Source organism: Calidris pugnax, unplaced genomic scaffold, assembly GCF_001431845.1.
Source record: "Calidris pugnax isolate Ruff unplaced genomic scaffold, ASM143184v1 scaffold24, whole genome shotgun sequence".
NCBI lineage: Eukaryota > Metazoa > Chordata > Aves > Charadriiformes > Scolopacidae > Calidris > Calidris pugnax.
Window position 1 is genome coordinate 1165035 of NW_015090922.1, and position 72089 is coordinate 1237123.

A 72089-nucleotide genomic window follows, 5' to 3' on the forward strand; every position below is an offset into this window, starting at 1 on the left:
TTGCCTCAAAAGTTCCCACTGTAAACACGGAGCAGGAGGCACCTTTTGTGCCTCCGGCCGTTTCCCTGCCCCTGGCCCAGCTACTGCCCAACCAAGTGCTTTAACCCCGCTCTGGGTGTGTTTCTTCTTAAATAAACACGGGAGGTTCCCCAACACCTCCCCGCGGGTCCCCACCTGCCGACGGGACGGCGTCCGGCTCCCAGCGCCGCAGCAGCACCCGGGAAATGCGGTTCCTTCCCCGTCTCCTCATCTCGGCCGCCCTGGCCATCGCCACCTTCCTCAGCTGGAGGTTGCTTCTCCAGAGCCCAGCCACCGGCCGAGAAGGTAAGGCCTGGGCACCACAGAGGTTCTGTGTGGCTGAGCAGAGGTTCTTCTGCGTCTGTACCGTGGGAGGAATGAAGTATAGCTTTTTATTTTTAGGTTCTCGGTGGGATTTGCCACCCAGGGTGTGCAAAAAAACCACATTTACACAGCCCTAGGGGCAGGGTAAGCTGGAGCCCTGCAGCTTGATGTCCTTAGCGAGGTCATTGGTCTCAGGTGTGGTGGGGAAACCCAGGTGTGAGACTGCAGGAGGTAACTCCTAAAACCTTTGCTGGGAAGGGTGAGATGTTGTGGGGGAGGCAGGAGGGAGCAGGGGCACTGGTGATTAATGCCTCTTTTGCCTAAAAAATGCATCCCTCCAGTCCTGGTCAATCCAGGGCAAAACTGCGGTGAGATTTTGCAGAAGTTGTTGGTCCGGGGCTGCTTCAGGAACCAGCTGCGTGTCTTTCTTGTGTTACTTTTCCTCTCGTGGTGAGATTTTGCAGAAGTTGTTGGTCTGGGGCTGAGTGAGTGGAGGAGCAGCACAGGGCTGCTTCAGGAACCGGCTGCGTGTCTTTCTTGTGTTACTTTTCCTCATTTTAACTGCGTTTCTCTTCCCTGGATGAGTGGGAAACGTTTAACTTCCCAAGGACTTGGGAGAAACCATCAAATTCAGTGTCTCCCTAGGGCTGCCAAGTGCCTGCGCTGAGCAGATGAGGCAGACACGTGCCTCTGCCAAAAAAAAAAAAATATATATATAAAAAATAAAATAACCAGGCAGGCATTCATCCTCTGCGTTCAAACCCCTTCACATCAGAAGAAGATAAAAGTAAGAAGCAAAACGGAGATTTGAGAAATTAAACTGACTTTCAGAGACTCTTTTCATTTGCCTTTGCCTTTTATAGCTGCTTTGCTGTCTTCTCGCTTCTATTTGCTTTTTGCTTTGTATTTGCTTTTTCCCTTTTATCTACAGGCGAAAAAATTTACTTATGGAAGTGATGCAAGAAGTTACGTCACTTGGATTGCTAAACCACCCTCAGCCATTAAGAATAACCTCTTGCTTTCACATCTCTCTGAGAACTGATGTTAACCAATTAACCAGATGCAAAAGGGTCTGCAGGGGGGTGTGTATTTGTAGCTACAAACCAATTTACAACCCCCTCCATCTCCCAGACTATTTCTGATGTTCTTTGGTAAGCCCACCTCAGTTAAGCTGGGTCAAAAGTGAGGAGTTAAAAGCAAAAATATTAGGATTTAGTGGAGAACAGGGTCCGCGGCACAAAGCTATGGTCAAGATCAGTGCTCAAAGAGGGCAGTCTGGGGAAAGTGGGTCTGGGTGTCCATGTGCTCACACTCTCAGAGGAACTGAGACCCATTTCGCAGCAAAACCAAGTTCTTCGCCAGGCAGGGCTGGTCTCCCCTCTCCTACCCATCTTCTTGGTTCACCCTACATCCTTTCCACCCTGGAACAACTGGAGAAAAGCTTTGCCACAGCACCCTGTGCTGTGCTGCTCACTCAGGGCAGGGGTCCACTATGGGCTTTCCTCACCCCCATCTCCAAATGGCGTTTCACAGGTGACCTGGTCCCCAAAGCAGAGGAGGGCTTCACTTTGACGGACCCCCTCCATCTCCCAGACTATTCCTGACGCTCTTTGGTAAGCCCACCTCAGTTAAGCTGGGTCAAAAGTGAGGAGTTAAAAGCAAAAATATTAGGATTTAGTGGAGAACAGGGTCCGCGGCACAAAGCTATGGTCAAGATCAGTGCTCAAAGAGGGCAGTCTGGGGAAAGTGGGTCTGGGTGTCCATGTGCTCACACTCTCAGAGGAACTGAGACCCATTTCCCAGCAAAACCAAGTTCTTCGCCAGGCAGGGCTGGTCTCCCCTCTCCTACCCATCTTCTTGGTTCACCCTACATCCTTTCCACCCTGGAACAACTGGAGAAAAGCTTTGCCACAGCACCCTGTGCTGTGCTGCTCACTCAGGGCAGGGGTCCACTATGGGCTTTCCTCACCCCCATCTCCAAATGGTGTTTCACAGGTGACCTGGTCCCCAAGGCGGAGGAGAGCTTCACTTTGACGTTGGACACCTTCCTTCACCTTCAGCAGCTCAGGAAGAAGAGACTGAGAGCTTTCTGTCGCCAGTCAGGCAAAGTCACCACGCTGCCAAGGAGCCGGGAGGAGAGAGCCCACCTCCTTTCGAGCTTGAGGGTAAGCACCAAGCTGGACCTCCTCTACTGCCAAGTGCCCTCAACAGGGACAGAGGAATGGCAGCAGCTTCTGAAGGAACTAGAGGAGAAGAAAAACGTGACGTTGCCGCTTCCCTACCCTCATCAGCACGTTCCAGAGAGGCAGCTGAGTGAGTTCAACCTGACGGAGATCGAGGCCATGTTGGAGTCCTACACCAAAGTGCTGTTTGTCAGGGACCCCTTCCAGAGGCTGATCTCCACCTTCATGCAGGGCATGGGAAGCAGCCCTTCCTTCAGCAGCTTCGTTCAGGACGTTTTAGCCAGTGGACAGCACAACGCCAGCGTGACTTGGAAACCCCTCGTCAGCCTCTGCCGGCCCTGTCTCATCCAGTATGACTACGTGGTGGTATTTGGGTTCCTCAGGCAGGAGCTGAGTCATCTGCTGCGGCGAGCCGGGCTGCCGGCAGACAACCTCCTCCCTGAGTTCACCGACAGCAAGGTGCAGTGGACCTACAGCTGGTTATCGGAGCAGATGTTCAGCGAGCTGTCCCTCCAGCAGAAGCAGCAACTGTCTCATTTCTACCGCTGGGACCTTTCTGCTTTCCCGTTTTCTAGCAGTTTGCTGACGGGCCTCCTCAGCACCCCAAAGACGTGGGAGAAATAACCCAGGCTGGACTCTTTTTTTTTGGAGAGCATTAATCCAAATGCAAAGTTCTTCAAGATACCAGCTGGGTCACGGGCAGACCCTTGTTCCACAGCTTCATGTTGCACTCATCCATGTCACAGCTCCAGAAGGCACATCAGGGAGCTGAGACAGACTTCTGCCAGGTATGGGGTACCAAGGCTCTTCACGTGGCTGAAGAACATTTAAATACTGCAGGAGTGGGTGCTAGAGACACGTGTGGTGTTGGGGCTTGGGAAATGGCATGAATGGAACTGTGATGGGGTAAATGGCTCTCAGCAGACCTAGCGTTTTGGGGGAGGTTGGGTTGGACCCACTGCAAACCACTCTGGCACCCTCACACGTGCTGCCTTTTCATAATCTGGGCTGTCTTTGGAGCCAAGAGGTTTGGCAATGGCTTCTTCGTGACAAACCTCCCCACAAAGACAGAAGAACCCCCCCAAAGCAGCATGCTTCCTGATGTCTGTCCACTCTGCACAAGTAGGTGAGATATGACACAGGCTGGCAGACCCTCACAGGCAACCACCGGTGATGCTTCCAATCCTTCATGCTCCAAGAAGGCCTGGCCCATCTTTTGGTCGTATCTGTTCTGAACGAACTGCTCCTGTTTTACGACCACACATCTCCTAAAGACAGCCCCAGGGATGTGCCATGATGCTTGGCTCCATTTGCAAGTTCTGAGTGAAGTTCCCCCCTTTAGAAGCTGACTCAAATGGCCAAAGTCCAGCTTTCACCCATACTCACGAGTATATGGCGGTCTTGACCAGGTACCAGCAACATCATGCAGCCAGGCAGCCTTCCACCTTGTCCCAGCAGTGAGTGGGCTCAGTAGAGGTGGCTAAAATCATAGAACGGTTTTAGTTGGAAGGAACCTTAAAGATCATCCAGTTCCAACCCCCTGCCATGGGCAGGGACACCTCCCACCAGACCAGGTTGCTCCAAGCCCCATCCAGCCTGGCCTTGAACACCTCCAGGGATGGGGCAGCCACAGCTTCTCTGGGCAACCTGTTCCAGTGTCTCACCACCTTCAGTGTGAAAAATTTCTTCCTGAGATCTCATCTAGATTTCCCCTCTTACAGATTAAAACTGTTCCCCCTCATCCTATGTCTCCCGTCCCTGATCAAGAGTCCCTCCCCATCTCTCCTGTAGCCCCTTTAGGGACTGGAAGGAGCTCTAAGGTCTCCCTGGAGCCTTCTCTTCTCCAGGCTGAACAACCCCAGCTCTCTCAGCCTCTCTTCACAGGAGAGGTGCTCCAGCCCTCTGATCATCCTCGTGGCCCTCCACTGGACCCATTCCAACAGGTCCATGTCCTTCCCGCCTTGAGGACTCCAGAGCTGGACACACTATTCCAGGTGGGGTCTCACCAGAGCAGAGGGGCAGAATTCAGCTCCCTCGACCTGGTGTGTCTGTCTGGTAGCGTGGAGCAACCACCTGTCCTCTCCCAACCTTGGCCACTGAGTCGATCTGCCTCACAGCCTCTGGGAAGGGTCCATCCTTGCCAAACACCAAGGGCGAGCCAAATTGTCCAGCTTTCAAATCATGCGACTTCTACCAAAACACACTAGCTTAGAGAATATTTTTTAGCTTTATTTTGCAATGTTGTGACATTCACAGAGAATTCTGCATCCATTCGTGTGACGGAGATGCCGATTTGACAATGCTCATTAAAGAACAGCAGCGAAAGACATTGATTAGAACTGACCTAAACTATTAACGAAAACTGGGCCTCCCTCTCTCATCAAGGGACATGTGATTAATAGCATTAAGACAGGAGATCAGGTGGCCTCCTTTCACCCTCCCACAAAATATCCAGAAAATATCCAGCTACAGCAAATTTATGCTGTTATTGTGCGTAATACTTCACAGTTTCTACAGCAAATTTATTAACTGAAGTGCTGTTATTGTGCGTAATACTTCACAGTTTAGCAAGATGGCGTAGTTCCTCTTCTGAGGACACAGTTCTCCAAGGACAGAAGCGGCAAATCTCCAATTCTAGATGAAGTTAGGGCCACGCATCCATGCCGGATGTCACTGAAAAGCACTAGGAAGGGAACATTTTTCTCTTCATCAGTAGCTTTGCCTTCTTCAGCCATCGCAAGCTGAAACCCCAAACAGCAAGATGTGCGTGAAGAGACCTGACGCAGCGTCTCGTGGAGCGGGACTGGAGCAGGAGAGCTGTTCTCAGGCAGCTTGGTAGTTCAGATCATGTTTAAAGTCAGGCTACACTATATTAGCAGCATCATCTCCTCCTCCCAGCCCTTCCCTGAGGCGTCTGGCACTTTGTTCCATGGGAGAGCAATGTATGAAATGTTAAGGCACAGAGGGGTGAAATGAAAATCTCAGCTTCATGTTCCTCAGGCTCCCTGTCCCAGGTATTATCACAGAATGGTTTGGTTTGGAAGGGACCTTAAAGATCATGGAGTTCCAACCCCCTGCCATGGGCAGGGACACCTCCCACTAGACCAGGTTGCTCAAAGCCCCATCCAACCTGGCCTTGAAAATGAGATGTTGATCTCTCTGTAAATTCCTGTCAGTCTCTAAGCTTCCTTTTTTTCCCTACACCCTCAAAACCAGTTTCTGTAATTACTTTGTAACCCAAATTTTATTCCCTATGCCCTCCAAACCAGCTTCTGTAATTACTTTGTAACCCAAATTTTACACCCTCATTACTCCCTCCTGTTCCCCTCAGGTGTTTGATATCATCTACGTTCAATTCCAGTGTACCCCCCGCCCCCCGCCCAGAGGAAGATGTTTCCTCCTTCCATGAGCCAGTGGCTGTGCAAGGGGAATAAGAGGGCTCTGAACTGGGGTGAGGTGGGCTTGAGGGCAAGGGCTGGTACCTGGGGAACACTGGATCCCTGATGCTGCAGCAAAAATGGCTCCACAGGCTAAGGTCTGCACTGAACCAGCCTGCTCTGACCACTGCAGATACACACAACTTGGCAAGGACACATCAAATTAATGTACAAAGCAAATAACAAAAGAGAGACTTGACAAACTTAGTTTAAAAACACTTCACCTGGCCAGGCAGTCACAGGCTCTCTGAGGCACCGCAAACCCGTTCTGAAATGATGAAAAAGGTGCTCCCAGAAGCACAGGGGATAAAGAGCATTTGCTCATCCCGTCACCGGCATCCCCTCATGTCCCAGGGCTCTCAGAGGGAGAAGCCCCTTGTGAATGCTGGTGGAAAAAGGTGCTCCCAGAAGGACAGGGGATAAAGAGCATTTGCTCATCCCGTCACCGGCATCCCCTCATGTCCCAGGGCTCTCAGAGGGAGCAGCCTCTTGTGAACGCTGGTGGCATTCCCCTGAGACGATGCTGAGAGCTCCTTGGTATCACGCTCTCCACCCACAGCTCCCCGTGTTCCCTAATAACACCCGTGGTGTTCCCTAATAACACCCGTGGTGTTCCCTTTGCATGTCTCAGCCTGGCTTGAATGAGCGTGTCCGGTGATCCCATGAGGCCGAATCCCACAGGAACAGTGCTGACACCCATCCACCTTACTTTGTATTTTGTATCCCTTTCTCCACATTCAAAAACAGGAATACACAGGCTCCAACAGCTGTCCTTGCACACAAATAATCACATTTTCTTCTCTAAGAGATTTTTTTTACGCATTGCCAGCTTCCAGGAGAAAACAAAAATGTGTTGTTGCCAGTACCTCAGAGCTTCAGAAACACCAATATCATATTTCAATTAATGAAACAATTACACAGCAAGCCCAGCAGGCACAAAATACTCTCTGCAACTCACGTATACAAATGCCCTTTTTCCAGCTGGTAGAACTACAGCATTTTAAGCTGAGGAATAAATCTACACATTTCCAAACTATATGCCCTGGAGTGCTTTAAAAAATATTTCAAACTGTGCGTACATTGTTAAGTCCTAAGATGGAGGCCGATTTTAAGCAGGATGCACGTGAGCAAAATTTTATATAAGGCAATGGAGTTACATCCTCTTGCACCATTTTTTTTTTTGATGGCCCTAGGAGTGCAGAAACAGAAAAAGGACATTTTCATGAAGCTGTGGGCCAGAGAAATAGATAAAAGTTTGCACATGATGAGCAGGTACAGTATGTGGCTGCCATCATCTACAGATAACACGATGCTACAGCTGTTAAAACTGACAGTGACAGAACCCATGAAGAAGGATGCCCAGCGTTAAATCCAACACGAAAAATGCATTGAACTCAAAAGGCATGAGGTCATCACACAGTCAGCACGTTTTTCAGACAAGCAGTCCCTGTAGCAAAACGTACCCATTCTCTTACATTCAGCAAAACTAAGAGTTGACTTGAAAAGAAGGTTGGGCCGTAGCAAGGGATTGACCCCAGAGGGCACCCAGAGCTCACTAATCCCCCGCTGTGTCTGTCCCAGCCTCATCCCATGCCTGGGCTGGTATAAATTGCCTCAGGAACAAAGAGGAGTAACTTCCTCCATTACTCCAAGGTCGTTTCTCAGATGTCCTCTCCTATTTAAAAGATTGAGGAAAGATGCGGAGGTACAGAGATAAAAAGGTTGAGCACGTCAAATGAATCGGCATCTTGCTGGAAGTCCTTTTGGTATCTCTAGTTTTTGTCTTTAATCAGAAAAGACAAGGTGTCATGGGAACTAATTCATTAAAGCCCCAGTGTTGACAAAGCAATCCTCATTTTACTTAGGAAAAATCAGCTATTGGTCACATTTTAGTGTTTTCCTCCGAATTGCTTTTGTTACGTAGGTAAGACCATCATCATTAGCTAACATCAAAATTCCTCTCCATCTTCCTCTAGTGCACACCCTGCTTTGTGTGCAGAGGGGACACAACAGGGTCCAGCCCTCAGTGCCTCTCATGCCTTCCCCCATCTCAGCTAGAGGACTGCTTGGGTTCAATGCATTTAGGTGTTTCTTGGCAGAGCATCACAAGGTGATCCATCTTTTCCCCACAGTAGGAAGAAAAACAACCACCAACCACTCTGCCATTTCACATTGGCCGGTGATAAGCATGTCTCCCATCCTTGCAGCAATTTTAAATGAAACGTGTAGGATTTTTCAATTACACCTTGATAACATCACCTTCCGCTTACTCTTCATTTGAATTTGCATCACAGCTATAATCTGGCAGCAATTCCCTCTCCTAGAGAAAACAATGATTGGACAATTAAATGTGAAAGCTCCATGAATCAGTGGATGAGCCACATGAACACAGATATTATTGTTTTTTCCATTATAGTCCTACTGCCTTATGGTCCCTCTGTTGTAAGGTCAGTTTCATGAGGAGATTTTGCTCCTCAGACTTCACTTTCACACACGCACACACCATGGCTTAAAGGTGCCTGGCTCAGCAGAAGGGCACTGTAAAGAGAAAAATAATAGAAAAAAAATTAGCAACAGCAGCAACAAATGAGGGTCCTGGCCTGGGTTTGGCACAGCCCACTCTGCTCCCATTGAGGTAGGCGACTTTGTACTGTTGAAGGTCCAAGCTCATGTCCCAGTCTTTCAAAACACAGAGATGTCTCTCTCATGGCACTTCTATTAGGGGCTGTGCCTGGCTCTGGGTGAAGGCCCAATGATCAACACTTTGTGCAAGTTCTCAAAGCCATTTCTGAGCTCCTCTCCCCAAAGAGCGATGAAAGCATTGGGTGAGAAGGACTAAGATACCCAGGTTTTGCTGTTAACCACAGTGGGGTTTAAACCAATGAAAACACAGTTGTGTTTTCAGAGCCAGAGGAATCAGCAGGGCTCTGCGCAGGGACCCACTCCTCTGCAGCCCTTTTACACACTGACAGAGGAGGTGACAGTGACAGGGTTAAATCCTGCACTTCATGTCCTGCCCACAGCCTCTAAGGAGGCTCCTGTGATCACAACATTCAGCAGAAGTGAGCGCCCTCAGGAATACTTTCCTCTCCCTCCCTCCTTGAGAGACACTCTTAAACCACAGAGTGGAACTGCAAGATACATTAGTGGTGGTGATCCCCTAAGAGATGATGGTCAGGAGGATCAGGACAAGAAGTCAGTACACTTGTTCTACAAACAGCACCTGGAGGATGGAGGGATGAACCGCAGCTTCAGTCGTACTTTATGGCAGCCCTTCCTACAATGGGAGCCCTGGGAATGCTGGTCTGTGGATTCAACTCTCATTTGGTGGCACAATAAGTGGAGGATAATACCCACAAAATAAACACCAGCTGCTTAAGTAGGGCCACATCCTGTCCTAATCACAGACCTGGGCCACCGTGACCAGCACACTGACTCCATGTGGTCTAGGCTGGCCAAGGAGCAGACTGTGAAACCAGAAGTTGTTACCATTTTGGTGAAGGTGTCCACACAAGCATTGCGGATCCTCTCTGGGGTGGCAGGGCTGTCCAGCCTGAATGGTTCAGTCAGGCCAGACTCCTTTCTCGCTGCGTAGATGGCATCTTTAATGGCATAAAACACTGAGGCAGACAGGAACAAAGGTGGCTCTCCCACAGCCTAGACAGGACAAAAGCAAGAGTGAGGCTTGCAGCCCAAAACCAGTCCTGGCACCAGAAAGCATAATAAGGCTAAAAGAAAGATGCCCAAGCCCTACGTGACAATCAGGAATAGTTCTCTTTCCTCATTCCTTCTTTATAACTTCTCAGTCTCCCAGATGGGATCAGGAAGGGGAAAACCAAGCCAAAACAGCCCCTTGCCTTCCAGATGTGAACCTCAGTCTATGAGATGTGAGCAGTGAGGAAACATCAAGCTAAAGCGCCTCCAGTCTGACAGGTGTCATCAGTGAGGAAAGACTAAGCTAAAACAACCCCTAGTCCACTTAATGAAGAGAAAGTAGGAAAACATAAGCGTTCTAACATGGCAAGGCTGTTAAAGGGGAGAAAGGAACTTAACCCATTCCCACTACCTTTTGGATGGCGCTAAACCTGCAGGAAAGGGAATTCAGATGAGGCACTGGTGAGTTGTCTCAGCAGAGAGCATGACACTCCATCACTCAAGAATTATCTAGTACTGAGGTCCCTGCCAGCCCCTTTTTTCTTCATTCTGCCGGGGAGAAAGGAACTTAACCCATTCCCACTACCTTTTGGATGGCGCTAAACCTGCAGGAAAGGGAATTCAGATGAGGCACTGGTGAGTTGTCTCAGCAGAGAGCATGACACTCCATCACTCAAGAATTATCTAGTACTGAGGTCCCTGCCAGCCCCTTTTTTCTTCATTCTGTCTTCAGCACTAATCACCCAAATTGTTCTCCTCATTGATAAAGGTGTTTCAGTGGACGGATGGATGGAGAGGACAAGGGAGACAGTAAGGAGCCACGCCAGGCATATACACATCAGGATTCTGGGTGCCATCAGCACTAATCACCCAAATACTTCTCATTGATAAAGGTGCTTCGGTGGACGGATGGATGGAAAGGACAAGGGAAACAGTAAGGAGCCATGCCAGGCATATACACATCAGGATTCTGGGTGGCCTCTCTAAATGCTCCATTAAACCATAAGTAAAGCAAATTCATTGATGCTGTACATCCAGCCCTGCTCTGTGCTGCCCTCACGAACTGCAGAGACCAGCACTGACTGCACTGGAAACAGCTGAAGGGCACGTGGATTAATAATAATCTTGGTGTATGAGATCTGGGGGAGTGACACTGCTGGAAATGTTATCTGCAGTGGTGGCTCTGGTGCCAGGGAAGGGCCACCAGCGAGCTGATAGGCAGGGTGAGGCTGGCAGCCTCTGTTAGAGCAGAACTGGCACAGTCAAGCCACTTCAGTTCTCTCTAATGGACAACCAGGGCAGCAACGTGCAGGTTATTTCAGTTCTTCCTAACTATAAAGGATAGTATATGTATTTCTGGTAAGGAATGGGAGACCATCCTGACCCCCGAATAAAGCCAGCATAATAAGATTAACTATTTAGACACATGCCTCATTATTTTATCACACTCAGCTTCATAGAACGATAGAGCAGTAAGAGGCTGCAGATCTGGCAGGCATACCTTGGACGAATACACCGCCTTGCTGTTTGGACAGTCACGGAGAAGAGACACGTAGAACTCTGTTGGGATGTCTCCAAACGCTGGGATTTTGTACATCCCAGGCCCTCGAGTGTACAAGTTCCCTTCAGGAGAATAGCGCAGTTCCTCCATGGTGAAGAGCCCAAGGCCTTGGACAAACGCTCCTTCAATCTACAAACACATCCAAACAAGGTTACTTTTTTTTTTTTTTTCTTTCTGTTGTTCTTCCCTGCCACAAGAACAAACAGTGATGATTTCCACCAGAGTTTGCAGCCCTCCCCTCCTGACTAGCTTCCCACTTTTCATCCCTAAACCCTTGTCCCTTCTGCTGAGTCCAGCTCGGCACCTCTGCTCAACTCCCACCTTCCCATATAGAGGTGGCTGTGATTTACAAACACACCCAAACAGATACGCTGTAAGGGCAGGACAGGAATTTTCTGATGAAGTAAAGGGGGGGGAAAAAGACAAATCAATGCCAAAATATCGATTCCTTCACAGGCAGATTAACACTGAATGAGTTGTACTTGCTGATAATTCAAAGAACAAGAAGATTAAAAGGACTGAAGACAATACATCTGAAGACAAACTATTTTACGCTTTCTATTTCAGTATGAAAGTTTTCCTCAGTATTGTGTATTCTCAGGTCAGCAGCACAGACACCTGAGAAAACACACTCATATCCATTCAAGTACTAAAGACTTATTTGCATAATTTTTCTACTGTGAATTTTAGAAGAAAAAATAAATAAATACATAAAAAGAAGGGGAGCAGATATGAATAGAGGATGCGCTTGAACAACCCTACATGAAGCAGCTCTGCTCTCTGTGCCCACAGAAAGATCCGACAGGCAGCCCACCCTAAAGATGTGGCACAAACACTCATTAACCCAGCTGTGTGTGCTTGTGTTCCTGCAGCTACTTATGGAAGCTCACAGGAAACTGAGATCTCTCCATATAGCCTCTCTCTTTACTCAGGGACACAAACTGACAGGCTGCAAAGACCAAAAGGCTCCTGCTCCCCTTGGACACTTAAAAAAAAAAAGTCTCTTTCAGAAAAAAAAACCATGTTGCTTTAAAAGAAGTTTCATTTTAACCATAGCAGAAGTCTGCAACTCATGCTCTCCTGTAAACCTGCAGCAGTTTCACTGGAGTTACACTATATCAACATGTAGAGTCAGCAAGGGAGCTGGATGAGCACGTGCAAATATCTAACGGTTCATCTCTTGGTATATCAAACAACCCTGTGTTTATTACCTTTATTTGCTGAGAGGTATAATTGTGATTATTACTGCACAAAATATGGCACTAAGCTTGTCCTTGCCCAAGGAATTTGCAAGCTGAGTCCAACTTCATACTGAGATCCCTACACAGCAGTAGCTGGAGCGTAGAATCTACTACCCTAACTCTTTATTCACTGAAGACTTTTGACTGAATTTAACAGGGCTTGGTATTGACAGATAGGAGTATAAAAATCAGGTGTGGTATTTAGTCTCTCATGCCACATTGTAGAAACTAAGTCTGGGGTGAGGTTATTCCATCAGATAATACCGTATTTTCTGGATTCATTCCTTAAGCAAGGAAGATGCTGAAAGGGGAACAGCCTGTAGTCTTAATATCCAAAGCAAAAAAACCCAAACCAAACAACAGGATATTTGCCTGTATAATTCTAGGCCTATTGCATAGTTAAGTGTAGGCCAAACTGGTTTTCATAGCCAGCCTAAAACACCCCACTAGGTATCCAAGTTTAAAATGCTCAGTTTGCAAAGTCTCAACCTGGAGAGGGATAATGGCTCATCTAGAAAAGCCTGAGAGTATGGTGAGCACTTCAACATGGTGTGAATAGCAACATTATTTCACTTACCTGCCCTATATCTATGGCTGGGTTCAGACTGGTACCAACATCCATAACAATGTCTGTGCGAATGTTCTGGAAGACAGCAATAAAGAATAAATCAGCACACAGCATGGAACCTGGTACACCATAGTCTTGTACGAGGAGGAGTAACGTATCCAACCGTGACCCACGCCTGGCCAGTGTTCAACAATCTCTCCCAGCTCAACTCTTCATATTGACTTTTAATCTCAGTTCATTCCTACAGTAAATCAAAGGAACTCACTGCAGCTTCCCCCAGAGGCCCAATGGACCCAATTTATATGAGTTCCAAGCTGCCAGCATCCATGCTCTGTCCCTGGGCATAACCAACTAGGTCAGATTCTGATGACAGGGGTTTTTTTTAATTATTTTTTATTTCTTTCTGAAAGTCTTCAGTGCTATTTTTAATGATTAACTCAATTCCAGTATGTTTTCGTTCTTTTGTGCTAACACAGTGCTGCTATCTCTCACTTAAGCAAATCCAATAACTTTTGCAATCATTCATTAAGCCTCCTAATATCCCCGCAAGGTAGATAATTATCGTTTTATTGTGCTTTACGGATTGTTGCACTGTGGAACAGAGGAGTTAAGAAATTTACTGAAGGTCACACCAGACCAATGGCAGAGCTGGGAACAGGCTGACACCCAGTGTTTGTTCTAACTCCCCGTGAGTGTTTCCTTCACCTGAGCACATGGGGCTGTCCCCCTGCTGACCCCCTCACCTTGTGGTCACCCGTCAGGCAGTCTATCTCAACCTCAGAGCAGGCAACGCCGTAACTGAAGTAGTTGAACGGTTTCCCTTCGTTCTTTTCAAAGTTATAGCCAACGTCAGGAATTCTTGATACAAAGGAAAACAAAACCATGTTTCATGCCACGAGCAGGCACAATGAACGTAAACACATAGCAACTTATCAAAATCCTTATTCACTTTTGTTTCATCCCTTCCGTCAAGCCCACGCAGAAATGAAAATTGTAAACAACCATAGAAATAGAGAAATAGAAACCCGCTAAAGCTGCCCTGTATCCCAAAACCTGACTGAAACTGTCAAACTATTTTAGCCATCTTTTTTTTCTTTTCCCATGAATCTCAGGGCTTGTGATGACTGTTATGACCTTTCTTTTCCCGTGAATCTCAGGGCTTGTGATGACTGTTATGAAGTCATTCCCACCAATGCAATGGCATATCTTTTGCTTTTAGGGTGCAGTTGAACATTTCTTGGAGGTCATGAAATTTCAGAGCATGGCTAAATTGAACCAGAAACTGGATTAAGCTAGGAACTGATTTTAAGCACAGTTCATGGCAAACTTTCTATCTGGCTAGTTATACTTTATCTGAAAACTGATTTATTAAAATACTGACAGTTGCTTAGTTAGGAGAAAAAACACATTTCAGAGATGCAGCAGAAATGAGCTCATATTGTATTTTAGTCCTAAACAGGCTCTTCTCAACACAGTGTTTAGTTTTTTATGTCAACCCCTCTGCCTCAAAGATGATGGATCTCTGTTTTCCTCCAGCAGTAAATCTGACTTTAAAAAGTGTCTCATTTCAGAACTGCACACGAACCAGCAAGAGTTTAAAGTGGGAGAATGAAATTGAAAACACCGGGTATCTGCTTATGCCATGACAGACAGGACAGTGCTCCAGCCAACTGTCGTAAGTAGCTTTGCCCTCAAGGACAACCCCTGCCCCTTTTTTCTAGTGCAACACAAAGTCACGAGGCTGACACAAAGCAGAGCCCCAGGCAAAGCTCCGATTTCATTTATGCCTCCTCAGACCTAGGTCAGCTAGAATCAAGTTAGAGTTATTTCAGATTTATAGGAGTTCTGAACCCGGCCCCAAGAGCTGTGCTCCATCAGGAACCTATTCTCTCCAACAAGGAAAGCGTTAACATTTCAAGATAGGAGAGGGCATGCAGCCCTAAGTTAGAGCAGAGGCAGAGGGACAGGGGCTGTAAATCCTCCCAGAATTTCCCTGAATGCAATCACACCTCTAGAGGATGAATACTCACTCACCTATAAAACCCAGTGGCTGACAGGCTGACACAGCTCTCATAAGCAGTTTTAATCTGGGAAAGTGAACAAAAGTTTGAAAACAGTAATTGTCCAACCAGTTCCTGCAAAATAGCTACCCAAAACACATTTCCAGGGGAGCATGAATAGAAGGTGCCAAGTGACAGACAGCCATCGTGCCACCCAGCACCATCAGTGCCAAGGGAAACATCGCGATGCAGCTGCTTCCCCAAAATAGTCCCATCAGCAGCTACCAGGGGCAGAACTTGACCGTTGGCAATGGGATAAGGCTTGCTCTTGTTTGTTCAGTCTCAGCTATGGGTTAGACTTTCCACCTCAGAGACAAAGGTTAAACTGACAATCATCTTGACTTCAGTCAAGGCGAGGGAAATCCTATGCTGACTTCCAGATCACAAAAGTCAAAGCTCCTCTCAGGAAAAGAGCAGATTGGGTCCAAAAATGGGCTGAGAGCCTTACAGCACACCAATCTCTTGCTATTGGAGGTAGAGAGATATTGCAGCCAAGGAGCACGAAAGGAGGTAGATGGCAGTTCAACAAAGAGTTGTCTTTATCACAGAATCCCTTCACTCCAAATCAGTTTTCCTCCAGGCCAGGACTGTAGCCCATCTACAAAGATATATCTAAGCACTCAAGACTTTTATTTGTCATAGGCAAGACCCAGGATCTGGAGAAATCTCAGTATTAAAGTCAAAACCGATGTTTTGGGGATGACTTCTTGCAAGCTTTGTTTACGTCCCTTGCCAGATTTCTGTTTCACTGTCTTTGCTCAAATCTTTCGTCGTGGGACACAGAAGGCCTGAAGGATATACCTACTTGCAGGGTTTGCCAATTAAAACAATCTCTGACAATGCCCACTTGTCTGGCGACAGATACAAACAGCTTACCCAGTCTTCCCAGGATCCTTTGGGATTAGACTGTTTGATCGGCTCCAGTCTTTTTAAGATAGTCTGACACGCACTCTAAAAACAAAGGGGGAAAGAAGCAGTGTTTTAAGATTTGAAAAGTTAGCTTATAGTATTAAAAGCCCTCTAAGAATTTCAAAGAGCCTTTTGTTTAAATCAATAGTGCCTTTAGGACTTTGGCATATCATAAAAAGGAACAAAGTTCACTAACAGATATCTTGCTATATAGGAAGAAACATTGACTGAGAAGGATTTTAAAACAGATTGGCTGTGCTGATAGCAGAAGGGAATCCCAAATACAGCACAGAACTTGCCAGATCATGACACAAAATATCAGAAGTCCACCCATTTATACGGTACCCAGTCATAGCAGGACACCTGAGCATATCTAGCAAGATGATTCCATAACACTGAAAAAAAAATATTATATTCTTGCTAATAATATTCTATTCCACCTACTCAGACAAGCTGTGCAGAGAATGTAAACAGTACCGGTCATTCTCAGGTTTAAAGAAAAGGCAAAGTGTAACCTGTGAAGTAAAAATATGAGGCTAAATTCCTCTTTTCGATGGAAAAGCCACATACCCTGCAAATAGATGCATCAGGAACTCCACCATGTCGGTGACAGTCATGACCATGCCCTTGCTGCAAAAGGATGTTTCTCTAAATATATCTACACTTGGGGGACTTTGGTTCTGGAGCACAGCCCACAAACCATCTGCTACTGATATTTGCAGCACAATACATTTGTTATAGATGAGGCCACATAAATTTCTAAGAAGGTAGCTATTTAAATAGATGGTTTGTTCTGTCCATTTTGAGAAATCACAGACACTCCATTTCAGAACTACAAAAGGACTGAAGGAGAGTTTCGAACAACTTGAAAAAAAAAAACATCATCAAAAAAACCTCATCATCTCACACCGCCTGTCGTTATAGCAGGTAAAGAAGTTATGAGGTATCCTTAGCCTGAAATTGCCTTTTGATGACTATGTTTTCCTTAAGCAATAGATAAATACACATTTACACCCTTTTCATGTTCTGGAATCCCAGCTTATCACCCACTAGTTGAAACAACTCAGCTTCCATACATGGACGGCCATTCCATTGATGTCGTCGAACAACTTGAAAAAAAAAAACATCATCAAAAAAACCTCATCATCTCACACCACCTGTCGTTATAGCAGGTAAAGAAGTTATGAGGTATCCTTAGCCTGAAATTGCCTTTTGATGACTATGTTTTCCTTAAGCAATAGATAAATACACATTTACACCCTTTTCATGTTCTGGAATCCCAGCTTATCACCCACTAGTTGAAACAACTCAGCTTCCATACATGGACGGCCATTCCATTGATGTCAGCGCTGACGGAGGCGGCTGTGGGGGAGGTATTTGGGACAGTGTTTGTGCTGGTCTCGCTGATGAAAATTTTGGAGGTGGGAATTCCCAGTGACCTGCTAGCGACCTGCAGAGCAAAGGGAAGCAATTGGTAAGCAGCCCTTCTACGTGAGCATTATCATTCATTGCTTACTGCTGGGGTCCACACCGCAACCTCTCCCCTCTCCCATCCTGAACTTCAGTTTTCTTGAAGATTCGGTTCATTGGGTAACTGAGAGCTTGGGAGAACATTGTTAAATTTGCCCTTCACTGACTGCCTGTGTGCAAGCACACACAGGTACACAGTTGCCACAATGACAGGTATGCACCTCACTATTGTGAGACTGAATTCTGCTCTCAACAGTTTTAAGAATGAGAGGATAAAGAGCCCCATTAGATTTCCCTTTCATTTCCCTTCCAAAGCAGTGCTGCTCCCTTAGGCCTTTTTAACTATAAAGGCGTTAGTACACAGAGATAAACATGTTTGCAGTATGACTAATTTTTGCATAAAATATCTGTAAACTGTAGTTTTATGGGATGAAAGGAAATTGCCAGAGAAGCTAGATTGTGAGCGTAACCTGCATTATCTACATAATACGAGTTAAGATGATGAAGATTCTAATTCTTGTACTCAATTGTAATAACACCCTCGAGATTGAGGACTGCTGCTGAAACAGGAATTAGTCATGATTTGTTACTTTACATATGCACATAGAGGAAGTGTCTGAGGCAATGCTATAGAATAAAAATAATGTCTTATTTGGTTAAGTTCAAACTCATCAGTACCTGGATCATTTTGGTGTGAAGTCCTTGACCCATCTCAGTCCCACCGTGTGTAAGTAACACAGAGCCATCTGTGTACACATGGACCAGAGCTCCAGCCTATAAAAGGGGACATTAACCCAAAAGTCATCATAATTGAGCTAGTGAAGTACTTGGCAGACTTCAGTTGCAAACTACAGAGAGAATGAATCTGGAACTAGATCGATGTTGTTCTTCAACATAATTAAAGCCACTAGTTTGCATCTGAGGTGAATTTGGTTTAGTGTCACCAACTCGCTAGAAGTTCCAATGGAAAACCTCAGCCAGTATTTTCAGCTCAGAAAGCAAGTGTAGTAACCCAAACCCTGTGAAACAGAAAGGCACCCTTCACCTGAACTAACACCACTGACAATCCATCAAGTTACAACTAAAGAGGAAGAAAGAAAAGGCAGGGAAACTAGCACAACACAACACCATGAAAGCTTATCTCCATGGTGGCATCTTTTTGACAGTATAAACTGGTAACTGTTGTGTTGCTCATTTTGGTTTGAAAAGCGTGTGCTCTTTCTTAACTGATTTAGTACTTCTCTGAAAAGCTCTAGTTTGGTACAAATGGAGGAGGGCCTGCTTCTTTCCTGAAAAGATGGATGACACTTACGGACCTGGTTCAGAAATGGGACAGTGAAGCTGATGCCAAATTTGGTAGGAATAATGCACATCCCTCTCTTCTTCCAGCGATTCTGCCTGCAGGGAGAGAGAGCATTGTATACTCATGTGGCTTTCACCACAACTCAATACTATGCTTCCCTCTGACAGCTTGGATATAAAACCAGAAATTACATACCTGAATGCAATATAGACTGAGTTAATCAGTAATTTTTACGAAAGACTTTTTTTTTTATGGGTCCCAACAAGAAGAAATCCAAACTGAAGATGCTCCCCCAGGCATTATAGAAGCAATTGTCTGTACTACTAACTATTCAGTTGAATATACAAACCAACTGAAAAAGACTGTAAGGCAGTGGAAAGCCTTGATAGCCATCTGAAAAGTCTAGCTAGACTCAACAGACCCACCTCCTCCTACAAAACCACATCATGCCAAGTCTGGTTCCTGCCCTATCTACACTACCAGGCCACTGATAGAGGTTTCTTTCCACAGCCAGCCTGAAGGAATTTCAAAAAGAGAAATTTTTAGAAGTCACTCTGCAAATATATGGGTTTACAGTTTTTAACTTTCACAGTTAAGGGAATTTCAGAAGTTAAGTAGGCAACAGATATATCCAGTAAAAAGACATCTCCAAAACACCTACTTGTTGAATTCTTCAATTAGTTTCTTCCTGGCATGATAGCTAGAGCTCGACAGACATTCATCCCAGCATCTTTGTAGGGTAAATCCCTCCAGTTTTTGGTTAAAATGAGTCAGGTCTCCTTCATTATATAGATTGAGCTTCCGCACCTTCCCAAAGAGAAATATAAAGGACATGCCAAGTTTAATGCTTCAGACGAGGTCTTTTTAATGGATGGCATCAAAAGAATGCTGGTTCCTAGTTTTACTCCTCTGCTTAATCTACAGAACAACAGAATTAACAGATATATATCTATTTATGGAAAATCGAGGACTAAGATATTTAGACTAGGAATTTTCAAGACAGACTGGGACTTAAGTACATTATTAGTAAGAACTTCAACTTACTAGAAGTGCCTTCGGACTTTTTTTGGAATATATATCCTCAAAGCAGTTGTTACATAATTGAGGCTACTGAGGGAACTTAATGAAGCGGAAAATACGTAATGTGGTTGTCCTACAGGAAGTTTGAGATCCTGCTAAGGGCTTAGCAAAAACAAAGCAAAAGTTTGTATGCTTAATTGTTTCCTGTGGTTGTGCCCAGTTGTCATGGCTCATTGAAAGGCAGCACCGCCCTGAAACGTGTCCGTGGCTCTGTACCTCCTCAGGTGGCAGGCCACACTTCCGAGCAACGTCGCTCATCCAGCACTCAGCAATCATCATTCCTTGGGGCCCTCCGAAGCCACGGAAGGCTGTGTTGGAAGGCAAGTTGGTCTTGCAAACAAAGCCCACGCTGCTGACGTTGGGGATGTTGTAGGAGTTATCCAAATGTAACAGGGCTCTGTCTATAACCTGGTGAAGAGAGAAGGAACGGAGGGGGATACGTTTTACATTCTTGCCCCTAAAGCTTGTGAACCCTATGTTAGCTTTAGCCAGTCGTTAACGAGCTTGTTGATTTAGGCACTCTGCCCACAATCAACCTATTGACTCGAATGTTTCTTATTCCAAGGAACTAACTTTCCCCAAAGCTGGGGAACTATCAGCCATCTTGCATTGTGCAACAAGTTCCCCATCACAGCTCTGCAATGCAAAGCAAACTTTCCTGACCTTTTTGCTTAATCCAAGTTATTACAGCAGCAATAAGTATTACATAGCACATGTCAAGACAGGTCAGTTGGCTCAGAGAGCAGCTGTAGAAGCTCCAAAAGCCTATCAAGCTCTGTTTTCAGTCATGTCAGAGAGTAGGGTGTGCAAGCAGTGCTGCAGGTAGCAATTTTCTGAAGTCAGAGCAAAAGGTTGCATAGGGAAATGTTTTCTGGCTCGTTAGCTACCAGAAAATTTTACTTACACCATAAGAGAGATCCACAGAGTTGCCCCCATTGCTGTAGTATGACACCTCCAGGCTCTTCACTCTTCCATTCTTCATGAAACCAACCTGCCAAGAGAGTGTCCTCAGTAATCCCTTTTCTACAAAATGTTCTGTTTTGTGCTTTCTTCCAAAACCTGAATAGACCCCTACAGGCAAAAAGGCTCACTGTCCTCTGCTGTAGGACAAGCAGAGGCTGCAACTAAGGAAGCTTCCTGGTAAAGGGTCCATGTTTCCATCTTAATCTTGCTCCAGAGAACCCTTCTGAAATAAGTGCTGGCCACCTGTCACAGCCACACCTTCCTTAACAAGTATTTGCTTTGAAAAGCAGCAGCAGTTGGATGAGCACTGAAGAGGAACAGAAGTTAACAAAACAAACAGTAGTACAATGCTATAAACAAAGGGGGGGGGGCATCCAAGAGCAATGTGATTATCAACAAGGGCAAAGTCTTGCTTCCATGAAGAAGGAAGTATTTATGCCGTGGTATGGAAACATCCAAGACAAAAGAACTTCTGCAGGACTTTAACAGGAAAAACTCTATAACCCAAACTCATCAGTCTCCTTCTCTCTCTCCCTCCTCTCCTCAGAGGTGGGGGAGAGCATCTGTTGTTCATCTCAGTGACCAGTCCGGTCCAAACCACAACACTGACCTGATCCATTTGGAGTGGGGCAAATCAGCAGCAAAACAACCAGAGCAGCAATTTTTTCACAGCATCTTACTACTCTCTGGTATTTCAGGTGACAACACTGAGACAACGCGCACTCATTTCACATGTGTGCATACCTTGTACCTTCCCAGGAATGGGTGTCTCCCACCACTTATCAGCATGTCCTCATCTCGATCAAGCATGCACCTTACTGGGCAGCCAGTTCTGTTAAAGGAAACATTTATCATGCAAAGCCTGAAATACACAATACAGCTCCTACAGACCAAGACTCTCCTCTTTTTAAAAAGTGAGCACTGTCTTTCCAAAGTGACATTTGGGAGTTAGGGGTAAACTACTTAGCGAGCACTGTTTCCAAAGTGACATTTGGGAGTTAGGGGTAACCAGTCTGGTCCAAACCACAACACTGACCTGATCCATTTGGAGTAGGGCAGATCAGCAGCAAAACCACCAGAGCAGCAATTTTTTCACAGCATCTTACTACTCTCTGGTATTTCAGGTGACAACACTGAGACAACACGCACTCATTTCACATGTGTGCATACCTTGTACCTTCCCAGGAATGGGTGTCTCCCACCACTTATCAGCATGTCCTCATCTCGATCAAGCATGCACCTTACTGGGCAGCCAGTTCTGTTAAAGGAAACATTTATCATGCAAAGCCTGAAATGCACAATACAGCTCCTACAGACCAAGACTCTCCTCTTCTTAGCGAGCACTGTTTCCAAAGTGACATTTGGGAGTTAGGGGTAAACTATTTTGTTTATATATCTTCCTCTTAAGAAAATACCAAGATTGAGTAAAAAATAATCAAGATCTTAGAGGCTGGAGCCAGCTCATGAAAACTGTTGCAGAGACTCTTATATTAAAAAGAAGGAGAGTTTCTTACAGAGACAGATGTTAATAACTTAGCAATCATTGTTTTCTAAACTATTTCTCAAGGCCCTCTCTTGGCTTTGCAAGAGAGGATGCCAGATGAATTATATAATAATGCTAAGTAAAGTACTGACTAGCCTTCAATTTGAGCTTGTTTATTTGCTTATTTATTATCTAAGGAGGAAAACAAGGAGGAGAGGAGGAGCTCTTTTTCATTTTCTAACAATTCTGCCTTCCCAGTGCCTCTTCTTTGGGTTGTAAAAATATCTAGGGAATGCCACAGACATTATTTCATAACCTCTGGTATATAAAAACAGTGGTTTGGCTGGCAGAGATAAAGGAAAGGGAAAAAATGCACATGCATTACTGATTAATTACAGAAAGCAGGTAGTTTGTTCAGAACAAGAAAGATAAGGCTGTTTTAAGTACAGGAGCTTCATTTTGGCTGTTCTTTTTCAAAGGTATTTTATCAAATTGCTGGTGTGTTGCAACATCCATCTAGCACTGCCAGCAGGGTGCATCCACATCCACAAGGGCAGTATTGGGAAGGGCAGTGTTACACCCAGTGCAAAAATGTCATCTCAGACCACGTTCACTCACAACCACAGAAATTTTCACAGCTAAAGATGAGCCCGTATCAAACCTACAGAACCCAGAAGCACATTTCCAATCTACGGTTCACAAATGGTTACAGTCTAGGTTCATTCCCTGAGCTTTTATGGGTTTGAAAATCATGGATTTCTGCTTAGTGGCCTGCCACCCTTCCTAGGGAAAAATCCAAAGAGAGAGTTTGCACAGGAGCAGAGAAACAGTGGTTTAAGGCTGGTGTAGTAGAGCTTTGAGCAAGGAAGAGACTCTCCTACGTCTACTATACAAAACAACAGCCATGGTTAGTGCTGGATTTTGGAAGGGCTTGGGGTGAAGAGGCAGATAATTTGAGATAGAAGAGTTTTTAGAGAGTACCAAAGGAACAGGAGAGTAAGGGTTTTTTCCCCCCTTTCCTATTAAAAGCTGACATTCCCATATAAGCTTAGCCCCTCTAAGCAGGTTCAACTCCTCCTACCTGCTAAGAGCCCATTAGACACTTCCTTTAGGAAACCCGAGGCTTGCTAGAAAGCTGTACAGTGACAAGACATGAAGAGTTTTGGAAGTGTTCCAGTGCAAATGGTACTTTAGAAAGAAGAAGACAAGAACAGTCCGAAAGGAAAAAGCCCTGTTCCCCACCCCCAAACCTACTTGAAGGCTGCGACAGCCACTGCAGTTGTCAAAATAGTATTCCTAGTCTCTTTGCCTCCAAATCCTCCTCCCATTCTCTTCACTCGAACCACAATCCGATTTGAAGGGACTCCCAGTGCATTAGCAGTAAACTCCTAAAGGAAAACAGAGCGGCACAACACGTAACAGAGCTGAGCTGGTGTTAAGAACTAGATACCAACACATTGCCTTTCTGCAGCCATTGAAATAGCGTACAATGCAGGTCCTACTGGTCTTGCAATTGGATTTGATGCAATTGGAACCAATAAACCCAGTAGTTCAACTCTGAGGGTGTGAAGGCACACAGTACTTCAGCAGACAGCACCAGACCCAGGAAGAGACTGACATGAGATGAGGTTACCAAGACATAGGTCTCATTTAGCACAGCAGATGTCTGTACCACTCTGTCCGTTCTCTTCACTTTATTACAAGACCTTTGGACAGTCCTGGTGAGCCAGTAAACAGGCCAAAGACAACCCATGGGGCCAATAGCCATTTATCTAGTCTGAAACTGAGAAATAAATTAGGTAGCATGTAAATGAGACAGTACCTGTGTCTTCATTGGGTTTTGGGTTGACACAAAGAGCTCCATCTCACCATCTTCGCCCTTTGGCACAGCCAAAGTACAGTGAGTTTCCAGATAGAAATGCTCCTGCCCACCAAGGTACATCTCTCCTAGAAAATTGAAAGAAATGCCCCAAAGATAGAATGTCCCTGCTGTTATAAGGTATCTCCCATCATTTGCTGCCTGCAAGTTACTGCCCTTTTGACATGTGTTAAATCACAACCCTTTGTGCTGCCCAACACTGGATATCCAAAGCTGGTTCAACATTTTAAAAACACTAAACCCACAAAAAAAACCCAGACACACCCCATCCCTCCACTTTCTAGAAATCTCTAGTCCAAAACACAAGTGGCTGCCATTTCAAAAATAAGACTGCACACTGTTCCATTGATCCAGCATCCCTTAAAATGCAGTGTTTGGTGCCCTTCAGACTGCCCTGATAACACTTCACTGAGATGAAGGCTAAAAATAAATCAGGACTAGTCTAGCTGAGCAGATCAAATACAAGGTTACAGACTTTGAAACAGAGGAACAAAAATAGAAACCCAAAATGCCTTAAGATCTAACTTGGAATCAACTCTCTGTCCCTGCTTCTGCCTCTCTCCCAGGACATCTTACCTGGCAGCACTGAGGGTACAATTTCTTGTCATGTTACACACTATTAAATGCGAGAATCTACCTCCTTTCTCAGTCATGGCCCTGGTCTATTCAGCTGCCATGAAAATTAATATTCAGAGCAGTTCTCAAAATGCTGTTCCTCTCTTCCTTTTCATTCTGTCTTCATTAGGTACTTCAGTGAGAAATGGACATTTGCATGAGGCAATGCCTACTCTGGTACGTAGCAGGGGCCTTTCTCTTGTCTCCTCAAGGGGCTGGTCTGGCATTCACACAGTATTGAAGCCTTTTAAGTAAGCTATTGTTCTAGCACAGAACAATTTCTGCCTTGCCTGGCAGAGCGTATGCATTTTGTATAGTATAGCACACTGTAAGAAAAGGTTAACAAACACCGTATGACACCTTTGAAGCGCCAGTGCCAATTACTAATTAACTGCAGAGGAAAGTCTCAGCAATGCATACCAAAATACATCAAATGACAGACATGGAAATGGATGTTTTAGGTAAACAACTCTCCCTTTCCCCCATGAGAAATCTTTGAGAATGATCCCTTCACACTAGTCTTTGTGTCTGTAATTGATTTAACTTTCCTCTGGGGTCTGTAAAAAGGATACAACACTCTCTTATCGATAAATACATAGTTCTCCAAAGGTCTGATGTTTGAGACTCTCCCTCTCAGGAGCTCAGTCATTGACTGGTGACACACACACCAAGCAAGGACATGGGTTTGACAGAGTATTCCAGTTTACAGCTCTGGCACAGCCCCCTAACTCAGAGGAATTTGAAACAGTTGATGGTAATTGCCACGTTTACCCATGTCTCTACAACCTACTTGGCAGACTCCGACTGAATGAAACCAAGAAGCACACCGAAACCAAACCCTTCCTCAAAGACAGGCCAACAATCAATGTTGAGAAAGTATTACAGGGCTGTGCCATGTTCTTCATGATACCTACAATGTTGGTGGATTTGGTTTTCAGGCCCATTTTCATATACCAGGTTAAAGGAAATTGACTATCTTTAAGATTCAGACCAGACTATATATGGACAGTGAAAAGCCTCTATAGATATTTCAGGGAAAAAAAAATTACTTTGTAGAATATTTGCAGAAAAATGTGTTCTTACATTGGAAGAGAACGTTTACAGGGGCACAGCTGGGAGCATCCCAGTCTGTTTGAAACTAAAATTAAATCTTTCACAAGCTATTTGGATATAAACAGTTAGTTGAAACTTAATATGAAATTAATTTAGCCCTGCAAGACTTACTGTCATGAGTTCAGAATTATATACATAAAAAGGAGGCCGACAGTTTGATGTCTTTTGTCACAAACTATCCTATTTTAAAAGGAGCCTTAATGCTTATTCTCACCTTCCAAAATGTGATCAGATTCTTCAAATCCTTTCTTCACATCTCCCTTATTAATCCTCTTTATAGACTTAAGAAAAGATTGTTTCTCAATTGCTTCCTAGGAAACATAATGACACAACGATATCTTTTTCGCTCAGTGGAAACCAAATGAAAACAAAGCTTCCTCTGACTGAGGAAGAAATATCCAAGATAAAAAGCACAAGAACTTATCAGGCACCAGCTATGGTAATAGCCAAGTGACTTGACTTAAAGCAGTACAAAATAATTTCTGGTGACACAGCAGTTTCACAATAAACACCATAATTGGACAATCTCAGATTGTTCCTTGTGACCCATTTTACACTACAGACCCAGAACCTCAGGGTCTGTAATCACCAAAGCTATGACTTACAACTTATGTTAACTAGAGTCTGTGGCCCAGGAGGAGGTAAAAAGGAGAAAAAAAAAAAAAAAGAGAGAGAAAAAGAAAAGAGACAGAAGAAGAAAACAATCTCTTAGATGGTATGAGAACTTCTGCAGAAATGGTTCACTTCTGAGCTAATATACAATAATATTTCTTGGGGAATTTTTACAAACACATTTCCCTTTTGTCAAAACTGAAGCTTTCTGTAATGTAAAAAAAAAAAAAACAAAACCTCACAGAATGATCAAACAACAAAAAATCATCAGCACATTTTTGCTTATACTCTCATGTTCCATGGCTGCATAAAAAACTAGAAGCTTCAGAAAAGGAAAAGTTCTCACACGTTGTGAACCCACAAATCATACAACCAAACCCTCTGTCCACAGATGATAGCACCAATGTCTGTACCAGACAATGCACAGACTCTTTGTATTTGCATGAATACAATTCACATTAGAAAACACATGGTATGAAATACTGACCATTTAAAAAAATTAATTAGAATCCCATGGTTCTAATTTCTCCCTAACAAGAACCGCTTCATACATTTTTTTCTTATTTCTAGATGTAAATACTGTATTAGACATTATCATTTGCTTTTACTGTCACATAAGCAAATCTTAGAATCATAAAATTGTCTAGGTTGGAAAGGACCTTAAAGATCATTTAGTCCAACCATCAACCTAACTCTGACAAAAATAACAAATAAGAAATAAGCAATAAAAAATAATAATAAAAAAAAAATCACTAAACCATATTCCTGAGGACCATGTCAACCCATCTTTTGAACACCTCCAGGGATGGTGCCTCAACCACTTCCCTGGGCAGCCTATTCCAATGCTGGATAACCCTTTCCATGAAGAAATTTTTCCTAATATCCAATCTAAACCTCCCCTGGCGCAACTTGAGGCCATCTCCCCTTGTCCTGTCTATCTTGTCCTAAATCTTGTCAACAAGCCTTCAGGTTAAAAAAAAAAAAAAAAAAAAAGAGAGAAAGCATGAAATGATCACAAATTGTTGACATTAATTTCCTGAGCTTTGAGAAATGTCATGTAAGGGCTGTGTCCCTACAGTCAGTGGAAATGTCCACAGTGGAGAGGGAACTCCTGAAAAATAATTTCATCATCTTAGAGACTAGACAGACAAGTGGTCTGCAGAAATCTAAGAGAAGATGTGCAGCAGCAGAGCTAGAACGTTTTCACACCATACTATTGAGTGTTATAAATCAGAGAATGAGAACGAATGAATGAATAACACCAATGAAGCCAGCAGGGTCATACCAGAGAACATTGAAAGCAAGCACCTGTGGGTAAGAATGGAACTGACAGTAATCTTGTTAATTTAAACAAATTTGTACCAAGCACAATATATTTACCAGAGTTTGATTTATTTCTTTCAGCTTTAAGTAACACAGAACAAGTTCAGGTATTCCCAATCAGTATCACATCAAAGGTGTGTCCTCTTTATATTTAAATATACAAATTATTCCTTCTATCCATATCCAGCTGCACCCACAAAGACTAACAAAATATGTGGCTAAACAACCAAGTGTGTGAGCAGAAGTTAACTAGACATGAGGGAGCCCCAAGCTAAGTGCAGCAGCAGATCTGAGCCACCTTACCTGAATTGTGACAATAGGTTTTAGCTCTTCATACTTAATCTTCACAGTTTTAGCTGCTCTTCTGGAATGTTCTTGTGTGTCTGCAACAACTGCACCGATGATATGACCAACACAAGTGACCTACAGGCAAGATTAGGACCCACCATCATTTGGTGTGTGCATATATGCAGTAACGGGGAAGCTCATGATAATTTTCTTCACCTATTCCTTTTGTGCAGTTTTTCATCTGTTTGTTCAGACCAGTCTATTTAAGACCAGGGAAAATGATCACAAATGACTTTAGACAGTAATGGACTGAATGAGCCTGTCCCCATTGCCAGCAGCTCAGAGGAGAATACTGCAGGTAATACAGAGGAGAAGGGCACAGGGCAAAGGGACTCAGGCCTTACTGAATTTGGCACCAAGACTTCTATTGAATCCAGTACAACTAGGATTTACCTCCATACAAGGTAGAGGACTTCAATGACAATATCTTATCAATATGACAAATCTTACATTTCGAGCAGTGCGATTGAAAAAAGTTATTTTTAACCACATACCACATCTTCAGCAAAGACAGTCTCATCATTAGCGATGCCGGTGATGTTACTGCCAGGAACATCCTTGGCAGAGATAAAACAAACAAACCCAGGAACATTCTGAGCTTCAGATGCATCTATAGAACTAAAGAAAGAAAGGAGGAGAGAGAGCGTTATTATTTCTCATTTGTCTTTTTGTCAGGGCCTATGAGATACATTTTCAGGCCAGAGTCCCTGAAATCTGGCTAGGCAAAAGAGGAGTTTGTGACATGAATATCATGGGAGCCCAAGACAGAAAAGGCAACATACTAGACTGAAATAATTTGGGATTTATCTGATAATCCCAAATCCTGACTGTCAGTCTGATCATCAGTCTGCTGCTTTCACCTCTAGAGAAAAACGTGGCTGTGAGTCAGGGGGAAGTTGTTGGGTATCAATCACAAGGAAGCTACAAGGTATTTGAAAAGATGCAAAAGAAATGACGCTCCAAAAGCCAAAAAGCTTCAGTGAAAGGCTTTCTCTGGTAATCAGCAAAAGAGGTAGCTAAACAAAATGTTTGTCTGCTTAAATCATGTACCGATTTTAAAACTAACTGATGAGCAGGACAGAAAGTAACTAGAAAAGTGCAATATGGAACACACCATAAAAAAATGTATTACAAAAGATTTTCAAGCTCTTTTTGCAATATTTTGTCCATCAGCTATGTAATTGCCTTGCTTTACAAGGGAACCATTGCAAATAGAAAAGCTGTGGCTTTGTTTCTGCTAACTGAATGATTTATTGTCTTCTGTAAATTGCTGCAATTTTTTCAGCAGGCTTGTTTAGATTCCTGAAACTCCAATCCAAACTGTGCCTGAAAGTAGCTGTTTATGCATCCCAGTGAGCTACAGACTTCTTTAAAAAGGACGTTAAATGTATGAATGAACTTTCCCACACAAACTTTTAGACAGGAGGAACACAAGACGATGTATTTTTTCTTTGGAAAGTTCACTTTCCCATGCTTTCTGCAGCAATGCCTCAGAAACAATCCCCTATGATGACAGAGCCATTTCTTTCATAACCTGGGAGGGGATGACCACTTCTTTACATCCACGACCACCGTGCTGCCCATTCTGTGTTAGCCCACTGTGGGAAACCTCTGGCCAGGAAGCCTAAAAAGGCAGGAAGCATTGCCTAAGGAACAAATAATGCATCGCAAGGCTATCTGAGGATGACATGAGGCAACGTCACACAGAGTCTCCCACGTCAAATCAAGCTGAGGGCAGATGAGAGCCTGCAGAGCCACCACAACGTAAGCACAATTAGTGACTGGGGGGGATATTCAGTCTGCAACAGAACAGCATTAAAGCTCATAGGAGAATGTAGATGGCATTGTCTGCCAGGAGAGGCATTCTAGGGTTGGTTAGTCACTATTGTTATAAATTATGTGTCCGTCAGGAGTGCTGTGGTGGGACTACATGTTACAACCTAAATTTTTAGGCAGGTAGGAGAGCGCACGTTCAAGCTGCATGTTCCGATTCGTGATTTGTTCTGGTTTGAGGCTCAAACCACGACATGTTTAAAATGGCACCTCCTTCAGACATTGTGGTGCTCTCCTACCCTGCTCCTTTTTAATCCTTGCTCTTGAGTAGAAGAGAGGGGACATGCAAGAAGGTTGCTGAGGGCTTTGTGCTTCAGCAAAGGCTCCGAGTTTGGTGTTAATTCCCTCCTATTCCCACTGATGCAGACTCACAAGGCAGCTGTAACACATACAGCCCACCTCCGTGTAACAATGTTCAATGAACTGGAGTCCCCACTAATGCAAAAATCTTTCCCTCACTCACAACTTGCCAGATCAACGTTTTCTAAGCCACCAGGCACTGGATGCTTTCCTTCTGGAACTCAGAAGCAACACTTACAGGATCTTAGCGTGGGCTTTGGTGCTGGTCACCAGTGTGAGGTACAGCTCATTCTCATAGTGAGGGATGTCATCGCAGTAAACAGCTTCTCCACACGCTTGCTTGGTTGCTGAAACGTGCATCAAAGGCCGTCCCACCATATCTTCAACTGACTGCCCCTTGGGCACTTCCTGGAGTGAAACACAGGACTGACTACGACTGCTCAGATTGCAGGGGACAGCAGCGTTGATGGGAGAGCAAAAGGCACTGGGAGACATTCTAGTGAGATGGGGAATGGAATGGGGGCTCAGTCCTGCAGGAAAGGAAGGTAAACAAGCTGGAGTGGCTCTACAGAGGGGGCTGTAGAGAATGAAGTAGAAAGGATTTGGGTTTTGAAATCGCTATGGAAGAGAATGGTTTGATGTGACGGCATGCATAAAAGCTATGAGTTCTGAAGCTAGCTTCTACTCTCACAGTTGAAGAGAACATTAACAGCGAAAAAAGGGAGAAGATATATCCTGAATCTGAAGCCTGAGAGATGGAAAGAAAGGCAGGCTGTAAATGGGGAAAGCAGAAAGACAATTTCAGTTTGGATACAGAGCTGGCTGCAGGACAAAAGTGCCACCCACACCCATTTTTCTGAAGCTGTGCACATCAGGAAGAGTCTTGGGCAAAGACGGGAAAGAACCTTGTATCCTAAAGCAAGGAAGGGACTGAGACCCAATACAAGCCTCAAGAATGGCATTGTATGTTCATGTATTGCCCATCCTCAGGGATACAAGATAAGAAGCATCATTTGAGCTATAGAAAAGCCTAGGCCTATGTCATGCAGGCACTGCTACTTACTTGGAAGAGCTGGGCATTTGCAATGGGATCTTTGTGAAACAGCTCTGTAGCACTGACGTAGTTCGAGGGGACGGGCTCACACAGATTGTTCTGCCAGAGACACATTAGAGAACTATCACCTTCCCTGCCAGTCCCTTTCTCACATTCCCCAGTAGCCCAGGATATTCCCCATTCTCCAGTGGATAGAATTCATCTTTTTACCAGGTGGAAGGCAAACAGGGCTCAGGCTCTGTGCAAAGAATAGCCACAGACCCATGAGAGCAGCAGTAATGCAACGAAGGGGAGAAGTCCAGGAATCTTCCTGTGAACCCACAGATCAGCATCCTTCCACAAGAAGGTGGGGATGCCACCAGGAAGCAAGTGAGAAGATACACTAGTTACTGTCATGCAGGTAAGGAGCAGGGTAGCTCTGGCAGCTACTGCAACACGGAGTTCGTTATCAGGTTACAGCTCTGCTTGAATCTGAACCCTCCCCGTGCCTTCCCCACAGAGACAGCACACAAAAGTCCTCCTTCCCCAAGTTCCCCTTCCCCAGCAGCACTCACAATGCCGTTGTGGTTCTTGCTCAGTTTCTGAAGGACCGTCAGGTAGAACTTGAAGAAGAAGCTGAGCGTGAGCGTGCGTCGGAAATCCACCATCCCACCAGGCGCAGAAGGAGACAGGTTCATCTCCCCGGCCAGCAAGCGGCAGGCATCCTGCAGCAGCTTCTCATTCCAGTCTCTGCAGGGGAACAGAGGTGACACAGAGCCCTTGGTCAGCCCTAAATATCACCGGGACAGACTAACTCTTCCAACACGGCAGCCCAACAAGCTCCCAAGCAACAGACACCTGTTCTCTGTTTATAGTATGTGTGTCAGCTTTGCTCTCAACTTGGGCTCATGCCACCTTTTCTAAAGACATGGCAAAGCTATTAAATGATAAGAGCGCAGATTTCTAAGTCTGGTTTAAAAGAAAATCGGTTTTGTAGGTCATGCCCACATCTCACTTCTGCCCACTTCAAAAGAAGAATGAATTTAGCAAGGAAAAGGCTCTCTGAATCAGAGAGTGACAGATCTTGGATGGTAAGGAGTACTGGAGGAAGCAAGGCATCACACAAAACACAGACTGATGCAGAACTGAAGCTACCTTCTTCCCCTTTCTCCTTCTGTGTACTGCCAGAGAGAATTTAAGGTATTTGAACTGCTCCTGCAGAAAGCAGTACCATTCCATTAGACAGTCTTTCTATCACAGAAAAATTCCTACCTGCCAGTGAGCTCCTGGCAAGTTTTTAGTGCCAGGACAGTTGTAGGAGCCATTCCTCCATAGCTTAGTTTTATCTCCTCCACTCTGCTAGTGCCATCTTGGAACAGGACTCTCATCCCACAGGTCACAATAGCAATGTCATCCTCCCGACGGGAAGCCTGCTTGAAAGCTGAGAAGTATTCACCCTAGAAGACAGGAAAATATTTCTTTATTTTCCACCTTGGCCTGTTTTGGAGTATAAGTATGGACAAGCTGTTAACCCATCTCTGCATGGATAAGCTATTCCAGGGAACTGTATCTGGCTGATTCATCTTGCAGGCCCAAGCAGGATATGTTTGTTCAGGTAGACCTGTATGTTTTCACATGATGCGATGATTAATTCTAATGTATCAGATCAGTGGTTATTAGTCAAGCCAGGACTGTGTGGTAAATAAGCTTTGACAGAGATCTGCTCGTACCTGTCACATTTTTTCCATATCTTGAGAGGAAGAACCAGGACAGATTTTTTTGTACATAAACAAGCTTTCAGTCCCTCAGAAACTTCTTTCTCCCAGGCTGCAAAGCTGGAAGCCTAATCAGTAAATGCATATCCTAAACCCCTTCCCTTTGGAAGCCTTTGAACTCTGCAAGAACTGAAATCAGTAATCACAAACATCTCTCAGTTCTAGAATAGACAAGACTAATTAATGTAAGACAATTTCAATCTGCTACTGCAAATACAATTCTCAGGAACCATCATGAATCCTCCGCTGGTCCTTACTGTGTGAGGACATTCTTTTAAATGCACCAGCAACTACAGCTCACAAAACTCAGCAGCTCTCCTATGAAGAGTGGCAGTAAATATGAGATTAACACTCCACCAGTACACACTGAGTGATGGCGTCAGCCTGGAGTCACAGCACAGTCAGTTTTTTCCCCTTGCCTGTCCGGCAGATTATGACAAATTGCTGTTCAGGCATCCTGCAGACTGAGAGAGGAATCAGATCCCATGTCTTTGCATGGCCCTTCTGAAGAGTGTTCTGCCAAGTTTCTTCTCTAATAGCTTAGCCAAGTGACTCTGCACAGCACAGCAGCCTGTTCCATTAATTATTTCTAATCAGAAGTGGACAGCCATTGTTTCATTATTGTAAAGAATAATTCCTCTATTGTTGGCAATGAGAACAGTTTCACAAGGGGCCCCTTTTATGCACCAAGAACTTGTTACTGGAGATATAACTGAAGGGTGTGTTTCATTTCCTGAATTCAAGTAATTAGTAGGCAGCCAGCAGATAATAGCAGAGGAGCATCAATAGCATCCTCCCAATGAGGCCGTTCTGCCACTCTGCTTGCTAAACCAGTGAGCTTTCAAAGAGGAGAAAAAGCAGCCTCTTCTCTTGCTGCAGACTTCAGAGAAGATTTTCAATAACATGACTGCAACAAGACAGCAATATTTGCCTTCACTCCTCACAAGACACCTAAGTTTTCTTGGTACAGAGTCCTGTGGGAGAAAAGGCACTTGCTGGTTTTCCTCACTAGGAGTGTAGGTAAGGTCACCATCAGATCAGGTGTCCCTGTCTGCCCCACCACTTGGGAAAACAACAGAGCATGTCCCCTCTAAACTACTGCAGTGAAAGTTTCTGGGTGTTATTCTCAAAGGAAAACCAAGCGACCCTTACTCTTAAGGACTGCACATTAGGGACCTAGATTATTCTCCCCACTCCCCTTCTGGACAAGATGCAACACCAGGGTAGCAGCAATTAAGAAACCCACAGGGTCTAAAAGATTCACAGGCAACATTCACAATTGCATAAACATTGTTTCCATATCATTTTTTTTCAGTCCACCACCTTGGAATATGGATCAATATCAATAATGGATGAAGGTTGGAGGACACTAATTTAAAGGATGAAGCAAGACTTCATGACCACTTTCTGTTTCTTCAAGCAGAGCAAAAATTGTGATACTATGAGCCTATGATGGCAATACTGAGCAAACAGTAGGTTAAAATTGTTTTCCAAAGATAGAAATATATAGGCAATGTGCTGTCAGGCTTTTCCTATTTGAAATCCAGTAAGTGTCTACGTGATGCAGAACACTTTTCTTATAAAAATTAAGTTTAACAGTGATAAATGTGCTAGAGAAAGACGTATGCAAGGGAAAGGACATGAAAAACCAATGCTCACTGAGTAATAACCCAAGTGTTGCATAACATGTCTACATGATACAGAACACTTTTGTTATAAAAATTAAGTAACATTGACAAATGTGATAGAGAAAGACGAACAAAAGGGAAAGGACATGAAAAACCAATGTTCACTGAGTAATAACCCAAGTGTTGCATAACATTTGTGAACATTATCTAACACAGAATTCTATGATTCTATTAATGTATTTCTAGTCCAGTAGAGAACAAGCATTGTTAAATAAAGGATACATCCTCTTCTAGGAATGACTTTTTATATACAAAAAGCTAAACAGTTTTCTTTTCTGGAATCTGTTTCTATTTTATCTTTAATCCAGTGAGTTGTTTTCTTTCCAAAATACCGTCTTTGCCCAGCTGTAATACCCCTTACAAGTACAGACTCAAAAACCTTTATTCCCTGAATATCTTAACTACCTAACACACAAACTAGCAGGAGAAAAAGGTGTTACCTCCTTCCCCTTTACAGCCTCCCTGTGATAAAGCCTACCCCGAGCTCAGTCCCACTACAGCAACACTGAATCATGTAAACTGCTAAACTTCTTTAGTCTATTTCTTTCTGTTGTTTGGCCAGCCTTGTCTTTGGCGTGACAAGTCACATCAACGCAAGACACAACATCAATTTTAAACAAACATAAACCAAAAAAGTTGATCTAGCTGTGTGCTGACACAGCCCTGCTTCCAGCTGTAAGGAAATCACACTTCCTGAAGACTTTGACTGCCACATGCCAGCACCTTCAGACATCCCCTGAAGAACTTTAGTCTCCCTGACCTCATGTTTGTGAGCAAAGATCAGCCAAGAAACCATGAAATAGAGAGTTCAAAAGTTGTTTTAGTTTTTCAGACCAATGAGCTGCATATAATGTAGGTATAAAGCCACTGCCCTGCTGGTAAACATTTGTTTGTTTTGTGAAATCACCATGTGACTGTCACATGGATGGAGGAATATGGTGTTTTCCATCTACGACCTCAAGTGTGCTTCTTATTCTGGCAAAAAGCGATGCTTCCTGCAATCATCACCAGATCTAAGAATAATCGTTCAGAAATAAATGGAAAACCACCAAAAATAAAATAGCTGTGTTCCCTTAATAGTTAGATACAAAAATTCAAGAGGATAGACAAAGGATTTATTTGTTCTATCCCATAATATGATAGCATTTCAAGTAAATCAGTGCTTTCCATTTCTAAAGAAAATGTGTCATTACACTGTGAATCCCTGCACCTTCCAACTTGTAGCCTCAAGCCCTGAAAAGGTAAATACCTTCACAGCCATTAAATAAAATCAGACAACAGTCTGATGTTCTCAGCCTTAAAGGGGAAAAAAGAGAGTTTTATCTCTTAGACACTCGGAATCATTTATGGTTCATGTTGCTACAGAAGAGAAGTGTTCATTGTCCTATTTGAAGGAAGTTTTTCGGGCTCATTTGAAGTTGCAAGTCCACATTGCCAAAATGCCCTAATAATCAGTCCCTGTGGTTTCAGTCTTGCAAGGCAAGGATGCAGAAACTGAACTTCCCTCTTATCCATACACACTTTTTTCCCTTTTAATTTCCCATTTTATTTAACAGAAATTAAGTAGGAAACTCGGGAACCTTAACTTCACATGTCTTTAGGAACTGCTAGAATCTTTGCTGTACTATTTCTCAAACAGAACCTAGACCTCTGGGAACATCACTTTGCCACCTTTCATCATCACCCAATGTACTCAAATAGCTCCAGACAGTACAGTGAAATTTATATTTCTTGTACTAGAAAACTTCTTGGGTTTATTGTGCTTTATCATAGAATTATAGAATAGTTTGGATTGGAGGAGGCCAAAGGTCATCCAATCCAACCTCCCCACAGTGAACAGGGACATCCTCAACTAGATGAGGTTGCTCAGAGCCCCATCCAACCTGATCTTGAATGTTTCTCAGGATGGGGCATCTACCACCTCTCTGGGCAACTTGTGTCAGTGTCTCACCACTCTCAGTGTAAAAAATTTCTTCCTTACGCCTAATCTAAATTTATCCTATTTTAGTTTAAAACCAGTATCTCTTGTCCTATTGCAACAGTACATCTTTATCACAGAGCCCAGCTCCCCTTGCTTGTCAAAAAGAGTATGTTGCTAGATTTTCATCGAATAATTTACTTGCTTCTCAGCCCAATTGGGACTACATAAGCATTTGGAGGTCAGTTTCCAAGGACAAAAAAACACTGAAAATAACATTAAAATAATAGCATTTTAGCTCCATGGACATTCAAGTCTCTTCCTACAAGCTTACCTTCTTGCTGTAGGGTATTTCAACAGAGAGCAGTATTTCTTCAGGCTTAACTATTGTCTTTCTGTATCCAGTGAAAAACTTCTCATCCATCGTGACAGTCCTTTTGCCCTCTGTAGAGCAAGGAAAGATCAATGGCAGAAGAATTAATACATCAGACAAAGAATGGCAACAGTTTATGTGAAAGGGCCTCCAACCTACACAAGTCACTCTTGATATGATATCAGTTTGCATTTTTCCACCCTCTTTTACCAAATCAGGAAGGATTTTCTCTTACTCTGGTCCTTATGGAATCTACAACAGCTTCTGCCTACGGACAAAATTTTATTTGCACAGGAGCTGATCTAATTAAAGCTGAGCCTCCAGGTGAACGAGTTTCCAACATCCCAATGTAATTCCCTCTTTCCCCTTTTCTCAGCCTGCACACAAACTAGTGCAAGAGAAAGCTGCTGATCAGATAGTACACTTACTTCAAGGATCCTATTTAAATAAAAATCTTCCTAAGAGCAAATAAAAATTGAGACATTTGGCTTTTTTCATAGAAAATCGACAAAACAAGTTTAAAACTTTCTCTGAAAAATCCACAAGGATCAAAGAATAATACTGACAGAACAATTTCATGCCTATTGTTTTTCACAAATAGACATCTTCAGTCAGCTCTGTGCAAGGATGTGTCTGTGAGCACATACACAGTATCAGAGATTCATTCTGGCACAGAAGTTCAAAATTCTTTAGGAAGCCAACATTAGGCCTGCAGCCTCAAAAAGGCCAAAACCCCTGAAGACTCAGACTAAGTCTATTTTGTGTAATGTTAACTTCCACTTTCAAATTCTGACCTGCCCTAACAATCCACAGCAGAGGACTGTTGACAATCCCACTCCTCTTAGTGTCACAAGGAAATGCCAGTAACTTACCATTTGATACCAGAGTCAGTTTGCTTCCACTTGCCATTAACACAGGATTTAAGTCAGAAATTGGGCTTGCTGTCATTATGTTCCCACCAAGAGCCTAGAGTGATAATAGATAGATAAATATTAAAAAACCTCAAGATACTTCCATAGCATCTTGTAATCCTGCGTGACTCCATACACAGTGCACTACAGGTTAGCTCTGCTTGAGTTTGATAAATTCTTTTTCCCCACTGGGCAATTCTAGGCCTTTAAAAAAGTGGAAAAACAAAACACATTAAATCAGTTGCTGTCCATAGCATCTTGTAATCCTGCATGACTCCATACACAGTGCACTACAGGTTAGCTCTGCTTGAGTTTGATAAATTCTTTCTCCCCACTGGGCAATTCTAGGCCTTTAAAAAGTGGAAATACAAAACACATTAAATCACTTGCTGTCCCAGTCAACACCAACTTTTGCCTAAATCAGTTTTAGGAACAGTCTTTGGGTAATGCATCAAAGCTCCCTTATGCTCAAGCACGCGTGCCCAACAATGCCAAAATTCAATTACTGCAGCTACAATTAAGGGAAGATCCATGAAAGCATTTAGCATCTTTTCAGTAACATTCAGTAACCCAAGTTTTTTAGCTGCAATAATACAAACATATGGCACAGTACCTTGTGGGACAAAATGTTGTGGTTTGGTAGGTTGCTTCATCTACTTGCTTAGTATTTTTCTGTTTTAATATACAGAGTTTGAACACACTGAACCCACCACCGAACCCACCTCCTCTTTCCCTTTAAAACTAGAGGAAAATTTGCCAGATCTGATGCACTAACACTATGACAACCATACCTGCACTGGCAAAAATCTACACACCTGCTTCTTTGAAGTTTGTCCAGCACTCTAAATACATTTTTGTTAAATTAGTCAAATCTCAGTACAGTTTCCCCCCTCATCCTGATAACAGCAATGGAAGGCCTGGATAACTGCCATGTTTCCCTTGCTTGCTAAGTGTGTGATATTAGCGTAGCACAGACCCCAGCTATCAGTTCCTGGGGTTGGTTTATGGGTACTAGCTTCTTTGCCAAGGTTTGCAAATGTTCTCATGTGAGAAACACAAGGCACACCAACACTGGATGAGGTGGGCCAGCTCCTCAGGCTGAGCTTTCAATTCCAGCCCCTGATCCTCCTGAGTCACAGAATCACAGAATTGTAGGGGTTGGAAAGAACCTCTGGAGATCACCAAGCCCCTGCCAAAGCAGGGTCACCCAGAGCAGGCTGGACAGGAACCCATCCAGGTGGGGTTTGAATATCTCCAGAGAAGGAGACTCCACACCCTCTCTGGGCAGCTTCTTCCAGGGTTCTGCTGCCCTCAAATTAAAGAAGTTTTTCTGCATGTTCAGACAGCATTTCCCATGTTCCAGTTTGTGTCCATTGCCCCTTGTCCTGTCACTGGGTACCACTGAGAAGAGCCTGACCCCACCCTCTTGACACCCGCCTTTAGATATTTAGAAGCATTGATAAGACCCCCTCTCAGTTTTCTCTTCTCCAGGCTGAACAGCCTCAGGTCTCAGCCTTTCCTCATCAGAGAGGTGCTCCAGTCCCTTGACCATCTTTGTAGTCCCCTCACTGGACTCTCTCCTTCTGCCCTGTTGTCACTTACGGCAACGTTCCTGATCTGTGGCCCTGCAAACCACCGCAGCTGTTCAAGGACAGCCTGGAAGACCTCTGTTTTGTGAGGAGGAAGCTCTGCCACCACTTTAGATATTTAGAAGCATTGATAAGACCCCCTCTCAGTTTTCTCTTCTCTAGGCTGAACAGCCCCAGGTCTCAGCCTTTCCTCATCAGAGAGGTGCTCCAGTCCCTTGACCATCTTTGTAGTTCCCCCCACTGGACTCTCTCCTCCTGCCCTGTTGTCACTTACAGCAACGTTCCTGATCTGTGGCCCTGCAAACCACCGCAGCTGTTCAAGGACAGCCTGGAAGACCTCTGTTTTGTGAGGAGGAAGCTCTGCCACCACTTTTCTCAGCACCTCCTCTACTGAGCTCAGAGTACAGGCAGCGCCAAAGGTGATCCCTGTAAACAAATGACAAGAATTGTTGTTCTCCCAAACGTTACGGTACAGGAGGATAGTTATAACTGTATCTACAAAGCTTAGGTGCCACTGAGTTTAATTAGATAGTAGGGTTTAGAGAAGACATTTTGTGTGCACTGCATGTAAACACAGCATCCTCAAAAAAATTCACCTTTAAATCACAACAGTAACCCACCACCCTTTCACCACAGTGTACTATCGGGGATATTGACCTCCTGTAGGTATTAGTTTGTCCTTTGAGAAGTGAACTCCAACTCCTCTCCACTTTCCACACCTTAAACATGCTATCAGGCAACAGGTCACATGCATTATGCTGTCCTAGTTACTTCTAGCTATTTGTAAGGTTACCTTTTTCCACCACGAAAATAAATGCAATATTTCACTTAGACTGTCAAATCCAGCATCTTTCCCCTAGTTACTAATTTTTAAATCTTTCTAATTGAAAATATTCCCCATTGAAACCCATTATTAATCCAGATAATATACGTAAAACACCGTGCATCAAACAAATAAAATCTCTAATGTACTTTCTAGTAAAAGCCCTCTTTGACTCTCAAATTATTTTTACATCTCACTCACTTGATTCTCTGCATGGGAGAGGCATTAATGCATACAGAAAGCAATTTTTAATCTGGGGATTTTCCTTCTTATCCTCTTTATTATTCTGTGGAGTCTCCACTCACTTCACAGGCATTCTGCCTGTTTTTTGCTCACCTGTTTCAGTGTGCTGAACAGCATTCATTTCAGAGATCCACGCTGGTGCTATTATCACCGGATACAACAGGTTCTTTAGCCTCATCTCAATACCTTAAGGAAAAGTAAGACTCCTTCAGTTACACATAGGTGACAGAGAGATTAAATTAACTGTTTCCCAATTAAAAATCAGTTCATTGACCATCTGTTGCACAGACTATATGCGGTCACGGAGATACCAAGCTAAAAGCTGTTTTCCACTAATACCAGAATTCTGATAGGGAAGTTTTAGAGACTCTTTTCTAGTCTTGCAACAACCTTAAAAACAGTGGATAGTACTTGTGTAACCTGGCCATTGCTGTACATAATCCTTCAGGGAAGAACAATGAATAAAATGAACCATACAAAGTGTGGGAATTGTCTCCTGAATCAATTGTTCGGGACAACAGAATTACTAAATACATCTGAACTTTCCTCCTCAGCACTTATGTTTGCAGAAGTATATAATCTGGGGGGGGAAAGATAAGATTTCAAGTCTTGAGAGTTTACTTGCTGAAAAAAATCTTTCAAAATGCAGGTTTCACCACTGATTTAATTTGATTATGAAGACATTTTACACTGTGTCACTCCCCTCTTCTCAAAATTCCACAAAACTAGCACAAAAGCTCAGATGTCTAGATAAGAATTTTGGTGGTGGTTGTTTTTTTTTTTTCCACCTGACACAGCAGAGAAAAGGGAAGAACATTCACGGTGAGATTAATCTACCCAAGAAGGAAATTTGTTCCTACATACAATCTGAAGATTAAACAGTAATTTAACAGCAACGTCATGAAGGAGGTTTACATTTGCACTGTTCTCCCAAAATACTCCATGGGAAGTTTTCCAACAGCTCATAACGAGCACCGGCTCTTACCCACTTCCGTGTTCCCCACAACAAGCTTGGCATTGGGGTACTGGGACTTGAGAGCCACCAGTTCCTTGAGAGTTGTAGGCTGGATCCACATCACACGCTCGCCTTTGAAACACAGCTGTTTCTGCTGCTTGTTACTCTGAGTCTGCAAAAATGAGTTCAGAAAGAGCTCAAACCCTACATCAAGCCAAGAATCCCCGCCCACGTGGTGCCCAGGCCTACGCCAGGCTCCATCTCAGTCAAGTTACTGCCAGGTGGCTGTGATATCCACACTGGTGTTGGCAGTTAGCCATTCCCCATCCTTCCGCTAGCGTTAACGACAGTATTTTTCATGCTGATAAAAGTTTTCCCTTCCTGATATTTCCAGGTGGTTCTGCTGCCACATCTCCCTAGAGAGACCTAGGGAGGTCTTGCTGGATGGGAGCCAGCAAGATCCCATCTGACCAAAGTTCTGGTAGATGCTGGTGGCTTCAGCTGTCTTAGAAGTCATGGGTTTTCCATTCTCATCTCACTCCAAAAATGTGAGTTACCAGCTGTAAGGCCAGGTTCTGGTTCCCTTTTTAACCCCTTCATCCAGTAACAGAAGAAAACAGACTAACACGGCTGCCTCCCAGCGACATCAGATCAACCCTTAGGCAGGAGAATGTCCGAGAAAAGAAGCAGAGGGGACCTACCTCCAGCTAAATATATATAGTGGTATAGTATATAAGAACCTACTTACCTGCAGCTCGTGACACATATAAGCTGGGTGCAGCAGCAGAACTAATGACTGAATTTCAGTTGTTTGCTAAATGTGAAGAAAGCTCTAAACGTGCCATGTGCTGGACTAGATTCCTGGCTGGGACACATTTGCTTAGTGGAAAAACTGCCCCAAAAAAGACAGGAATGAAACAGAGAGAGAAACTAATCTTACATAACTTTTGATGTCAGTGTGAGCCACCCAACATCTGCTTCTGCTACACTGAGGGGAGAGAAGCTGGTGCATTTAGAAAGTCATCTAGTTGAAACTTATATTCAGCTACATCTCATAGCTCCTGCTTCTCTTCCTACGTTATAAAGGGAGCATGGGGCAATTAGGTCAGATACAGCTGTATTTAATGTAGAAGTTCACATCTGACCAAATAAATTGAAATCTAGGTGTCAGCAACTATTCCACCCCTGAATAAGCAGTGACTGGAAAGGAAGGCAACCCAAGAGCAGACACATATGGTGAGAAACAGAGATGAAAGCCAGCCATCTGGGCCAGGCACTTGGCCTGTATATCTTTTAAGCCACCCTAGCTTAAAAGCCTTCCCATTTATAAAAGAGGGAAGCGTGCATGCCCACGCATCTTCTTTTATAAGCAGCCACCTTTTTGCACTGCCATTTCCTCAGGGCAGAGACACTGTGGACTCTTAAACCCTGTGCAGAACAACAAAACCAATGAACCACACACTATTTCTTCTCCCATGAACTTACCATTAGCTCTGGTGGGAAGATTGGCTCCTGTGTAGGGTCCAATGGCTGGAACTCAGAAGAATTGAACAGGCTGGAGGACATCATTGTCTGTGAGAACGAAAAGGCAAATGGCTGGGTGGCAGAGGACAAACCTATCTGCATACAGCCCTAACTCATTCCTCTTCCAGTCAAATCCCTGTTACTGTTTTAGCAAAACACAGTGAAAAGATGCCACCTGGTCCAGCATTTCAGGTTCTTCAGTCATATTTTTCTGATCACAATGCATGTCCGGCCAGAAACCTGAACCTTGAACACATGACCAGGTTTTTGCCAATTAAAACTGACATCAATTTCACATTGGCATGTTAAATTTCATCAAAAACTACATTTTCTAAGGTAAGGCCAGCATAAAATATAAATTAGTCTAAGCTGCTTTGCATAAATACAGCTAAATTAAAAGCATTGGGCTTTGGTACAGCGTAAGACACAGCTAAGACTTCAAAACATCAGAAATAGAGAAAAAACTAATAGTTGAGAGGCACCTTACCACATTGTCTTCTTTTCCATTCATGCAGCAGCCTGGACCATTGGCTTTTCCTCCACAGCAGCCCCCATTCTGAAGAAGAAACAAGCACACCAGCTATTCTACACAAAATCAGAACATTCCAACTTTTACAGGATTTATTCCTCCTTTTTTATCAATCCCTGGATCACAGAAATTTGCAGTAATGTTTTTCATTAATAAACTACATTGACAAAAGAACTCCAAGTAGTCTTAATTGCTGGAGTACTCCAGGCAACACTGGATGCTTCCTAACAAAGAATCCATAGAAATTCACTGGTAAAGAATTTCATTATATTCTCTCTTTCCTAAATTCATTTTATACTCACACTATGCCCTAATTCCTTTTTCTCATCCCTCCGTTGTTTGTACCCCAACTGGTACATAAAATGTGATTAACTTTTTTCCTCCAGATATTCCAAAAGGCTCCAATTGTATGATTTATTGGAATGGTGATTAAATTACTTCATTCATCATTGGACTGCAAAGTTAGGGAAAGATCATACTAGTGAATTAACTGGTTTTTTTAGCTCTGTTTTCACAGAAAGATGGATCTCTTCAATATACCAGAAGTCAGTAACACATTGCTTACAGTTGTCACTTTGCTATTTCACAGAAGTGTGGCACCTCAACAGATTCATAAGGAACATATCTAGCTTGTAAAAAAAAAAAAAGTAACATAAAATAGTAAAACCTATCATGATGGCTAACTAGGACAGACGCAGTCACAATGTTTTCCAAGAGACAGATATTCAAAGCAGCTCAGTCAGCTCTGAACATTTGCACCACGGTAGGTCCAGAAAAGGGACTAACACATTAAAACTCTAATGCTATATTGCATATTGAGGTTATGGCTTTTAAAATACAGCTTACCATGCTGTTTTCCCTCTCACTACGACAACACCCAGTGCCATTGGCTACTCTGCCACAGCAGTTTGCGTCCTGTGGGGACAAAAACTGTTCTGAGAAAAACGTGCAGATTCCAAAGAAATTAAGTAGACTTGGTTCTCTTTTGAGAGAAACTGGCCCAATGATGATTATACCCAAAGCAGAAATGCGAGATGGAAGGTACAAAGCAAGCAGGTGTTTCCCTTGAGAACGGAAGGCAGTATCCTGAGGTGTGATGGCTAGGTCATGTCCAGTCAACTGATAAACCTCTTGCTCTAGTTTAGAGCTACTCTGACCATTCAGCCAGTATCTCTGGTCCAGCTGGAGCTGTGAGGAGATACTCAGAGAAGAGTGAAAAGGACAAGCACATACACTACAATACCTAGTTCTCTACCAGTATTCAATCTGCATTCACCTCAGGGGACTACCTCTGTGCATTGTGGTTTTTGTCTCCTTAGTAACCCTCAGTGTCTCTCCATCCAAGTACCTGTTCCCTCTCCCCTGGAGCCTGAGTAAGTTTTTAGTGGCCAAACATCCTTTGGTGAGTTCTGCGGGTCAGCTACCTGGTACTTGGCAGACCACCTGCCTTTGTTTTCAACCTGACTCCTCCCAGTTTTATTTCTTGACACCTTGCTCTTGTATTGGAAGAGGTACCAACAGCGAATGTCCTCCACATTCCACCCGCCAGTCGCAATTTTGTACATCTCTACCAGAGGTCAACACAAACCACTACACGGGCTACATAGAGCCCCTTCCTCTCCCTGACATCTATTTTCCAGGCTGAAGTGTCCCAGCCTACTCAATGCCTTCTTGTATGGAAGCCAGATTTCCACAGATGTGATCCTTATTCCACTTCTCTGAATCTTCTCCTATTCTGCTCTACCCTGTTACAGAGATGAGAGGACCAGAACTGCATGGATTACTCAGGCACACAAAGAGCCACGATGCAGACAGTGGCATGGCAGCATTTTCTGTTTTGTTTTCTACTCTTTGAAATGTTGTTTTGATTGTCAGTGAGCATTGAGCTGATGCTCCCGTGGAACTGTCTATCACACTTCCAAGATCATCTTCCTCCATGGTAACAGGAGAGATGAGAGGACCAGAACTGCACGGAGTACTCAGGCACACAAAGAGCCACGATGCAGACAGTGGCATGGCAGCATTTTCTGTTTTGTTTTCTACTCTTTGAAATGTTGTTTTGATTGTCAGTGAGCATTGAGCTGATGCTCCCGTGGAACTGTCTATCACACTTCCAAGATCATCTTCCTCCATGGTAACAGGAAGATGATGTGTCTGCTCACAGCCTGTCATTTTATATGTGAAATGAGGACTGCCCTTCACTCTGTAAACTGCTTTGTATTTATTTGCCCCAAATTTTGTATTCCATTCTATTCTCCAGTCTCTCAGGTTTATAAAGTCCTTCTGAAATTCCTCAAAGTCTGTTCCTGTCTTCACTACCCAGAGTAAATTGATATTATTTAACTTATTTTCTCATATTACTGCTCAGTCTCTTTTCCAGCTCATTTAGGGATACCTTGAACAGCCTTGGTCCCACCAGAGGTCCCAGCAGAATTCCACCAGTGACCTCCCTCCATTGCAAAAATGTACCATGTTCTCCTACCTGCCATTTTCTGCCTTTTAATCGATCTTTCATCCATACAGAGATCTTCCCTCCTACCCCATGGCTTTTTACTGCCTTTAAAAGCCTTTGGTGAGACCCAGTTGAAAGCTCCTTGGAAAACCAAGCAGACTACAAACTGGCTTTATTAATGATTTGTAATGGATACCACTCCTGCTTGTATTGTCTTTTGTTCATCGTAATTCTGGATAAGAAAAGGAAATTAATGGGGAGCATCCTAAATTCTTTACTTTTGATGTTTAATACAAGTGTAGCCACATAAGTGGCTCATAATCACTGAAGTACCTAATGATCTACTTTTCTTCACAGCCTCCAGCAGTCTTTCAGGAACAAAGGGAATAGAGAAAACTTATGGCAAAGCTTTGTACCTCACCCAAACCAGCAGATGAGCTCCAGGCAAGATCTATACAGCAGTGACTTCAACTTCTTTCCAGAGCTATTTCATCTCTGCAGCTGATCTTTCAAGAAAGCAACTTTCTCATCAAATTCACCCACAGTGTGTCCCTATTTGTGCACTGTACCATTACACTTTTTCCACATCAGGTATTATCTGCATCCAGTATTACACAGAGATGCTGGGTTTTTCAGAGACTTACAGAAAAGAACTACAGTCTGGTTACCTGTGATCCAAAAAGGGACCATCAGGTGGAGCTCATTAAAGTACTCCACTTGCAGCAATTAGAGTGAGTAAAGGGGTTGATCTTCTTGCATTATTAATATACGAAGCACATACAAAGGGGTCAAGAATTGTGTCATTGTATGTATAATTCCTTCTTCCCCAGTTCAGCTTGTGGTGTATGTTAGCAACAGAGAGAAAGACAGCTTTTCAGATTTCTTTAAACATTATCTGAAGCCACTTACTTTAGCAAATGTCCTGTATCCTTCCAGAATGGGTCTATATCCTGTACACCGACACAAGTTCCCTGCATTGCCAGAGCAAAAGGATAAAAGTTTAGTGTCATTTGGCTGACAACTTTTCTTTTAGAACATTTTATTGTTTCTCAAAAAAGCTCATGATAAAGCTAATGAAAAAACTGGGAGGAGGAAAATTTCATTGGTAATCTCGCAACAATCCTACCATTCCTTTTTGTTGAAATTTTAAAATGAAAATAACTTAGAAAAAAAAAATTCAATTTGCCTTATTCAGTATTCATTTACCTCAAGTGTGAGAGTCTAATCAGTATATCAACTATCCAGTCTCCTAAATTACAAAGAGTTTCCTTTCTCCTGCATCTGATTTCCTCTTAGGTCCCTGCTGGAAGCACGATAACAGCTCAGCAGTAACAGCAGCCTCTGAGATGATTCACACAGTTGGATTCTGCCCCACTCCATCATGCATATTGCTGTCTCGGTCCCTTACTTGAGGTTGGCTGGCCCAGATGTTCTCTGTCACCTCTGCAGGCTCTTGTGACAGCAATGAATAAAGAAGGAGATGTGGAGGCTCTTATAAGCCCCTCAAGGGACAGGCCACCTGTGCTGTGTTAAGCTTAGTGGGGTTCTAATCCAAGACTGAGGTCACTTGCCACTGCTTTGGGACAAACAATGAGCTTCTATGAGATTTTCCACATGCCATTTTTGTTCACTTCATAGCCCCTGACCAGCCTCCTAGTGGAAAAGCTAGCTCTTAACCTCATAACAATGAGCTATCTTTTACAAAATACATGATGCCTTTGGTAAAGTAGATGTAATGAAAGTATAACAGGTTGCATTTCTGCAGGGCTACGAGTATTACCTTGGAAAGCATCTTCTATGTCCTCCATCTTGGGCTCGGGATTGTTTCGAAGCAATGTATACATGGACATGACAATTCCTGGAGTGCAAAAGCCACACTGGGACCCATGACTTTTTGCTATTCTCTCCTGAGAAAAAATAACAACAACCATCAGCTCATAATATCAAGGTGAGTTCATTGTTGTGCTCGTTTCTATAACAGCTCTGTTAAAAAAACACCCAAACAATCTCACCAGAGGAGCTAAGACTATAATCAGATGTTCTCTGATGAGATGGTAAATTAATCTGTGAAGCAGATTTCAAAGAAGAGAACACTCTGAAAACTTTGCATCTAGACTTTGAACTCCAATGTAACCGAAGGCAACTAGAAGCCTGCAATGAGATCAAGAGTTCCTCAGATTTACCATGCTGGATAGAAGCTGGGGTTACCTGAGTAGACCTGAGTTTGAATTTCAAGGCTTAGCTGTCAGAATCTTCAGGGGAGGCAGGGAAAAGATGACAAGCAAACAAAGGTCAGACTAGCTGCCATCCTTTCATGCGTGTCTAACTTATTTTTCACTTTGTTGTTTACTCTTCTCAGATAGATATTGGCACAAGTCCTATCCACTGTACAAACTGAGATGAATCATAGTCTCCCTTAAAGGAGCAGTATATCTAACAAAACAAGTCTGCTTCCACAAAAAGTGCATTACAACACCTTACTAGAAGAGCAAGGCTCACATTCCAGTCACTCCTCCCCATGAAGAGTATTTTGTGACTCCAGAAACATTGCTAAACCAAACCTTACTGCACCGCTGTAGGGAAGGTTCTTAACTATGCAGGACAAGAAACCAAGGTCGTTCATGGAAGGCCATAGGGGAGCCAAAACCTAACTCAGATTTCCTGGCTCCAAGTCATGATATAGGCTTTCACCATAACGTCAGTGTTCCCAAGTCCTGGGGTTTGATCCAAGACATGGACCAGATGCAGTCACATACAGCTAGAACAAAATCATTAGTAGTTTGGTCAGGAGACCACCAGTTAAATTGTTAGGGCCTAACAGAGCTGCAGCATCGACCTGAGTTTTGATTCTGCCACTTAAGTCATTCCTGCAAGTAAAGACTACTCATGTGGAAAGTCAAACTCCTGGCTTTAACATTACAGTGGAGTTCCCAACACCCTGGAACAGGATTAATTAACATAAGAAGCAAACAAGGATAGAGGGTTTTGAAGTTACCAGTATTAATAGCTTACCTGGGCTGGGTGCAGCCTGGATTTTGTGTTTCCTATGCCTTCAACAGTAGTTACAGCTACGTGATGAAGGGCACAGACAGGGAAGAGGCAAGCGTTGGCAGTATGGTGGCTAAAATAATAAATTAAGGCCATTTCATTTGACAGTGCTGCTCAAAAAAGGAAAAAGGGAACCGGAGGACTGAAGAGTACTCAGAAACTGTACCAGTGGACACAACAGAAGGACTTAAAGAGATGTGATATAGGTATTAGTTACAAGCCAAATCCTACAGCACCTACTCAGCCAAAGTTCTCGCCAACTTCACTTGAAGTTTAAACTGGCTACACACCATAGGATTTCATCTAGAAATAACAACCTTAAGCATCCTTGTTGCATGTTAAGCAACCAAACCCATGTAAGTAATTTACAGGGGCAGACTACAAATGCCAATATGTTATACAGCTGGCCTGGCCCACTCACAAAGTTAAATAAGAGCATGAAGCTATTGGCCTTTTACCAAGTAAATTGTTTCTAGATGGTAGACATGGGGGAAAAGTCCAGGCTGAAGGTAAAATAAAAGAATATTGCCAAAATTCTTATAGGAACTAGCTACTTATTTCATTTCTATCAAGACAGAACAATCACCCCAAAGATATCGTATTCAAGGCCACATTATTAAGTAGGACCACTAAGTTAGACGATCCCAAGTTGAAGTTTGTCCAAGCATTATTCCAAATATATGTAAGATTTCAGTGCTTTCTACTACCCACAGTAAAAATAAACTGGGGTCTGTTCCTCTGCTTCATCCTCTCTCTACACTCCTCTCTTTTTGTTTTGCTTCACTCTTCAATTAGTTAAAGAGAGAACAGAAGGAAAGTTCATGTCTCAGGAAATACGAGTTATTCTGAAGGTTACAACAGAAGTAGAGAGAAAGTGAATATTTGCTGGCATACAGAAACCAGATAATTGCAGTAATACAATAGCAGTAAAGATTGCATTTTATCACACTAATCATCATTTAGGTCCATCACAGCAAAAAGTTATATTAACTTGAAAGAAAGGAACATGAAGGTTTTCTGAATTGGGAAAGGGCAGATAGCCTGAGTGCTAAAGCCAGTGTAGATATTTCAGGGCATAATGAAACAGCTCCCTATCAGCACTGTGCAATGCTGTAGGAATACATACTTTCTTGTCTTAGCCTTTTGAGTTTATGTTCTGAAAGTGAAAAATTATGTTTTGGCAAAAACATACATTATATAACTTTTTTTTAAAATAGTACCACATCTGGAATCTCAAGAACCTGGATCTGTCCCCATTTTATTTCTCGGTTGAAGGGCTCAGATTGCAAAGGATACAGGATTTTCTTCCGAAAGGGATCATACTTGGATATCATAACAGTGCAAGCACCACATCCACCTTCTCCACAGCCTAGTTTGGTTCCACATAGGCCCACTGAGAGAACAGGAATCAAGGAAAACATGAAGAGTGTTGGCAGAAGCCTGCTCAAACAGTTGTCAATCAAGGCTGAGCAACAAGTTCTTGCTGGAAACCAAGCGCTCATTTTTTCCTGCTTAATAATTTAACATAAGCAAAGTTTCAAAAGCTGGCATGTGAGCTTTGAGATCAACATCCAAAGGCCTAATAAGGAGGCAATCCACATTCCAACAGGCTCAGAACGAACAAAAAACTTCTGAACTTCAACAGTTCCCACTTTTCATTAGACTCAGAAAAGGAAATCACCTAAGGGAGACAAAGCACTCAGTAGGAGTGTTTTGAGGAGTGTATTGCTCCTACTTAGCATAAGTTCAGCCATGCAGTCACATCCCTGAGACACACGGCAACATCTCCTTCAGGACCTCCCATTAGTGGTGGCCCCTACCATCTCCAGAGTCATGGTCTGGCCACCTTAGCTTCTCTCTTGGCCCCATTTATGATGACTTCCCCATTGCTAGGGACAAAACCAGTCAAGGATGCTCCCCAGTAGCCTGGTTCCCATAAAACCACAGGAGGAAGACACTGAAAGCCAGAACTAGGGCAGATGCATAGAATCACTGCAGAGACACTTGGGGATTCACAAAACACGTGGACTGGCCCAATTAGATTCTTCCCCGGGCTGCAGAGCACATGTCTGTACTTCACACCCAGGCATTACACCAAACGTTCTGCAAAGGGACTTTAGGAGAGAATTTATTGAGCCACTTCCCCTTTGGGTTCCTTCACTCATTAGAAGGCAGTTCTGCTGTAATTTATTGTGAAAAGGATTGGTCAATGCTGAGAGAATTTTGGTGGGAAAAGGACAGCTGCTTTCATTGGCAATGGACACGTGTCTGTGCTGAGATAAACAACTTAGGCCTGTGGAAAAGCAACAGGCCTCATGATACAGGGAACTCAAATAATCTTTGCCTTCACTGCAAAGATTCTGGAACTATTTTCATAGAATCATTTAGGTTGGCAAACACCTTTAAGATCATCAAGTCCAACCATAAACCTAACACTGCCAAGTCCACCACTAAAAGTCCACCATGGCCACTAAGCATCATGTCTACTTTTCATACAATCACATGTCTTCAGCAGAAATATAGTTTTCCTATGCCATCCAGTGTTTCTCAAAGTATTTGCCTGACTCTAACCAGACATCTACAAAATAAGGTCACCAGAATGTTCATGTAAATGATCAGAAGATTATAAAGATCTTCAATTATCTCTTTACAAAGCTATTTGTATTAGATATTAAGAAGCTTAGACATAAAATGTCTTTCAGTAAGAAGTGTACCAGGCACAGGAGTCATGCCATTTTATTTTCCTCCTGAACTTTATTCACCCAAGGAACAGTCAGACAAAATAGGGCTGTTAGTTCTGTTGGAAACTCCAAAGAGGAGTGTGATTTGTATCCCCATGCTTCCTTCAGATCCCAGACAAATAGAACACAGCAACATGGTGAAATAAGTACACATGATTCTTTTTAAGGAATACACCAACGCAGATGTGAACACTTTGGCGTATACGTACACACCCAGCTGGTCAGACAAAACCTCAGAAAACATGGAATGACACTACCTACTGAACCAGACCCAGTACAGCCAGCCTGGTCATCACAGTAATAGCTACCCAGCTCCTGAAGCTAATCTGACTCACGTGTTGACCAGTCTCAATCAGGAGTGAAATGTGACTGCTCACATCTGCTCATGTAAACCTGCCCACAGTGTGTGCTATGAACCCCTGCCTCTGAGTTTGCACCCCTGGGTCATCTGGTAAAGAAGCCACAGTATAATCAAGTTATTGAATATTAACTATCCAGTAATATCCAAATTATTGGATGATACATCAGGCAGCTCAAGTAGCTGTAATGTTTTGGCCAGAAAATACGATTTGTATGGAACAAACTTAAATTTCCTTCAGTTTTATTGTCATCGCAATACTACTTTCTTTCCGTCATATTTTCCTGGCAATTCTGAGTTTTCTCTTTAAAGTATTAATAAATTATATAACTTTATCTAAAGTATATTATTTAAAATATCATATTCTAATTCCTAGCAATTCTGATTTTTCTCTTTAAAGTATTAATAAATTACATAACTTTATCTAAAGTATATTATTTAAAATGGGCTATTTTCTAAGTTTGGAATACCGGCTATAATCTTTGCCAGCAAGAAATACCAGGCCATGCAGAGCACTTGCTCTTATACCCTGTGCACAAGCTCTGTCTAGCACTCAAGTGACCGGCAGAACAGTAAACAATTATGAAATGCTGTCGGCATCCAAAGCCGCCCGCAGTTTCTGCTGACACTGGATACATTTTCTTCGTAGATAGGTTAGCAGAGTCGTTTCTGGGTCCACATCTTTTTCCACCACCTGCAAGAAAAGAAAGGTAGTGTTACACACAGAATGCTTTACAACACAGATTATGTCCGTTGCAAGGAGAAAGTTTGGTCTTTATGCAACTTCTTTTCCAAAGCAGGAGCAGAACCACTGATTAACTCTCCTGACTAGGTTCAGCGATGTTGGTCATGTATCCAGACACAAGATTTCCTTGAATTTATTGTGACAGAGAAAAGTAAATGCATTACATACATCAGAGCTTTTCCAGCCCTGGCACACTGAGGCAAATCTTAAAAAAACCCTGCATCAAAAATAGCAAACAGAATTAGTAGTGAGCAGAGAGAGAGAAAGAACTGTGTTTTGTACTCAAGTTTTGAATTTCCAACACCTCCCCAAATTGAGTCTCATCTTCACTGACCATGCATAACTGACCCCTATCCCTTCTCCTTCTTACTATTACGAGCAGATAAACAGAATGACAGAAACAGCATCAGTCATAAACTTTGCAGAGAGAAAAATCAGCAGTGGGAACCCTAACATGACCACTGCAGTACAGACAGCAAGTACCAATCACCTTGAAGTTTCTCTTCCCTGCTAACACTAATTCAATCAGTGTTACATTAGTAGCCATCCTAAACTCGAAATTCCAGCCAAGAAGAAATTCTCCCTGCACATTTTGAGTCAGCCCCATCCTATTAGTGAACAACACTATTAGTAGTTATCTATTAGACGTAAAATTAGATTTTACTTCAACCTCTGCCCCATGGTCAGAAACCAAAGTTCTGCTGCAGAGCTTGTCTTCCTCTTTTTCTGTTATTAATAGAGCGTCAAGAAACTTTTCCAAATTCACTGTGTGCCAGAATGTAATCATGTGTTCTTGGCTCTTACATTGTGCAAGTCCTAAGTACAATAGTTACAGTTTATTTAAATTAATCACTCCTGGTTTGAAGGGTAAATTGAAACAGAGGTCATTTGTGCAAGGCTTTTTTCTTACTGATAAGAAACCTTCACAACCTCTGTGCTGCTTCAATTTATATGCCTTTAACACGTGACAGGGTTATTCTAAAGAGACAAGGTTCATACTTCCTATTTGAGTCCACGTTTTTAGAACTATCCGATAAAGCTACTGCTACAAAACACATTTTTTGCACATCTCATTCCTGCATTGGGGATAATCTACCAAAAAAAAAAAATGGAGTTCACTCATCCAGCTTGGGGATGCCTTGCTGTAAATCACGCAGCCCCATACTGCTGCTATTCAGAGCAGGGTGCTCCTGTTCCCTCACCTTCTGGATGCATAGAAACCAGTAAGAGCATGCAGTGGCTCTCTCACAACCAGTTGGTTCAGAGTAAGCACATATATCCCTCTGCAGGAGTTCGGTAAACAGACAGATATGAACAGCTAAGTCCAAAAATGCCTGTGACTATGAATGGCCCATGGACAAAAGGCCTTTTGCACCATTTCACAGGCAAAGAGCCTACCCAAGCAACTCACACTTTCACAGTCAAGCTGAGTTTCTTCCTCTGGGCTATTTTCTTTCTTCAATGGCCACTGTAAAACCCTTCCAAAGCAGCTTCCAAGACAGCCAGGCACAGAGAACAAGCTTCAGAATAGTTTTCCAGATAGTTAAAGACTATCGAGATTATTCTATGTTTAGATCAAATAAACGTCTCAAGAAGTTTTCTTGAAAGAATCCAAGAAGCACTCCATTATGTACTCAAACCAAGCAATTAAATGTTTGGCCCAATGGCTCCTTTTCAGGAAGTTAAGTAAGAAATAAAACCCAGGCCTATCCCTTCATTTCAGCAAAGCATTTAGCCACTCAGATCCGCAGAATTTTAGTGAAATACTTAAGTACATTTTATGCTTTAAAGTCAAACCTTTGCTCAACTTCATCAGAAAGCAGCTCCCACTACGCAGGAGAACATGTCCTGAACAACCCACACTCTTACCCTGGTCAACCCAACAGCCCCAGGATTCCTATTTCAGGCTCTTCAAACCACTCCACTGTGGCTGTACATCTGCAATGCCAGCAGAGATTTGGGATCAGAGGGAGATAAGGGATAAAAGTTTGGAGGACATTCTGGATTAAACCAATCTCACACATCAGAGAGCGAGGAATAATTTCTTTGCATTCAGGTTCTTCATGAGGGTATGTTTGTTTATGAGTCTTTCTTGCTGGACACACAGTAAGAACTTTTTACTGTTCCTGCCAATTGTCACTGATGCTGGTTTTGTCCTCCAGCATGTCATTCCTCCAGCAGTTTGTTACAATCACCTGCTGTGATTTGTTCTTAAAATATTTTAAAACCCTATGGGTGGGGATAACATCTTCTCTCGTCTGATGCCCAGAACAATATGATTCACAGCTTAATATTTTACCCATCAAAACAATCCTTGCTCACCTTTCCCAGTGTCCTTGGACAGAAGGAAACTGAATTATATCCATTGCCTTCAGTGGGAGTAGGATCAGCCTAGTAGATATTGCAATTAAAGAAGTATTTCCTTTTTGCTCAGTTACGCTTTGGTTTTTTTGGTGTTTTGTTTTGGTTTTTTTTAAACAAATGTCATATTGCTAGATACATCAGAGCACTGGCTACATTTTGACAGGCTCAAAACTGTAGATTTTACTGCATGTGGTAACTTTAATATTTATCAAATGCAGAAAGAAACTTTGTTAGAAATGTTAGGATGGCACTGACAGTCAAATGACTCCCAACAAACTGGCTGTGTACTGCTGTGTTTTTACTAGATACCTATTTGTTCACTGATTCTAGGAATCTTAAACACTCAGATCACCTCAGCAGGGAGACCAGCCAGGCCCTATAGTTCTTCAAGCTTTAAGTCCTGCATAGAACATATTCCTAAGCACAAGTGTACACTCTTAGAGCCCATTGGCTGGTCCAGAAAGATGTTGAGCTCAGTTCCCCATGATTTCATGTACAAAACTTGGATCTCAATAAATATTTCGTTTGCTGTCTTCTCTACCTGCCTTTCACTAATTTGCATAACTTCGCCTTTACAACATAAAGCATCATATTTAAATTAGTATTCACAGAAGGTTAAGAAAATGGATTTTTCAATTTAAAAGAACAGTAGTTGAGCAAGGTAAATAAAGGAACAGAAAGGAGAAGAAAACAGAAACTTTCCTAGTTTACCGAACAACATGCTAAGCTTTCCATATGCTAGGGTCTTTAAATAAGAAACAGATGCCTCCCTGGACAACAACTCCCATTCAATCATTAGTCTTTACTCCCCTAATTAGTTGCAAGAAGAGAAGGTGAGAGGTTAACTAGATTGCCACACAGCAAGTCAGACAAATCAATGGTAAAGGTGCCCCTGGACCTTAAAATCTGTGAATGTGTATTCCCAAATAGGGAAAAGGATTAGAACACAGATGAACAAACTGAATATAACCACACAATGTAAATCTGCTATTGGTCATGAGAACATTTTGTTCTGCTTTAAACCAGCACACTGAAAACTTGTAATTCACTGTTTATATAGGACACAGAGGGTCCCAAAGCTCAAAAAAATCCTGTATTTTGGCTAGTCCCATCTGCAATCAAAGATCCCCAGCCTTTGGAAGAGGTCTAATGCGGCCTCCAGCATAGACCCCTTCTTAACATTCAGGACAGAAATATTGACTCCATGTGTTTGAACTGAAATCACACACTACATGTGCACGAGACAGACTTGTCAGCCGAGGAAAACAAAATTGCCACTATTTAGCTTTAAATGGTGTGTGTTGTTTTCCATTCTAGTCCGGGCAGACCATCCAGATAACTTGGTGTTAGTCGTGTGCCAAGCTTTATGCCCAGTGAAGTAAACAGGTGCTTAAAATAAACGATCCTGAATGTGAAGTATGCTCAGCTGTTCTCAGGAGACTTTTTCTTGACAGCACTGCGGACTGGACGAATGCAGGAGGGAAGGATTTGCTGCCACCGGAGTCCCTATCTTATCAACCACCTCTTATCGTGCGGTTTTGTCCCCTGACAGAGTATCAGCAGCACATTAGCAATGTCGAGCTGTCACAAACTCACACAGCAGTAACCTTTCCCACCGGCCACGCTTATCACATGCTTTGCAGCGAATCGACTGGAATATTCAGTCAGGACTCCAGAGGGATGGAGCCATATCCAAACGTGCTACCTGCTCTTCCAGCAGCATTGCCCGGGCACTTCCCACCACTCCTCCCATCACACAACCTCTCCTGTGCAGAAATGCCCCAACAAACTCCACATTTGTCACCACAGATCAGATACCCCAAGAGTCCAATTCTTTCTCTTTAAACCTGCATTTGGTGGGGGTGTAATTCTAGCCACTTAGGCAGCACACCCAAAATGGGAATATTAAAAACAACGCCACTGTAGGCTCTGGGTAGAGCACAACCCAGGAAGCCCTCTCCTCTCTGATCAAGTGGAACCTGCTCCTTTGCTATCACCCGTGGTTCCATGAGCCAGCAGGGAAAGAAGCATCAACACACAGAATGAGTAGGTACACTGGTAGTATTAATCCTTCCCTGGTGGTGTTTTTTAGTCAACAACTGCTAAGATCACACTGCGACAAACCTCTTCACATATGCACAAGGACAGCTCTGAAATCTGGCTGTTCCATAAAAGTGAAAAAGTGTGCAGTTCCATAAAAATTGCTGAAATGCAAGGGCAAGGGCAATCCCATTCACAGCATGTCCATTAGCTTCAGGACATCCCAAAAAGAGACAGCAGATACAAAAGGAACTGGTTGTCTTCTGCTGCTACCCTTCAGGGTCCAGGCTGCTCTTTCTCCCCTTTTCTGCCTCTCCCCATATGCATAAGAGTCCCACAGAACCACTTCTGTGCAGCTCAGACTCTTCTTCCTTTGACTAATACACATTTTCATAAGTTAGCCAAGAGTCTCCCCGAGGAAGACGGGCTTTTTCTACCCATTTACACACTGCAATGCTCCTGTAACACCTGAGCACCAACCAGTGCTGAGGCAACACCTATAAATGTATATAGGAATTTGTTCATAAACTCTTCATAACTGCCATGAGTGGCATATTGGTTTTGAACCTTAGCTGGTCTGGCACCAGAACTACAATTCTGTTTCATTAGTGCAGACCAAAAAAAAAAAAAAAAAAACAAGACAGTACACTTGACCTGTATTGCCTGAGGTGTTTGTGGCAACTTCCTACTGCGAGACTCAAAAAGCTCCCAGTTCACACTCTAAAAACTGGGGTTCAGAGGAGGGATCTGAAACCACTAAAACCATCACAGAGCGAGAAGACAACAAATTACTGGTATACCACCCTGTGCCCATAATAGCAGAGAATGCATCAGACAAAATTCCCAGATCATCCTGTACCACTGCTTCACAATCTCAATTACCAGACTCAACTACCTCGTCATGATTAACTCGGAGCTTCAAAGTTTTCACCTCCCTCTAGAAACAATGAACGGCTGATACGTCAATTAATGTTGACATATGAACCGTTACTGATCTGTGTGAGCAAAGCTTCAGCTGTCATCCTTTATAAAACCTCAGAACCAGGGCTGGGTTCTACATCAGTATTACATTCAAGAGCTCTTTGACTAACTTATAATAGATGAACTTCATTCTTTGCCTAACTGTTGATACTTAGATAAAACAAAACTTTGATATCAAATGGTCTAGCACCTTGGAAAGTTCAAATTCCAGTCCAGTTTGAGATCCAAATTCGTAACTAAAACACCCTAATTGTAGCAACAATCTTATCCACATTTACACTTGATTAAATTAGCACGAAAGATCAACAACAGCAAAATTGATAGTAATCCTATGCCAGTCTGTAGAACCAGTCAAAGAGCTTTTTAACCAACAAGAATATTGTGCTATCCCTCAAGGGACTAAAAATTCATTCTCTAGCCCAAACTTCACGCTGCATGTGATTTTCCCCTAAGCAATGTATAGGGGATGTCCACAAACTCTTGTCTCCACAGTACACAGGGGATGTGCAACCCTCTCCCCTCCCCATGGTGCCCAGCTGGAAGCAGCTTTGGCCCATGTTTCCCTTCTCAAGTATCTAGAGAAGGGAAAGACAGTGGGGCAAGACTGGCATGGAGCTGAGCTCAGCAACAGAACTGCTCATAGTTCAAATAAAAGGCAGCCTTGACTTGTTACAAGCTTCTGAAGAGTCAAGGCTGCAGTGAGAGCCAGGGGAAGTCCAAACAGAGAGGGGGCTCTGGGACAAACTGTTCAAAGGTGTCCAGGGCATACAAGGACCACCCCACGCCCCTGTGAAACACAGTGACTTCTTAGGCAATTGCCAGCAGCTGATCTAGGAAACAGTATCAGTTAACGGGGTTTGATTTTAAAGGGTTTTCTAGCTTCTTAAATAGAAATGGAATGAACTTTTTACTTAAATCCCTTTTTAAGAAATCAAATGTCAGAATTACTTACTGAACATATGAATTATATATGGATGCTTACATTTGAGTTACAGTTTCCAGATTTGTTGTAATTACTGAAATTATTTCTAGTAGAAATGCCTGTACTGTCAGTGCAGCTTTATTTTCAAGTAGTTACCTCAGAATCGCAGTAAATAATTGCCAACAAATCTAAAATGTAAAAGGAACATTATATAGCTGTGTTACTCTTTTAATAATTCACAAGGTGAAGTCAAAGAAGAGAAGCAGCCACCTAGCAAAGCAATAAATAGTCTTCATAATTTAATATTCAAAAGCCACAGCAACTGTGCTGCTATTAGAAAACTTCAGAGGAGGAAAAAAAATTACTAGAGAAATAAGTAATCAAGCCACAAGCCAGACAGAAAGCCGGAATCTTCCTTACCTTTTTACCATTCACAAAGAAAACAAGTTCATCCCTTGTCTCGTTTGGAGCCATCCTGTGCACCTTTCAAAATTCACTCCACCAGTGCCAGGGATCACCCTCCCCAGAGCAGCCCTACACTCCACGGCGACACGACAAGCAACGCGAGTCTGCCTCAAGAATGTTGGACTTTATTTCTACATCGGTGCCCTCTGAAACCCCATATTATATACGAGCCAAGGGGAGAGGCGTGCCAGCTGCCTTTGGTTGGTGCTTCTGCAGCAGGAATGACAGAAAAGGAGCTGGAACCAGCAGAGCGACCCGCCCCCTTTTATATAGCAATAGATCACAATTCAACCGCCTTCCCTTTAGATTATACTGCCAGGCTCGGGGCACTCGGAGTGTGTCACTGTCACAGCTGCCAGGAATTCACAGTATTTTGCAATCCAACGCAAACTCCAGGGGGAAAGGGGGGAGGGAGAGGGGGGGATTTTCTCCCAACTAGCCCTCGCTGAATATTGACAAGATAAAGCTCTGTGTATAGCCATCACCTGGCATTCACCGCACAGAGGTCTCTCAGGAGAGCACCTGCTTATTTAAAAATCCCTCGACGCGTGCACATCAGCTACTAGATGGACTGCAAGACTATTCCACTATTTTTCCTTAGGGTTTTAAAGCTACAGCACCCTCCACCTGCAAGGACGTAATTTAAACATATAAATTTAATATATATTTGTGCAGATAAAAGCAATTCTGGAAAACTGACTCAAAAGAGATGCTGGGCTAAGACCATGATGTTTTCACTGGACCCAAAACATTTAGGCTTACCTTTTTTGGCTTAATCCTCACATCCTGGATCCTTGGTGCATGTTGCCAGTGAAACACAGAGGAAAGTCAACGTGTTGAAGAATTTTTTGTCTTCCATTTCTTTGGGGGTGATTGATTTCTCCATTACACAACCCTACATTTGTGCACTATTTAAGACTTCCTGGTTTCATCACAGAATTATCCACAGACCCCTAGATGTGACTCTTATTGGTTTCATGAATAAGACATCTATAGCCCTACTTCCAGTTGAAAATTCCTCCACAAAACAGCATGATTCCAAAGTCTCGTGGAAGTGTCCTAGCACCATACTTAACCTCACCTGCTTCATTTTGATTTTTGTGACTTTGCTTCCCTTCTTCAGCATACCAGGCTCTTTAGTTTCAAGTAGATTTTTTTTTATTTTCTTAAAATCCCTGGGAAAGCACTACGTCAAAGTCTCCCTCCCAGGAACCTCTCTGAACAATTCACAAAGTAACAAAACCTAATTAAATTACCATTTCCAGAAACAGTCTTTCCTTCAGTATTTTAGAAATATGTCAGAGTGAATACAATACGTACATTATTTTTACCAGCTTTATTCTATTGCCCAATCTACCCCCTAAAAAAAGCTATTTTATAACAAGTGTCAAACATTGTCTCAGCACTTCATCGCAGGCGTTCAGTTTCCTGAAAGAATAGTTCATAACAAACTTGTGCTTAACACCAGCTGCCTTAATCTACTCTTAGAGTGAAGCTGTGCAGAGCTGAACCAGTGCTGACACCTATTGTCTGGCACCTCCCATTTTGTAACACCAGAATATTACGAAAATGACACTTCTCCAAGAAATCTTCAGCTCCATTGCTTTATATCTCTGCGCATATTTACACAAGCGCTACCCTCACGTAGCAAGCAAAATTAGTGTACACAAGCTTTGTACTTGTAAATAGTTTTGTAATATTTTAAATAACAATTATTACTCATAACCACAAGCAACATGTTACAGCAACCTTAAAGAAACTAGCCATTACAGCATACATCAAACATATTTAGTTTCCTAATCTGTATTTTCCATAATGCATGACGTTGTTTTTTAGGTTTAACAATGACATGCAATCATGTCACCTCTTCTTTAAGGAATGCCATGTGTAAATTTGTGGCTAGCCTCGGTGATAACCTTATAGCTAAAGTATCCGTGTCTCCTAAATCAGTAAACAGCATTTTACAATATTCTATCATAATGTTTCTTTTTCACCCATCAACCCACTATATATGTAATATAAAAATAAAGATCAATACATCCATAATAGTGACCTCTACAAGCAGATTACACAGTAATATAAACCTTCATACCTCATCCCAGCAGTGTCACTGATCACACAATACCAAATTTATTCATTCTCTCACAGCCCTGACAGGACAGTCTATTACTGTACCCATTTCACGGGTAGAGAACCAAGACACCTGTAACAGGATTTTTCCAAATCCTTTAAATAACTCTGGAGCATGAGAGCCTGTGCCATTGAAGCTTCTTTGCTTCAATTTTGGAAATCCCACCCCAAACAGAACAGAGGACTATCAGAAACTACAGAGGAGAAAGTGGGAAAAACCCCACAAACCCAAACCTCAGTAAACTTCTATAACAGACTGCTATCTCGCCTAGCACAGAACTCCCTTAAGTGAGCTAAAATTAACAAGTTTTGTCAATCAAACACAAATTACTTATGAGACAAAGCACTCTGACTTACCGGATAGTTAAAGTCTAGCAGGTTTCCCACTCTGGAAATCACCCCTTTGCCTATTCATAAATCACAGATGGGTACGTTTTAGAAGTTCAAATTTCTCTGCAACCTCCCTTATTAAAGAGCTCAGAAAGCAGAAGACAGTAGTCAAGAATAAAAGAATAGAAAAATAAAAAAACAGCAGCTGGCTTTTCTCATTCCGACTGGTTAATCCTGCAGACCTGGCTGTTGCAATCATAATGATAATCTTCTTCTACGGATGATCATATGCACAACTCAATAAATACAATGACATTTACGGAAACACCATTCCTGCCCGAGAAGTTAATCTCCAGAATTAGGTAAATGCATGAAAGCACAACAACAAACCAATACCTGGGGTAATAAAGGTTTAAAACAAACAAAGGTAAGAAGGTTTGTTGCTTTAGTCTCATGTCCCTCTTAAGGGAAATGGGAGGGAAGAAAGCGCTGATAGCTCTGAAGAGGATTCTGCAGAGGGATTTATAAGCAGCAGTTTGGTAAAGGAGATAGGAAAGAAAACAAAGTCCCAAGTCAGTGCTTTAATGCAGTATGCCTGTATGAAACATCCAGCATTTCCACATTAACTCCATGTGCCTGCTGTGCCTCTCCAAAAGCTGCACGACTTCTACAAAAGTATGAAGCATCCACTGTTGCTAAAACACACAGACAGCATCTTTCAGCTGAAACAGAAACAATTAGGGCTTTATACACTATGTTTTCTTAAAGATTCCTCTTCAGAGCATAAACTATAAGGGGTTGTGTTGCTTTGCTGTGAGTGTTCTCTGTAAAAATTAAAATAAGATAAAATTCACACAATATTGATTACAGACTGTGAATGGGAAGGCAGAAAGCGTTGCCTGAGGAAGTTTGTTCTTCTCCTCAGCATCACCTATTGACAAGGGGCTCCTAAAATAAGTGGACTTCCTGACTGGAGAGGGACATTCATACTTTATTGGCAAAGTCTCCCAAAAGATCTCAAAGAATGGAACCTTTTCAGGATCATAATACAAGCAGTAAACTTATTTACAGTAACAAAAAAAAAAAATCCCATAAAGTTGCCATATAGTATAAGAGAAAGGTCTTGCTTATTTCACTCTCAGAGTGAAAAAAAAATAAAAATCATAACTTTCATGCACTTTCTTGTGAAGGGTCTAAATTCCTTTCAGGTTACAGATAAAGCTTTGAAAAAGATCATGGTCACAAAGCAACTATAAATCGGGGCTCCTCATTGAGGTCTGTGAGTGGATACTAGCTCATTATTCATGAGTCACTAATCACTCAGTGTTCAGCTTATAATTGTATGAATATTGTCTAATTGTATGGGTTCAATTCATGAATTATGACCTCTTCACCTGCATTTGAAGATGGGTGGAGTTTAATTATAGTTCTTCCCTTAGTTCTACCACCAGCTTCCTCTGACAGCAAGAAGAAACCCGCATAGGTAGTTCTGCCTTCTGTTGAGAAGTGCTGGTTATCACTGGCCTTCAGAACAAGTAGCAAAGCACAACTTTTCTTTCAATTCATTGTTGTTTTTCTGTGGGTGTTTCAAGGAGGAAAGGGGCAGCTGCAACAACCATGTCAAGCACTTCTTTCTTCTGAACAGCTGCTAAAGCAGCTTCTCCCTGGCATCAAATAATACCCTGGTTCCCTGAGCAGGTGAGTAAGAGCTTCTGGGAGAGTCTAAATAACTAAAAGCTAGTTCCCATACCTAGATTGCACAGCACATGGTTAATTTTCTGCTGTTTTTCTTCCCAGAGGTCTGCCTCACTTGTTTTGTTCTGCCCCGTGAAGGTATGGAGGAATTTTGCTCAGAAGATGATTAAATCTAGTTTTCTCCTGTCTATAGACCAGATGCAGTCTGGCATATGGCTCATTGTCAAACCCCTGTCACTCCCTTATCACCAGCCATATGATGTAAATTTCTATTTAATATACTGTCCTAAACCTGTCTGGGAATCTGCACAAGTCCTCTGGCTGCCCCATGTATCTCACTGCTAATCACTTCCTCATTTCAGAATGCAGTATTTTGGTGGACAGTTTATTGCAAAGAAAAGAAATCCTCCACAGCTCCTTCTGCCAACAACAACAACAAAAAAAAGGCTTCCTGATCCAACATAATATTCAGTTGTTCTGTTTAGGTGTTTAGGAAGGACTTGTGTGCCAAAAGCTTGTGAGCATTCTCTGGAAGTTTGTCCAAGAAAAAGACGCTTCCTGACCCAACATAATATTCAGTTGTTCCGTTTAGGTGTTTAAGAAGGATTTGTGTGCCAAAAGCTTGTGAACATTCTCTGGAAGTTTGTCCAAGAAAAAGACTGCCTCTTCACAGACCCTGCCTAAACAGAGCCCTGAACATCTTGGTACCTTGAACTATGATTTCCTTCCACCTTATACCATTAAGATGACTGGCAGTTGTCAAAAGTGGATTTATCTAGGCAGGACAAGTATGATAGGTCAGTCCCCCAGAGAATTTCAGAAGAGCTTTGTTATCGATAGAAGGCAGGAGAGCAAATGCCATCAGCATCACTAAAACAGGTGGCTGTCTCAAGTTACAGCTGTCACGGTCAGCTTGTATCCCCCAGACTGTCCTTATTTCTCTTCAAAACAAAGTAATTCTGAATAATTTGCCACTAAGTAATAGTAACAGACTAAAACAGGTGGCTGTCTCAAGTTACAGCTGTCACGGTCAGCTTGTATCCCCCAGACTGTCCTTATTTCTCTTCAAAACAAAGTAATTCTGAATAATTTGCCACTAAGTAATAGTAACAGACAATACACATCACACAAGAAAGAAAAAGCCCCACTGGGAAATTCTGGACAGCGCTGGCTCAAGAGCAATTGCTATCAACTCAACATGAATCATGTAAGGTGAAAATTAGGAAAGCCATAAACGTTGTAGTGGCAACACTGAAGAACTCCCTTCCAAGAGAAGCAGTGCATAAAGGAAAGATTAAGTGCTTTCAAAACAAACCTTGAATAGCTTCCAAACTGTATAATGTTATGCATATATTACAGAAATTGAAACTTAAAATAATGTAAGTCCCATGTTTCCCCCCCTATCCTACCTCATGTTCAAAAGAGGGACTTCCTAAAGTCATGTTCTACATATCCTACAGTCTCAACCTGAAATCCAGAAGCCTTCATACTCCCAAAGTAATTTTAAGATTGGACAGGGAAGAAAGCTGACTGGAGAAAGCCTGGAATTGACATACATATTAAACGTGTCTAAGAATCCCTGACTACTCAGAAGATATACTTTTGATTACCTGGATTATTTTCAAACATAAGTACCTCAGGCTCACTGCTTTCAGCAATAGACCTTATCCCCAAATATGGACATTTAAAGGCACTGCACAGAAATCCTACATCTTCATCATTCCTGAAGCTTCCCAATTCAGGAAGAGCAAGTTACCTCCACTTCAAGAATTCACTTGGAAACTAGCCAAAAGAGAGATTAATGTATTCACTCCATTACACTTCCTACATTTGCATGATGAACTTACAGATCCCAAATATTTCTGATCACTTACCCTGATTGCCCTTTCTACCACTTGATGACAAATACAACAAAGTTTTCATCTCCCTTTTGAATGGGAATGACTTCCTCTTTTTGTGAAACAATTTTCCCTCCCCTGTTATTTCGTATCCTGCGCTATTTTATATCTGAACACAAAAGATTGAGCTGATAGCTTTCATGGGTTGGCAGGAGGGTACTTTGCAGAATTCAAGCAGGGGAAATGAGGTTGAGATTATTTACCAACAAATTAATTACAGGGCTGATGCAATAAAAATATCCAGCATGACTAATGCAGACGCCTAACTAGCATACACATATACCTGTACTTTCAGGAGAATGCTGCTGATTTATCTTGATGTAAACATGATTAACAACCTTGTTAAATTAAGAAGATAAGAAGGGCTTTAACCAAATACCTGAGGGGAAAAAAGTGTTGAAATAGTAAGATTCGGTATAAAGAAGCATGTATATAGGAATTCTCAAAACTGCTTTTCGCAGGACAAGGTAAGTGTGCTCTCACAGTTAACAGGACTGAGATTGTAGAAATTGATACCAGACTGCTAGTTGTTTTCTGCTTGCTGTTATCTCTATTACTAGCAATACAGGAATGTGCAATCACACCTCTGTCTGGTTTCTGCTGAGTAAACCAGCAGTTTCTTTGCAATGATTTTTTTCAGTGATCCTTCCAGGAGATAAATCAGATCTAGACAAAGCACTTCAAGTTAAGTGGTCAGCAGCCAACATCACTTTATTAAAGATGACACAAAAAGCTTTTATTCCCTTGAACAAATTTTGAGCTATTCTATATAATCAAAAACACAGTGGAGTTGAATCTGGAATTTCAAGTCCATCTCTCTTTGAAGACTATGATGGTTCCAATTCTAAATTGGATTCCATACATAAAAGCTCTGACATTTCTGTCTCAGGAGAGTTGCAGCAGTGGTCCTGTAATATTATTGGGTTTATTACCACAATAAACTATTTTCAAGAAGAGGGAGAGATTTCCGTTTCTGCACCACAAAGCTTGCAATCTAAAACAAAAGCCTCTGAAGAAAAAAAACTACAGGCTGAGAGAACCCAAAGGAAAGACCTAGGTCTTTTCATATTATTTTCATGATGGCAATTACTGCAGCAAATAACAGCTTTTAGGAGGGACTAGTGTGAAGCCTGTGACATGCAACCTGCTGCATATTCCCTGTCTTACAGAATATTAAGCACAAATACAGACAATACTGGACTGAGAACTGAAATAACAGTTGAAGAATTGAGAGGATTCAAGCATCATCAGTACCAAGCCATTGATATCACATACGCAGGTGCTAAGGAACTTCCATGGTCATCTGAACCAACCTAATCACATCATCCCATTTCACAGCTGGCCATGGCAGAAACAATTTTTTTTTTAATCAAATCTTTCTTTTAGTGAATTTCTGTTGCACTGGTCAGCTAATATTTGCACATGTTCAGAGATTTTACTTTTTACATTTAATCCCCTATTTCACAGGCAGAAACAATTTTTTTTTATCAGATCTTTCTTTTAGTGAATTTATCTGTTACACTGGTCAGCTAATATTTGCACGTGTTCAGAGATTTTACTTTTTACATTTAATCCCCCTAGTCAGAAGTTTATTATTCTCAGCCACTTTTACTGTAATTGTGAACTCCACTTTTCTATGAGTAGAACCAATATTTGGGAATAAAGGCATTGTTATTTTATATCTAATTTTTATTATTTAAAGTGTACAAAAACATCATTTTAAAAGGAACATTCTTAGAAAACCAGCCTTTTTACACATCACACTTCTTATTTCCATATGGATAAAAAAATAGCTTGCTTTTCTCATCTTATAGAAGAAATTATTGCAGTACAAAAAAAAGTTAAACAACCTGGCCAAACAGCCAGATAAACAGTGATGACACCAAAGGTGAAATTTTCAAGAGTACTCAGTGTTGAACTCTTTTCTCACTACACTCAGTGGGAGAGAAGTTAAATAAATATCAAATGTTTTCTGAATACTTCCATCTAGTGAGAAACCACCCACTGTTTTTCACTGAGACGCGAATCTGAACCCAGAACCTAGACCCTGTTGACTGAAACATGTACATATCTTCACTTTGTTTACAGTTCCCAGCACCTATGCCCCAGCAAAAGGATGCAAAGTCAAAGTAAGATCAATTAAAGCAAAAGCAAACACAATAGACTGTTTTCCCACACTGACCTGAAAGGCATGAAAGCAACATAAGCTTGAAGATCAACGCAAGTACTACCAATTTTCCTGGAAGGGTTTTGCTTTGTTTTCTGGAATAAGAAACAATTATAGAGTACTTTATTCCACAACGCATAATCCAGTGAATTTCCAAGAGAAGGAGAGAGTTCAAAGCATATTCTGTTTTCACAACTCCTAGATGTCCATTGTCTTATCTGGATAAAGATTTGTAGCAAGTACAGACACTCAAGTAATGTTGCAGTCTCCTAAGATATAAATTGAATGGCTTAATTTATAGTTATTCACATCTCTTCATTGTATCTCAGGAAAATCTCTTCAGTGTAAGAAATGCTTTTTACATTAAAATCACTAATAAAAATATATATATAGATAAAACTGAGTACCCGCCAGTTTGGGGGCATCTTTGGTTTTATGAGATGTGTTTCCCACGATTCAAGTTTCTCAGGTCCTCTAACCTGACTAACGTTCAGGTCAGCATTTCTTGTAAGAAAAAAACATAATCGTCCCTGATCCTTTACCTACACTGACGTCAGAGGAAGTTTGGATGCAGAAAGATAACACGATGTTCAGGATAAACTGAAGTTAAAAAAAATTTAAGACCTTTCATGGTCAGGGTCTGCTGATCTGTGAAAGCCTGACTCAGCAGCAACTCTGGGAAAAAGCAGGCCCCTATTGGGTGAGGAGAGGGAGCGGATCCCCGAGCTGGTCAGTTGGAGAGGACAGCAGTGGGACCCCAGGGAAGGTCAAGGGCCTGGCAGACAGTACCTGGGCCCTGTGCCCAGCCAGGGCAGGCAGAGGTGGCCAGCAGGGCAATTCTTTTGCCTGCCCTGCTCTGGTCTTTCCACCACCCTCAGCAGGAACCCAGCACTGGGATATGGCTTACCGTCCACCGATGGCAGCTCCTCCAGGCTAAGACTTGGTGGACACCAGCTTAAATGCAGCGAAAACTTCTCATAAGCAGGCATTAAAAGAAGAAAAACGACCTGCAAAAAAAAAAAAAAATCAATAATCAGACATTCCACTACTTATACCAAAGATAACCCCTGCCTCAGTCTGTGGCATGCCATCTACTGGCTATTCCTTACAACTTGAAATGGCCTCAACTGAGCAGTCCAGGAACACCCGCTATTTCTAGAAGTGCCATGGGATAGACATCTAAGTAATGTAACCACCCAAAGCAGAAAAAGCCAGTAGCTAGAGAAAGGGGAGAGCAGAGGCACTTTTAAAGCCATTTTTAAGAGAAATTACAAGCATGGGAAAATTGATTTGGCAAATACATTTGTTTCTCTGGAAAAAAAAATCTCTAAATTATTTCATCTATCCTTTAAAAAGTCTTCTGGCCCTACCCAAACTGACAAGGCACAGCAGGATGGCTTCCTATCAGATTCAACTTCTCCTGCATTGCATAGGATGCTTCAACGGCTGCCCTGACAAGCTATAAATAATTAACCTAATCCACATTGTGCAAGTAACAGAGCAAAAGATTACAAAATCCATTTATGCAATTGAGACATGTTACATTGGGACACCCAGAATACACCTCAGCAAGCTGATTGTCCTTTTCTAGTTTTTATACATAAGATGGAAAACATTGAGAAATACATATGTAGCATAAGCTAAATCTGATTTAAAATATGGAACTCCTAGGCTGGAGGAAAAGAAAAACATTTTTAAAAATACTGAGATTGTGATATAGCATTACTCAAGTTGAATATCAACAAAAAACCCACATAAAAATAGCTGTTTATTCTATTTATTCCTTTGTAAAAGCTGAAAGGGATGTGACATCTGTCAAACCAAGCTAAACTAGGCTAAACAATCTGTGTAACTTTCTTCCTTCCCCCTTTCAATCTATATTCTGGCAAGATGAAGGCAGTTTTCCTGTAGGCTTATTTTTAAAAATTCTTCACAAATCATTCTAGATGTATGGATTATGCAAGCTTCTGCAAGTGTTTTCTGCAAGTCTTCTCTACTCACAAAAAGTTTGCAAACAATTGTGACCGACTAATTACAATTACATACACTATTCAACCATTTAAATATCATCACACAATTGACAGTATTCATTTCTTTGCCTGAGGAAGGCAAACTCTTGTCTCTATCGCTTGGTGAGACTTCACATCCCAATATGTTCACTGACTCCCAATTAAAAAAAAAATCAAGACCAAATTCAGCATTTCTGTTCTAATCTTTCCATGTAAAGGACATCTCGAGATCACAATACACTCCGGAACTATTAAACTGCTAATCTGTTTATCCCACACCTCACACGCTGTTTTAAATAAGCATCTTTGAGCTACAAGAGTGAGAGTCATCAGAACAAAAAGCTGGTTGCCAAGTTATGGCAATACATTGGTACTCGTTTTCCTCAGGGGAAAGGAGAAATCAGCCCAGATGACACCATCTTTAGTAGTGAAAAAGACATGGTTGGAAAGGCACAGGCAGGCAACAGTCTCAGAAAATATGACAACGCTCTGATGAAGAGGCTCTAAGGGAGTGATGATGTCAAATGAGGTCTAGAGCTTTGTTCCACTGAGATGCAAGAGGACACTTCTCTGATGTCATCTTTAGTATTTCAAGAGCCTTCTGCCAGCTCTCGGGTGGCATGGGGTTCAGCCTGGGCTGAGCCATTCCACAAGAGGGGAGCTGAGCTTTCAGGGCTCTTGGAGCCAGACATTCTTGCACTCCACTGAGTTGAATGTCCCCAAGTTCAACAGGGGACCGTCTGTACAAATACACCCACAGACCAAGTCCAGCAGGGGTCACAGTGTTCACACAGTTAGATATCTCATCTGTGGCTATAACTAGGTATTTTGAGATTCTCAGCCAGCTCCACAGAACTTCTGGGTGCAAGAAAGGAAAGGCTGGAACAGATGGATCTTTATGTTTCCTTTTTGTCATTCCTCATTTTCTTCAGCTTTTAATTTTACTCCTCCACAATCAATTGTCTTAAGACCGTGACTCTTACCCCTTTGAGTTGAGAGTTTCTATTCAGAATCTACTTTATCTTTGATTCATCCAGAACTGTGACTTCAAATGTTCCTTCAAAGTTTCCTAACAGAATAATCATAAACGTGCTTTGACAGTGATCCTCCTAATGAATTTTCTTGAATGAACCCCACTACAATATCTGTTCCTAAATCTTGTGGCTCTCTCTCCACTGATTATAATGAATTCCTGAAAACCCAGGTTGATTCAGGACACGTGCCACGTGTTCAGCCTCTCCGCAGCATGTCTGCTATTTGCTATCCTGCAGAACTGCACTCCTCAGCAGATCACTGCTGCCTCAAGTTCCAAGCATGCCATCAGAAGAAGGTTGGATTACCTTTCTGATCCAAATTGTTTGTCTGGAAAGGTGACATATTTCCCTTCCTTACATTTGTCCCCAACTCGGTTGCCTACTTCTGCTCTGCAGCTGCCTGACTCAATTCTGGCTTCCTGCTCCCTTCACACAGCCTGCTGACACATCGCTTGAAAGTCCTTCATTTCATTGCCTTCTCCTTGTCTGTCTTTCATAAAGGCCATGCTAAAAAAAGCAATGTGTCTTCCATTTGACTTCTTCAAAACTTGTGCTCACTGAGGTGTGGTGGTTTTTTTTTTTGCTGGTGCATCTCATTTTTCACACTTCATCAACAGACATTTCCTTTCCCTTCTGATTACTGGGGATCCTTAAAGCAGTTTAAAAGATAAAGCCTGCTCAAAGCAAAAAATACATTGCAAACAAATATCTCAGACATTCATGTCCATTGTGGACAGACAGGAAATATACATTGTTCTAAAAAACAGACTGACTGCAGAAGCAGCTCATTGATCAGCACATTTAAATACCAAATACTTAGAAACCCAAGTATCAATATCTGAGTATCCAGATACATACATTTATTATCTTATCCAGACGTGCTGTTTTCCCTCCCTCCTCTTCCTATGACACTGAGCTCTCTTTGGTGAATGTTTCATGAGCACATTCCCTAGAACTACCTTCCAGTCTTCTATTGTCAGCTGGTTCCTCTTCCATGGAGGAAATCAAACCTAAGTACATACTCTATAAGAAATTCATCCCCTTTTGAACCAAAGAAAGGTGCTTCTAAAAC

General features: G+C 42.5%; 2 protein-coding genes across 2 annotated transcripts; one reads left to right on the forward strand and one right to left on the reverse strand.

The window, feature by feature from the left end:
• Positions 1 to 224: 224 nt before the first annotated feature.
• Positions 225 to 4266, forward strand: LOC106893007 (carbohydrate sulfotransferase 9-like). The gene is made up of 2 exons (XM_014950596.1): positions 225 to 324; positions 2338 to 4266. Exons 1-2 carry the CDS (start codon positions 225 to 227, stop codon positions 3147 to 3149), a joined length of 912 nt encoding a protein of 303 aa, XP_014806082.1. The 3' UTR covers positions 3150 to 4266.
• Positions 4267 to 6359: 2093 nt separating this feature from the next.
• Positions 6360 to 59898, reverse strand: XDH (xanthine dehydrogenase). The gene is made up of 37 exons (XM_014950930.1): positions 59710 to 59898; positions 52874 to 52931; positions 50435 to 50531; positions 49103 to 49211; positions 47871 to 47997; positions 47000 to 47061; positions 44485 to 44553; positions 43597 to 43665; positions 43071 to 43157; positions 41616 to 41757; positions 40724 to 40816; positions 39839 to 39990; positions 37937 to 38030; positions 37026 to 37135; positions 32583 to 32767; positions 31886 to 32060; positions 31341 to 31430; positions 30516 to 30685; positions 28639 to 28762; positions 28100 to 28219; positions 26076 to 26172; positions 24077 to 24201; positions 23509 to 23642; positions 21942 to 22029; positions 20713 to 20799; positions 20025 to 20216; positions 19390 to 19535; positions 18742 to 18823; positions 18104 to 18199; positions 17277 to 17405; positions 15923 to 15997; positions 15021 to 15073; positions 13730 to 13844; positions 12996 to 13061; positions 11118 to 11306; positions 9452 to 9619; positions 6360 to 8500 (listed from the first exon to the last, which is right to left on the reverse strand). The coding sequence occupies exons 1-37, from the start codon at positions 59761 to 59763 to the stop codon at positions 8450 to 8452; spliced, it is 4080 nt and encodes a 1359-aa protein (XP_014806416.1). The 5' UTR covers positions 59764 to 59898; the 3' UTR covers positions 6360 to 8449.
• Positions 59899 to 72089: the final 12191 nt, after the last annotated feature.

Excerpts from the sequence above, each read along its gene's own strand:
- LOC106893007 (XM_014950596.1), top strand. The coding sequence starts at position 225 with ATGCGGTTCCTTCCCCGTCTCCTCATCTCGGCCGCCCTGGCCATCGCC. Across the intron at positions 325-2,337 it reads CCCAGCCACCGGCCGAGAAG|GTGACCTGGTCCCCAAGGCG; the intron begins GTAAGGCCTGGG and ends GGTGTTTCACAG.
- XDH (XM_014950930.1), bottom strand. The coding sequence starts at position 59,763 with ATGGCTCCAAACGAGACAAGGGATGAACTTGTTTTCTTTGTGAATGGT. Across the intron at positions 37,136-37,936 it reads ACTGACTCTGGTATCAAATG|AGGGCAAAAGGACTGTCACG; the intron begins GTAAGTTACTGG and ends CTTGCTCTACAG. Across the intron at positions 30,686-31,340 it reads CAAATGCCCAGCTCTTCCAA|GAAGTGCCCAAGGGGCAGTC; the intron begins GTAAGTAGCAGT and ends GTTTCACTCCAG.